A 62,801-nucleotide genomic window follows, 5' to 3' on the forward strand; every position below is an offset into this window, starting at 1 on the left:
AATACTTAGTGTTTATTTCTTTTTAAGATTTTAGTTTTATTTATGTGTATGTGTGCATGTGTCTGTGAATATGACATGAGCGTATGGGCATCAAAGGAGGTTGGAAGAAGGTGTGGGATCCTCTGGGCCTGAAGTGAAAGGCTGTTGTGAGCCACCAGATATGGGTGCTGGGAAGAGAATTCTGGTCTTCCAGAAGAGCAGTGAGTATTCTTAACTGCTGAGCCCTCCCTTCAGTCCCTAGGAAGACACTTTGAAAGACTAAATGCAGATGAGCCTGAGAGCACTTGTAGACATGGCCACAAAAGAGACATTAGAATGAGCAGCCTTTAAGTGAAAAACAGAAATGAAGTAAAGGGGATCCCCAAGAGAAGCCCCACCGAGAGGCTGAAGGGTTAATGTGTTGTGGGCACACAATGGCCTCTTCTCAGCCCACACTAGTCATCCCCAGGGCTTCTACACCACCAGTGCCTTGTGGAGATAGATGTGAGAATGAGAAGTTGTTCTCTGCCTTTCATAGGCAGACACACACACATACACACATGTGCACACACACACACACACACACACAGAGGCAGGGTTATTTTGACTCACAGTTTCAGAGATGTCAGGCAATGGTAGCTTGGCCCTGTCAATCTGGCCCATGGTCAGGCTGAACATCATGGTGGAATATATTAGTTGTAACATGAAGGGCTGGCCTGCTTGTTTGTTGTGGTTTTTGTCCCACCCTGTACCCCACAACTGTTTAGCCCCAAAGAAAATCGCACATAGGTCTCCATAAATTATAAGCTGATTGGCCCATTAGCTCTAGCCTCTCACTTGGCTAACTCTCACATCTTGATTAACCCATTTTTCTGATCTATGTTAGCCATGTGGCTCAGTACCTTTTTTCAGTGGGGCAGATCACTGCTGCTTCGGTGGTCTGGGCAGGAGTGGGGGGAAGCAGCTTCCTCCTTCCCAGAATTCTCCTGTTCTCATTACATCATTTCTACTTCCTGTCTGGTTTTCCTGCCTATATTTCCTACCTGGCCGACCAGCGTTTATTTATAACATGATTGACAGAATACAGACAATTCTCCCGCACCAATTAGTCAGGGTTTTCTAGAGGAACAGAATTTATAGAATAAATATATATGAAAAATATACACATGAAAGGGCATTTATTAGAATGGCTTACCGGCTGTGTTCCCTCTAAGCCAACAACAGTTGTTTACCAATGGAAGGTCCAAGAATCCAGTAGTTGTTGAGTTCACAAGGTTGGATGGCTCAGCAGGTCTTCAGCATACACCAGAATCCCAAAGATATTAATAAGCTCTAAAGCCAGTGAAGGAGTGGTCTCACCAGTGAGAAGGAGCGCAAGCAGGCAAAGAGAGAGCAAGCTTTCCTCCCATGTCCTTTATAAAGGCTGCCAGCAGAAGGTGTGGCCCAGATTAAAGGTGGACTTCCCACCTCAAAGATCCAGATTAGAAGTGGGTCTTTCCACTTCAAATGATTTAATTAAGAAAAAGTCCCCTGCTGGGCAGTGCTGGCACACACCTTTAATCCCAGCACTTGGGAAGCAGAGGCAGGCAGATCTCTATGAGTTTCAAGACCAGCCTGGGACTACAGAGAGAGTTCCAGGACAGGCAAGGCTAAGTAAGACACCTTGTGAAGCCAAGACAGAAACCTTGTCTCAAAAAATGAAAAAGAAAAGAGATATTTTGTTTGTTCTCTAATAAATAAAGCTTTTCTAGAGATCAGAATGTGGAGCTAGCTATTAGATAACCAAGGAGGTCTGTACAAATATACAGGAAGTGATATGTCTGGGCAGAGAAAGGAATATAAGGAGGAGACAGGAGCTTGGCACCTTTACGTTTGAGGATTTCGTAGAGGGAAGAATTTCAGTGGCTGGCCGCTTCTCTGATCTTTCAGCTTTCACCCGCTAATATCTGACTCCAGGTTTTTATTATTAAGACCAATTAGACACATCTGGTGCCCAGTGTGGGGCACAAATTCAAGTGAAAGCTGCTTGCCTGTGGCTTTGCAGCCACGGGCAGACTGGAGCGACACACGGCTGGAGTCACTGCCCCACACGGCCAGGTTTTCTTTTCCTCTTTCCCTCAAGCCCTCTGAATGGGTCTGACTTTTTTTTGTTGCAGCCTCTCTGCAACAAACTGCACAGGCGTGTGGGCTCAATATGCTGCCAGAGTTAGCCCCTCGCCACCAGCCAACACTGCGTTTAGGCAGTTCCCTCTGCACTGTTTCTTCCCTGTGTTCATTTTTCAGACAGTGGGTTCCTTCTCCCAGTGAGTTGTGTTTTTTCCTGGAACCTCTTCTTGGGCTGCCTTGACACCTGCTCAGGCTCCTACTGTTCCGTGTAGCAGCGTCTCTGAGTCATTGTCAGCAGATTTGGTGAGACAGTTGGGAATTCTTAAAGGCAGGAATTAGTTAAAAGAGAGGCTTTTGCCCCACATTAAAAAAAAAAAAAAAACAGGAAACATTATTATCATGGTTACATGATGAATTGTTTAAAAATGGAATAATTAAATGAAGGAATAATCAACTTATCAGGGATTGACATAATGTTAATTATCATTTTGATAATCTTTGTTGTTGTCTGATAATTCTTAATTCTTTTTTTTTTATCCTTTAAAAAGTTGGTTGATATGAGTGCCAAGATACAGGCCTCAGAAAAGCTTGTTAAAACAGATCATAGAGATATTCAGATCCAGACAGAGGAATTTAAAGGAAAATTAATTTCAGCATTGCATTATAAGGTTAGAGAGGAACAGCCTAAGGTTTTCAAACAATGAACTTTAATTTATCCAGTAACCTTACAGGAATTGCCAAATGATAGCTAACCCCAAAGCTGTGCAAGAGCTGAATGGACCCCTGTGGAAATGTTAGATTTAAGGAGGTTCAAGAAAGTGGTAGTCTCGTACAGCATGCATTCACCTTTTGTGCAGCAAATGTTAAACTTATGGCCAACTTGTAAAAGAATTATCCCTCAAGACTGGAGAGACTTGGTTACAGCAGTCTTGGAGGCTGGTCCTCAAGGACCTGGTAGAAAGATGAGGCTTAGAACATTGAATAATGAAGCAGGGCTAGAGGTATGGAAATCTCCCAAGACCGACTTCTTGGAGAGGAAGAGTATGCTAATGCACAAAAGCAATCTCTATATGATGGACACCCTTGGTTTTATGCCAAATAGTAGCTTTAAATGCTTAGGACAGAATTGAAGAAATAGGAAAGAAAATCAAGTCATTTACTCAAGTCATACAGGACTCAAAAGAAACCTTCACTGATCTCTTACAAAGATCGACTTCATCAGTAAATAGAATGATATCAAATTCAGAAGCTAGACAAATAATAATTGAAACCCTGGCTTTTGAAAATGCTAGTTCACAATGCAAAAGGGTAATTAGGCTGCTAAAGACAAGATCAGCACCCCTGGAGGAATGGGTCTGAGATACAATCAATATTGAATATCATGACCATGATAATGCTTGGAAAAGGAGGTGATTTCCAGAGGTTTGAAGAAAAACTGAAATGTCAAGGGTTTCAATTGTGGTAAACGAGGGCACCTAAAAATGGATTATAAAAAGAGCATTCCTAGAAACAATGTTTTTTCCAAGAATAATTCAGACAGAACACCTTCCTTTCTGTATGCAGAAGATATGGCAAAGGCAGACATTGGACTTATGAATGTAGATCAACAAGGAATAGTCAAGGTAACCAACCCTTTGGCATCAGGAAATGCCTTGGGGGACCTCTCACAGGCCCTCATTCAAATTTGGTTCAGTCATTTCTTGTAATTGTGTAGAAAACTCCTTCCCAGAGCAATTAAAGAACCTAATGCCCATTGTAAAAACATATACTGTGCTGGATGATAGAACGGCTTTAGAATATAAGACAAAAATTCCAGGAGAAACCATAAAGCAAATATTATAAAGATCAGATTTGAACAAGAGAGACCTCTAGATTAAAAGAGGTGATAGTTCATCAACCAGTGTGACCACTCAATCTAAACTAACTTATACAACTAACAATGCTTCTCATTTGATCAGATATAACTTGACAAAAGGGAACCTCCCCAAAGTTAGGGTTGGGGCAGAGTTTTCTTTTTTCTTTTCAGGAAAATAAAGACATCCAGCTAAGAAATCTGAAGACCACTGGACAAATGAGACATCTGAAGAAAAAGGACAAATCATACAGAGAAAATGTCAAATAAAAAGAGTAAACTGGCCTATTGGTATATCACATTTCCAACAGGATAAAATTTCAAAAATCTTTCCAAATGTTTGCTTCTGCTGTTCTCTACAGACACATAATGCAAATGGTCTTTTTGTAGTCTCAGTCCAATTAAAAATTAAAGCAAACCTTGGAGTTGGAGTGTGACTCTCTCCTTTTCTAAACAGAAGCATACTTATTAAAGTGAAATCCAAAATCTCTGTCTCATGTTAGAGGAGCCACCTGATATGGTACAGAAGAAAAACAAAAATTAGGGACTATTTTATTGCCACTAACTTCACAATCCTTTAGTTTTATTTTGACTCTTTAATGGCTTTTCTTAAGGTATAAATACTATCTCAAAATTTATTTATAAGATATATATATATATATATGATGGGGCCCCACAATGACGTTTCCACCAGTACTATGAAAACACCACTAAGTTGACAAACATCACCTAAAGATCAGCTTTGAACTACAGACTTCTCAGGACAATTTCAAGGTGTCTAGCTTAGATGATCCAGCCTCACAGACTACTCTAGCCAGGACTTGAGACGAGCCCTGCACTTTCTCATTACACAGAGACTGGACAACAAATGATACAGCTACCTCTCCCAGGACTTCAATTAACACAATTTTTTTTTCAGAATCCCCTAAAGATGCCATCACCCCCAGACAATAGGAAGTAATTTTAAGAATATGATGCCCACATTCCCAAAAGGTGGGGTGGGTGGTTTTTGGTTGTTCAATGGGTTATGGATATTTGTCATTATTTAGGGTGGTTGGATACAGTTTGTTATTTGTAATGGTCAGGAAAAAAGTTGAACAAAGGAGATTGGATTCAGAGTTCTTGTTTTGAAAAGGGAAAAGGGGATATAGAAGTGATAGGATAAAAGATAGATTATTGAATCTACTCTGAAAAGAAAAAGGAGGGATATAGAAATAGGATAAAAACGTAGATTATTGAATCTACTTTTTTTTTTTTTTTTTTTGGTTTTTTTGAGACAGGGTTTCTCTGTGGCTTTGGAGCCTGTCCTGGCACTAGCTCTTGTAGACCAGGCTGGTCTCGATGAATCTACTTTTAAACAAAAAAGCAACTACTAGTTTTAAATATTTTATATTGATATGGATTTTTGTAAATTGATGCAAATTTAAGATTATTTTTGTTAGGACCTGCTGTACAAACATTTCTATTCTTGTTTAAGGTATTGTACCTATACAACTTATTTAGCAATGTAATGCAAATTTCTATTCCTTGAAAGTTATTATTATCAATTATTTAGGATAATAAGGAAATACAGGTAAATAGTCAACTATTACAATCATATTAGGTATGTTTTCAAGGTCAAATAGACATATTTTAGATAGACATGTTGTCTTTAAATACTTCAGAGATCAGCAGAATATGGCATTTAAGATGTTTTAATAACATAGGGGGTTTATTTTTTTATTTTATTTTTATTTATTTATTTATTTTGGTTTTTCGAGACAGGGTTTCTCTGTGGCTTTGGAGCCTGTCCTGGAACTAACTAGCTCTGTAGACCAGGCTGGTCTCAAACTCACAGAGATCCTCCCGCCTCTGCCTCCCAAGTGCTGGGATTAAAGGTGTGTGCCACCATCGCCCGGCCTTCATAGGGGATTTTTAATGACAATGAGACATTTCTGCTTCTGGTAGCACCAATCTACTTTGGGGAAGATGATGGGCATTGAAGAAACTCCAGATGGAGTTTACTTTCTTTGTGACAAAAGTAAGCCACTGGACAAGAAAATACCCTTGCATTAACTGCTGTCCTAATTGGACAAGTGGACACAAAAGAAAGAACTGCTGAACTTTGCCAAGACAAGGTGGGACAGCCCTTTGGAATATTCTGCTTCACAGAAAAGCCTGCCAGACATGCTAGGCCTGTAGACTGAAGATGGATGCCCCAACATTGCATAGAAACCTTGGGTGACTATCCAGGCAGCCAGATGTTTTGTCATTTCTCATATTTTTTGAAAGTTTCTTGTTTGCACTTCCTGCTTACTCAGGTAATATTATTGCATTCTCAGGTTCCTGATGGAGTTGAAGACTTTATAGTTATAGTTTTCCTTGTTGTCAGATTCAGAAAAGAAATTCACTAAAGAGGTGTAAAGTGTATAAGGTTGAGAGACATTAAAAGATAGTTTTGGTAATGCAAGTTAGAATAGAAAGTGAATTAGGTACAATCCTTTGAACTCACCAAAATAGGATAGATATGAAGTATTTTCTCTAAATTTGTCAAACAAATGGACAAGACATTGCTGTTGTATTTATTGACTGTATATATTGTATATAGTTATTGTACTTATTGTATATAGTTTTTCTTATATTAGTTATAACCTTTTTGATTTTAAACAGAAAAGGGGAAAGGTGGTGATATTTTATTTATGTTTTAACAAATAAAGCTTGCCTGGAGATCAAATTGTGGAACTAGCCATTAGTTAACCATAGAGGTCTGGAGGTTTGTACAGACAGACTGGAAGTGATATGGCTGGGCAGAGAAAGGAATATAAGGGGGGAAGAGACAGGAGCTTAGTCCCTTTTGGTCTGAGGATTTCATAGTGGCTGGTTGCTTTACTTCTCTGATCTTTCAGCTTTCACCCCCTAATATGTGACTCTGGGTTTTTATTATTAAGACCAATTAGATTCATGCTACTCACAGTCATTGGGTTTTAATTAATTCCAGATTTAGTCAAGTTAATAAAACCAAGAACAACTATTACATGGGGTGAGGAGGGCAAAGCTGCTCAGGTCATGGTGACTGAAACATGAAAATCAAGAGAGGAGGTGCCAGGATTCCAGCATCCCATTAAGGACACAACTCCAATAACTTAACTTGCTCTCAGCAGTGCCATTTCTTGGGTACCAAGACTTCAACACATGAGCTTTTGCAGGGATCACTTAAGAGTCAAACCATAATACTCATCCTCACCATCTCCTAAAGATTCTAAACTTGTCAAAAACTAAAGCCAGTCTCTGCAGCCTCTCTCGCTTTGCTGGCCCAGCATCCGCCCCAGAGTCAGCTAGCCTGCAGAAACCTCCTCTCCGTTCTAGTGGTTCTGCCTTCCTTGGACACAGTCTCCCCCACACCTAGCTGTAGATCTCAGCAGCCACTGCCACCCCTGCCTCCCCCCACCAGTCCATGAGAGAGAGCCCCGTGCCCCTCCACGGTACACCTGCCTCTGGATTAAAACAAAAGTGCCCACTGGTCTCGGTCCCCAGCCCCTTCTCCTGTGTCCTCTCCCCCTTCACACACCTGCAGGCAGCAACTCCCATTTCCCTAGGTCCCTTTTAGAATGGGAAATGGTACTGCAGAGAATTCAAACAGTTTGGGATGGAATGGGCTCCAACAGTGTCGGCTAATGGAAATAACAAGATGATAAATTAGTCCAGGAGGAGAGTGATTTTCCTTATACCCTACTTGACCCAGAAAATACAGACTGTAGTAGACACTGGAGGAGTCAGAGCCCAAACCTAGAAAAAGAGAAACAGAAGCTTTCAGCCCAACCCTGGAATTGCAGTCTCCAGATATGAATGGCAGCATGAGGAGAGACCAGGCTGGGGGTACAGCTAAGTGACGAGGCTCGGGTTCAAGGACAGGAAGCAGAGGTCCCAGTCAGGGCAGTTAGCACATGTCAGCTCTTCCCAGCTCTGCACTGACTCAACCTTAGACAAGTGACTTAACCTCTCAGAGCTCAACTTTCCAGAAATAACAATAGTGAGGGTGACATGAGTAACCCATGACACACTCAGGGCGGCACATGGGAATGGCCACTATTGGGCTGCCCGGCCATGTCATCCTCTCTGTCTGTGCCCGCTCCCATAAGCAGAGGGCACAGAACTGCTATAGCAGCAGGTGATGGGCGCTACAGCAGGAATAGGATTTGGATGCAGGACCCTGGGACCATAAGGACACCAGGCCTGTCTCAAAGGAACAACTCCCAGTTGTGTCAAACACCACTCATTCTGGGGGACTCAGCCTGACCCCCCCCCCACACCTCTCTCCAGCCACTATGCACCTAAGAGTGTTCTCTATTCTCTACGGCTTTCAAATAACTGAAATTTTATTATTTCCCTCACCTGCTTGAATTTTGTTTGGCTTTATGATTCCTTTTTAAAAACAATTACTCTGTGTGTGTGCGCACGCATGCATGCATGTGTGTGTACGCATGTGTGCGTGCATGTGTGCATGTGCGTGTGTGTCTGTGTGTGATATTCATGTGCCATGGCATACACGTGGAGGTCAGAGGACAACTTGCAAGAGACAGTTCTCTCCTTCCATCACATGGGATCTGGGGATCAAAACTGAGGTCAGGTTAGCCACAATACCCTTTAACTACTGAGCCATCTCACTGGCCCCCATGATTGCTTTTTAGCTAGTTTTATGGAACTCAAACCCCAAGCCTTTATAGGAAGTTTTGAAGATGTTCAAGGAACACCATTTTCCCAGGTAACAAGTGTCTTGTAAATTTTGAGGGTTTTTTTTTTTCAGGTGTTTTAGAAGGAAGGGGACCTCTTTGTATCCCACGCTAAATAGTTCCAGGGAGCTGGAACCCCAGGAGACTCCTAAATGGCTGCACCAAGAAGCCAGACCCAGAGGATGTCTCCTCTGCAGAAGCCAGCACCCCTAGAGAGGCCAGGAGGGTGCCGGGTTACCCTCTGCTGCAGCAAGGCCACATGCGGGACCCGCACCACGCTGTTCCCTGCTCAGCTCTGAAGCTAGTTCGTCTTAGAGGCCTTTGATTTCTTCCATTCCCAGCAACTGGCTGGCTTCCCGGGGCTAGAGAGGCCTTTAAGCTGACTGCTAGACAAGGGAAAGCGCTTTTTCTCACTACTGTTGTTGACTCAATCCAGAGTCTGAGCCTGTACCATAAAGACTTCAAACATCCGGGGAGGCTTCCTCGGCTGAAGTGTGGGCAAATGCAGGCGTGAACACAAGGGGCCGAGAAGAAAGGAGAAAGGAAACAGAATTCCAGGGTACCCCAAAGAGGCTCAAGCTTGAGGGGTTCCACAAGACAACAAATTGCAGGGGTAAGGTCCCAGCAGCGCTGGGGCTCAGTGCTGGAGTGCTCACCGCTTACCTTGGCAGCTAAGAGCTGGCCAGATGGCACAGGGGGTAAAGGTTCGTGCCACCAAGCCTAACAACATGAATTTGACCCCAGAACACAGAGCCCACATGGTTGAAGAAGAGAATAGATTCCTAAAAGTTGTCCACTAACTTCCACATGCTCACAAGCATGCACGCACACACACACACACACACACACACACTAAATAAAGTTTTCAAAATTAACATGTCAACTAAGAATACAAATGTAGCCACAAGATGTGGTGGAACAGACCTCTAATCTCATCATTTGAGAAGTCAGGCAGGAAGATCCTGGGTTCAAAGCCAGCCTGGTCTTCAGTGTGAGACCTTGTCTTAACAAAAAAAGGAAGAACATAGAAACATAGCTATACATAAAATCAATCTCATTTCAGGAGAAAAGGGTCCATTTCAGATAACAACTGTCTTAGTCACTAATCTCCATTTTCCTCTGCTTTCTCCTGCTGTATCCGGTTCTGGTGAGAAGGCACTTTTTCAAAGGCCCATCATCATGACCCAGCTCCCCAGAGCAGAGCCATGCCTTAAGAACCAGATACAACCAGATACCAGAGTTCCTGGGTTCCAGGACTGGGGTAACCCATCACAGTCTGGGCAGGATCTGTCCATAGGCAGTCTGGCTTTGAACCTACTCTTACTGGAACAGAAACCTGCAGTTACCTCTGTGCCTCAGTTTCCCCATCCTGGCAGCGGCAGTAGTCAGTACACCCACCTCTTGGACTCTGGAGTGGACTGTGTGTATTCACACATTCCTGAGATGGTGTTTTAGGGAGGCCCTCTAGCCTTCTGCAGCTTCAAGGACGTGCAGAGTCTACTGGTAAGAATGGTCTTTGGGTAGAAATATGCAGCCAGTTGGAAGAGAGGCTGGCTCCCATTCCTGACAGCATGGAACCAGCCAATCCCTGAGATCATGCCAAGCTGTGTTTCTGAAGACCCAAAGCATGCACCTGAGCAGAAAAGGGGACCCTAAGGCCCAGCCCCACAGCTGGAAGGCACGTTTCATGGAAAGACTGTCAGAGCTCCACCAGGGGACCCCGTCACCACCTCACACACACACATAAGCATACACCGAAGAACACACATGTGTAAGCATGCACATATGCATGTGCACATGCTTGCACACATGTGCACACACTCCACTTTGCAAACAAAGGACCTCTGAACACCAGCTCTGACTGAGTGTTTATAGGACAATGTGTGTATAGCCTGTGTGGGCACACCTGTGTGGATGTGCATCTATATAGCTATGTGTACCTATATTACATGTGTGCCCATAATGCTGTGTACAGGCAAGTATGTTTACACATATTCACATGGATAAGCGCATTTGCAGATGTTTCAGTGAGTATAAGCCTCTGTCCTGATGTGTTTCTCCCCATCCCCTGATACCCATCTATCTGATCATACTTTCTTTGTTTCCTTCTCTGTCATAAGAAAAGGCAAGTGAGCCAAGTATGGTGGCATATTTGTGAGGTCGATCCAAGAGGATCACAAGTTCAAAGCCACATACACAATTCCATGCCAACTTGGGTAATGACAATATGTCTCAAAGAATAAAATTAAAGAGCCCAGCAGTAATCCTAGCACTTGGGAGGCTGAGGCAAGAGAATTGGTGTGAGTTCAAAGCCAGCCTGACCTGCATAACAAGTATCAAGCCAAATAGGGATACAAAGCAAAATCCGGGGAGTGGGGGAGAGAAAAAATAGAAAAAAAAAAAAGAGAGAGAAGTTGGGCTGGAGAGATGGCTCAGAGGTTAAGAGCACTGGCTGCTCTTCCAGAGGTCCTGAGTTCAATTCCCAGCAACCACATGGTGGCTCACAACCATCTGTACTGAGATCTGGCACCCTCCTCTGGTGTGCGGGCATACATCGAGGCAGAATGTTGTATACATAATAAATAAATAAATCTTTAAAAAAAAAAAGAGAGAGAGAAGTAAAGGAGACTAACCAGGGGCAGCCACATTTGCGAGTCACACAGACTTGGTCCAAGTCTCAGCTCTGCCACTGCCCGTCCCTGGGGTCCTGAGCAGGCCACTCAAATAGTTAAGCCTGTTTGTCATCTGTGAGGGGTCACAGATTCACAGGCCCATCCTCCAGCAGCGAAATCTGTGGTCCCAGGACTAAATCACTGGCTGGGGCTGGCCTGGGGCTCAGCCTGTCTGTCAGTCTCTAGGAGGGTGACCTTGGGGAGCTTCTCACCCTCCCCTGTGTCTCCCTGTCATTGTCTCCAAAATGCACTTTTTCCAAGTTTCCGTGAGGACTAACTGAGGTAACATAATGTCCCCAAAGCATGGGCCAGCACCCACCAGGGGCCTCCTGAGGGGAAGGAATCAAGATCTGTCCAAAAGTACTTGAAGCAAACGGGGGGGGGGGGAGGATGAAATGCATCTGGCCGCCTTAGGAGAGAGAGATGGGGTGTTCTAAAACTGGATTGTGCTGACGGGCGCACAGCTCTGTACATGTACCCAAAACCGTCCAGTTGTATACTCAGTTACGGTGCATAAATTGTACCTCAGTAGGGCAGCTTTTAAAAGACCTCTTAGACAAGGATGAAAACACAGCGTGCTGCATGATAGGAACAGGATTGCTGTCATTTACGCAAAGTTCTAAGCAATGCAAAACAAATTTATGTGTTAAAAATACACAACTCAGTCTGGCATGGTCTATGTGAGTTTCATTACTGGGCCTGCCTCCTGGGGTGAAGCTGGACCACAAGAAAGGTAGTTTTTATCTGTGATATTTTATTGAATTTATATTTGTATTTATTTATTTTTGGTTTTTCAAGATAGGGTTTCTCTGTCTAACAGCCCTGGCTGTCCTGGAACTCACTTTGGACTTAAACTCACAGAGATCCACCTGATTCTGCCTACTGAGTGCTGGGATTAAAGGCATGCGCCACCATGACCAAGCATATTTATTTTTAAATATTGAGCCAATTTTTAAGTTAAATTTTAATTTTAAATTTTAAACCAAACATCATTTACTTTAACTTTTTAATTCTCTGCCTGTGTGCGTGTGTGTGTGTGTGTGTGTGTGTGTGTGTGTAAATACAGTTGTGTGGGTTGGTGCCTATACAGGCCATAAGAAGGCATCAGAGTCCCTGAATCTGGAGTTATAGGTAATAGGAACCACTCAAAGTGGCTTCTGGGAACTGAACCCTGGCCCCTGGGAGAACAATAGGTACTCTTCATCTCCATCTTCCTGTATTTGTATTTTTAAATACAACGGCCAGGAGAAGGGCTGGGGAGATGGCTCAGCCGTTAAGAGGGTGTACTGCTCTTGTAGAGGACCTGAGTTTGATTCCCAGTGCCCACATCAAAACTATCACTCACTGCAGCTCCAGGAGAGTGGATGCCCCTCTGACCTCCAAGGGCACCTACACCCTCTGCGCGCGCGTACACACACACACACAAGACCAGGGATGCTAGGCAGCGGCGTCCCATAGATCAGAGTGGAATGTGAGGGGCAGTCAAGCGGGGGACCCGGGTCTCATCTCACAGCTGGGAAGGTCATGGACGCTGATGTATGCTGTGCTTTTCCGCACATCTGAACTTTTCGTGATTCTATATGCTATACAGCCTCAAAACGTGAGCTTGTGCTGCGGATGGGATCCACCTTATGTATGCTATGCACACACTCTGTCGTTGAGCTAGACCCTCAGCTCCACAGTTACAATTTTTCACTAAAAAAAAAAAAAACTCTAAATATGAAAAAAATACTGATTTTGGTGGGTAGTTTTCAAGTTTATTATGTTAGTCTATGTACTCTTGTGTATCAAAATTCAAAATAATTCAAACAAAATAATTGCCTTCTGAGATGGGACGACGGTTCCAGATGGAATCCGACACCTTCGGGAGATTTATCTGTTTTTAAATGTTTTACTGTGAAGCAAATGTCTGGGCTGGAAAGGGAAGGTAATTGGCAAGGAGCCCTCCCTCCTCCACCGCTGTGGTCCTGGGGCTCTCCTGGCTCTCTCCTGCCCATCAGGCTCCCAGATGATGGGGAATGCCAGGCAGATGCGGCAAAGGTGCCTCAGACAGCCTCCTTGATTTCCCAGGCACTCCACGTCTCGCCTGACGGATGACCCTCCACTCTGCCTCCTCCTTCCTCTGAATACTGCTGTCTCCAAGGCCACCGGCTAGTGCAGGCAGAGGAGCAGAGCTAGCCCAAGGCTAGTGGGCCTCTGCAGGCCTCTCCTCCCAAATGCAATGCCTGTAATCCTGTAGCCTGGTTCAGCTGTCTCTTAGCACTGCGACTTGAGTGCCCATAAGCTGGGAGACAGTCAGCGCCAGGTCCCTGTCCCTGAGGAGCCTGCAGACATTGAGCAATAAACAGGAAGGGACATAGCAGCTTTCTATGGCTGTCTCTGGCATCTCTAGAAACTGGCCTTGAGCTAAGACCTACAAAATGAGAATGGGCCAACTTGAGGTGACCTAATGGGAGGATATCCCAGGGGTGGGGAATTTGATGGGACAAAGGCCCTGAGACAGGCCTGGCTTCAGTTCATAGATTTAGCCAGGCATGAGATATGAGTTAGGAAAAAAATAAACAGATTCTAAGAACTAAGTGTTCTCTGGTTCTGTCAGAGGTGGCTACTAGAACCAAGGGGCCAAGAAAACAACCCCCCAAAGACCTCACTGTGGCCTCACTGGAGTGGACTTCAAGGCCTAAGCCAGGTATAGCCAGACAGAGTGCTGCTATAGGGCCCACTGATGTGGCAGCTGGAGAAGAGGCTGAAGGCATCATGAGGCCTAGGCCTGCAGCTGCATGTTGGCTATCAAAAGCATCCAGGTGGCACATAGAGGGCATTGGGGGCATTGGTGGCAGCTGGAGTGCAGCTTCCAAGAGAAGCGGGGGTTAGCACTACTGAGGACTACTTTAAGGACCCTGCCTCAAAGGCTGCAGATCATGGGACCGCCATCCGTCATGTTAAAAAAACTATTTGGTTGGGGTTTTTTGTTGTTGTTGCTGCTGCTTTTTGTTTGTTTGGTTGGTTTTGTTGTTGCGGAAAATAAAAGGTATAACATAATCTTGGTGTGGTGGCTCATACCTGCAAACCCAGCACCCAGGAGACTAAATGAGGCAGGGGAATTTCAAATTTGAGGCCAGTCTAAGTTTCAAAGCAAGACTCAGCCACAGATAAATATGTGATAACACAGAAGGTACCATTGTAACCACTTTTTGAGACAGGGTTTCTCTGTAGCTTTGGTGCCTGTTCTGGAACTAGCTCTTGTAGACCAGGCTGGTCTCGAACTCACAGAGATCCGCCTGCCTCTGCCTCCCGAGTGCTGGGATTAAAGGAGTGCGCCACCTCCACCGGGCATTGTAGCCACTTTTTAAGCCTGAGGACAATTTTATTTGTCTGTCTGTTGGTTTGTATGTATTATATTTGCCTGCATGAGCATGTACCACATGCCTGATGGAGCTAGAAGAAGGCATCAGAACCCCTGAAACCTGAGCTAAGAATGTGAAAGAAAGCAGGCAGGCAAGCCTTTCGAGCTAGGCATGGAAATCAGCAAGCAATCGCTAGACGAAAGTGAGGAAGTGTGAGAAAGCCCAAAGTGCCAGAGAAAGCATGCATAGGCTTTGGCCAGTAACCTAAAGAAAGAGATAAAGAAAAAACTAACAAAAAAACAAACAAAAAAAAAACAAGACTTTTCTGAAAAATGGCCCAACTTAAAAGAGTCGCATGGCCAGTGCTGGCCCGGTCAGCGATCGCCCATTGTAACCCTTTCTATGTAAGCAGATCAGTGCGCCCACCCGCAGTGCTGTCCAATCCTCAGCACTATGATCTACTTCCAGAACTTCCTATAACCTTGAGCCCATTAAGCAACAACTCTTGGAAAATTATTCATCTCTCTTTTTGGATTTGCTTATTTTTGTTAATAAGACAATGCATGCATGTGGTGAAAATGGGCCCCACAGAAATGTCCCTGTATGGGGGCTGGTGAGATGGCCAGATGGCTCAGTGGTTAAGAGCACTGGCTGCTCTTCCAGAGGACCCGAGTTCAATCCCCAGCACCCACATGGTGGCTCACAACCATCTATAATGCTATCTGGTGCCCTCTTCTGGCCTGCAGAGAGAACACTATACATAATAAAAAAAAACAAACAAATAAGAAAGAATGTCTCTATGTCCCAGTTTTCTCCCAAATTAATGACTCTTTTTAGTTTCCCGTCAACTCTTTCAGAGATATCCTCTCCATACACAGAAGAGCAGACGTGTGTGTGACCCTTTATTTATACAGAAAGGAAACACTGCTTTATGCCTCTTGCTTTTTTATTTGCTAGTAAATTTGGGGCCAGCAAGATGGCCCAGCAGGCAAAGGCCCTTATTGCCAAACCTAATGACCTCAGTTCAGATCCCAGAAACCACATGATATAAAGAGAGAACTGACGCCCCCAAGTTTTCCTCTGACCTCCTTACATACATACACAGACAGACAGACGCACACACACACTAAATTAAAATGTAGGTAATTTGGGGAGTTGTTCTGCTTTGTTTTTGAGATAGGATTTCTTTATGTATGCCTTTGTCCTGGAACTCGCTCTGTAGATGAGGCTGGCCTGCCTCTGCCTCTGCCTCTGCCTCTTGAGTGCTGGGATTAAAGGTGTGTGCTACCACTGCCTCGCTAAATATTTCAAAATAGTAAATCTGAGCAAGATAAGGAACTTTAGTATATCAGAATATCAATGTAGCTTCCATACCATACCTACTGCATCCTTTAAAAAATGTTTTTTATATTTCTTTTTTTTTTTAAATTTACTTGTTGAAGGGGCCCGTTTGAATTGCAGCATGTATGTGGTGTTCAGAAGATAACCTGTGTAAGTTGGTTCTTCCCTTCCACCATGAGGGTTCTAGGGATGGAATTCAGGACACCAAGCCTGCTTCCTCCTTCTAAAGGCAACATGCTGTTCCATCCATACAGGTGAAAAGATACTTCAAGCCAATCCCATGCTGCCTTTCAACCCAGCCACGCCCATCTGTTGATGCCACATGCCCACCATTAGCAGCAGGAATGAACTAGCCCTAGTTAGGAAGACAAATCCCAGCAGAAGTTGAGACCCATCGACATCTCTTGAACCAGCTAAAATTTGAGTCTGCTGCTACAAGTGTGTAACATGAAGGCCTGCTTGTTGGGGGTTTTTGTCCTGCCCAGTCCCCCAGCCGTTTAGTCCCAGAGAAAATCACATAGAGAGTCTACATTAGGTTATAAACTGATTGGCCCATTAGCTCAGGCTTCGTATCAGCTCTTATAACTTATATCAAACCATTATTTTTATTTATGTTAGCCACATGGCTCGATACCTTTTTCAGCAGGACAGGTCACATCCTGCTTCTTAGGTGTCTGGACAGGACTGCGCAAAGAGCTTCCTTTGTCCCAGAATTCTCCTGTTCTCATTGCCCTGCCTCTACTTTCTGTCTGGTTGTCCTGCCTATACTTCCTGCCTGGCTACTGGCCAATCAGAGTTTATTTAAAACATGATTGACAGAATACAGACAATTCTCTTGCACCACAAGTGTTTAGGAGAACCTGGAGAAAGCAAGAGGAAATGAATTGCTGGTGGGAATGGAGATGATGGTAATTGATTTGGAGAGCATGTTGCAATATATGGTCAAGCTAATGATGCACAATCCAAGGCTGGCAAGATAGGCCAGTGGGTAGAGAGGTATTTGTCAAGCAAGCTTGGTGATCTGAACCCCACATGGTGGGAGGACAGAACTGACTCCACAGAGTTGTCCTCTGATCTCCACATGCATGCCTTGGTGCATATGCTCACACACACACACACCATGCTATACACATGATAATAAATACATGCACAAAGAATTTATTAAAAACCACACAATCCTTGGGCTTAACAATTCTCTGTTTGGGAACTGCTAAAGAAATATTCCTAAATGAAGCCAAGCAACAGGGCTGGAGGTGTCTGGCATGCTCAAGGGCCTGGGTTTGGTTCCCCAGCACCACAGAAAGAAAAGAGGAAAAAAAAACAGGAATAAACACCATAGGGTATTGGGGTGATAGCAAAGCATAGGGAGCAGCCTGGCTGTTCAAAAACAGAAGGAAGGAGAAATAAATTATACCACATTCACTTCATGGAATAATATGCAGAAGTGAAACCAACTATAGATATATACATCCGCCAGAATAAATCTTAGGAACAGCGATAAAATAGTAAGAAAATGAATTGAGGCTAGATGTGGTAATACACACCTTTAATCCCAGCACTCTGCAGGCAGAGGCAGGTGGATCTCTATGGGCTCAAGGCCAGACTGCTCTACATAAAAGTTCTCACTAGTCAGGGCTATATAGTGAGATCCTGCCTATAAATAAGTAGATAGGAAAGGAAGAAAAAAAGAGAGGGAGGGAGGGAAGAAGAAAGGGAGGGAGGGAGGGAGGGAAGGAGAGAAGGAAGGAAGGAAATACGGAGGGAGGGAAAACAAGGCCAATGAAATGGCTCCATGGGTAAAGGCACTGGCTGCCAAGCCTGACAACCTGAGTTCGATCCCTGGAACCCACATGGTGGAGGGAGAGAACCAACTCCTGCACGTTGTCTCTCACTTCCAGATATATACCATGGTACACATGCCCACACATACATGCAAATAAATAAATGTAAAGATAAGTAAGCTGAGCCGGAGGGAGTGGCACACGCCTTTAAATCCCAGCAAACAGGAGCTAGGTGCAGGTGGATCTCTGTGAGTTCAAGGCCAGCCTGATCTACAAAACCAGTTCCAGGATAGCTAAGACTATTACCTAGAGAACCACCCTACCCCCCTGTCTCGAAAAACAAAAATACAAAACAAAAAGTAGGTGAGTTGAAGGCCAGGCACCATAGCACATAGCTGGAGTAACGTGCGCTATGGTGGGAGATTGCCAGGCACCATACCACACAGCTGGAATAACCTGTGCTTTGGGGGTAGATTTCCAGCACCCTACCACACAGCTGGAGTAACCTGTGCTATGGGGGTAGATTGCCAGATGTTTGAGCTCACTGAGAAGCAGGCCTTGGAAAGAGGGTTGCCCAACTCCACTTTGGACCCAACTGTGTCCGTGTCAAAGTGTTCTTCAAGGTCTGGACATGGGCTGGTCCACTAACGCTGTGGTGATAGGGGGAGGAGACAGAAAATCAGCCCAAGTGTAAACACACTGTCCTGGAAGACATTCAAAGGTAAGCCATTTCCAACCATGTTCTACTGGTTGTGTTCATGAGGGAAAGAAGCTGGGAACTCAGCCAAAAACTTCAGCTGATTGCCTCAACTTCCCAAGCTGGTGTCTGCTGGGTGCCACAAGGACCGGATGTGATGGTGTCATCTCTGCCCATTGAAACTGGCATATTACTTGGATATCTCACCTGGGGAGTCACTCTGCCCTGCCTGGGGTTTTTGGAGGAACTCCAAATGGCCTTAATGGGCTATCGTCAGTTGGTCTCTTTGAGTGCTTTGAGTCTCAATTAAATGCTTTCTTACCTATGTACTATTCATTTTTATTTAATCTTTTACTTTGGCATACTAGATACTTAGTAACTCACTCAGTCAAAAACAAAAACATGGCTACTGTAGATTACTCTCCAAACTGTACAATGTATCTTTAAGGCTAGCACTCAGAGGCAGAGGCAGTAGGATCAGCAAGTTCTAACAAACACCCTGGTTACTTTCTGTCCTGTGATAGACACCATGACCAAAATCAACTTGAGTAGGAAAGGCTGCATCTGGCTTACATGGCCAGTCACTGTCCTATCACTGAGGGAAGCCACGGCGACAATTTACAGGCGCAGAGACAGAAAACCCGGAGGAGTGTCACTTACTGGCTTCTCCTCATGTCTTGCTCAGCCTGCTTTCTTATACCATCCAGGACCACCTGTCCAGGAATGGAACCACCCACAGGGGGCTGGGCCCTCCACATCAACCATCAGTCAAGAAAATGTCCCCACTGACTTGCCTATAAGACAATCTGATGAAATTTCTCAGGTGAGATTCCCTCTTCCCAAGTACATCTACGTTTATGTCAAGTTGACAAAAACAACCAGAGAGCCACCCTGAGGTACATAAAACTTTTCCTCAAAAAAAAAAAAAATTGAGGCCAGGTAGTAATGGCACATGCCTTTAATCTCAGCACTCGGGAGGCAGAGGCAGGCAGATCTTTGTGAGTTCGAGGCCAGCCTGGTCTGCAAGAGCTAGTTCCAGAACAGGCTCCAAAGTCACAGAGAAACCCTGTCTCAAAAAACAAAAAAAATAAATAAAATAAAATTAAAAAATTGAGCTGGAAAGATAACCCAGCATAAAAATTTTGAATTTGATCCAGCATTCACATAAAAAGCTGGCTGTAGCACCAGGCAGTTGTAATGCCAATGACAGAGAGGTAGAGACAGGCAGGTCCCTGGGGCTCACTGGCCAACCCTAGCCTAATCAGCAAGCCCTAGGTTCCAGGGAGAGAGCCTATCTCAAAGAAAACACGGTGGGTAGCTCTGCAGAACAGCACCTAAGGTTGATCTCTTGCCTCCACATGCACACGCACACGCACGCGCACATACACATACACACACACATGCACACAGATATGCACACGCACACACACATGCACATGCACATGAACACACATATACACATGCACATATATATGTGCACATACCAAAACTGTGCAAAGAGGACAGGTGCAATATGATAGCACTTAGATGAAGTTCTGGACCATACAAACAATACCAGTTATTATTTGTTTACATAATAAATTTAAAAAAAATAATTGTGTGGAGAGATAGAATCAAATTCTATCTCAAAGAACATTCTTGCCTTGGATGATAATGCGATAGAGGAAAACAATTATACGCAGGTTTCAAATACATTTGTAATTTTTTTGAAACAGTTTCTCTGTGTAACAGCCCTGGCTGTTCTGGAACTCACTCTGTAGACCAGGCTGGCCTCAAACTCACAGAGATTCACCTGCTTCTGCCTCCTGAGTGCTGGGATTAAAGGTGTGTGCCACCTCCACCCAGCCACATTTGTAATTTTTTAAATATTAAAATATAGGTGAGGAAGTTTATCATCATCTCAGTCACTTCAGTGGATTGCTGTGGGTCAAATCCAGGGCCTACTGGATGCTAGGCACACCCTCTGGTCCTGGTTCTCGGCCACCACCCCCCCATTTTAACCTAGGTATGGATTTCAGCAGCACGACCCAAGCTCAAAGGGCTGTGTAGCAGCCATTTCTGAACCTGTTTTCCATCGCACTAAGCCTACTTACCACTTAACAATAGCCCCCCATCCTCTCTATATTTAACTTTTGGGGTTTTGTTTTTTGTTTTCAGACAGGGTCTCACATAGCCCAGGCTGGCCTCCAACTCAATATGGAGCCAAAGATGGCTTTGAACTTCTAGTGTTGGGATTACTGGCATGAGCCAACACACCCAGTACAGTCGGAGGGTCTTTCTGTGTTTCCCAGGCTGGCCTTGAACTCCTGGACTCAAGCCTCCAGGGTCCCTGAGACAAGAGATGTGTACCACCACACCAGGCTCCTGTGTCTAGTTTTTCAAAGAACTGGAATGATTTATTTTAAAGGTGGTTGCTGGGTGCAGACATTCTTTATTTTATATTCCAGGCATTTTTATACGAGGAAAACATTCTCCAAATTTAAGAAGTGAAGCAAACTATAATTGAAAGTTACTGCTTGCATTGTTAATACTTTTGAATTGCATCATTAATCCGAAGCCATTTGCCTTGGGTTTCAAAATTATTAGCTTGAGTTTCTTCCTCCCCAACCCCCACCCAGAGCTGGAGAATCACACCCAAAGCCTTACACGTTCTAGGCAAGCATTTTATCAGAGTCACAGCCTCGGGCCTGTGCCTGCCATTCTATCTAGCCCACTTACAATACTGGAGTGTTCAATCCCGTGCTGAAGACTCCTTGAACCAAAGCTTTGAACTCCAGAAACCTCTAACCTGGAAGTGATGCGCTGCCCCCAACCTAAGCCTCACACCACACCTTCCTAACCTTGTAGGTCATTTCTGGGGGTTCCCAAGGACATAACACTGTGCCTTGGGTGACCTCTGATCTCCGTAGAGATGATCTGACTTTAGGCTGTCTCTCCTGGCAGGTGAACCTGCCTCTGTCCAGGCTGGCAGCTTAGATCCTGGCCAGTACAGAGGGACAGAGCCCAGTCCTGGCTAGTATAGAGGGAAGGGTCTAGTCCTTCCCTACCTGCAATGTGTGAGGACCAAATATCAGAAAACTTGGCTGTGAGTCCCAGGTCTGCCTCACTGAACATGGAGCCAGGCCCTCTGTCTCTCCAGGCCTCCAGGTCAGGAGAGCAAGTGAAGTGAGGGGCTCCAAGACCCATATTTAATGGGTGTTGCAGGAGAAGTGGAAGCCCAAACCCCTTTCTGGGCCATTTAGCCCATTACCAAACTCCTAAGCATTTGACATCTGCAGAATCTCATTAGGTAAGTGTTAACTTGTCCCTTCTGCTAGGCCCAGCCCTCGTAAATGTACTGTGACGAGGGCGATGTGTTTATGAGAATGCACAAGATAAATTATCAGAAAGACACGTTTTAATGTCACTTAGTACATCATTGCCCTGCAGCAGACACCAGCTAACGGCAAACACTGAAGCTCACGGCTCGGGCTAGCACTCAGACCACAGCGTGTGCAAAGGTACAAAGAAGGCAGATGCCCCCCAGGGCGACTGGTTCCCAATCCTCCTGATTTACCATCCCTCATCCAGAATCTAAAGAAAAATGGGGTTTCATTTCATCGCCAGCCCCCTGCAGACTGCAGCATGCCGAGGAGGTGCTGGGTAAACATTTGTTGAAATGTGGAGTCATGAATAAATGAACGGACAAGAACCCCTGGAAGGCAACTCTCCACCAACCAGCAACAGTATTTGGAGTTGCTCTGCCGAACTCTCTTCTGGGTTAAAAAAAACCCATTAATAAAACTAAGGTCTATCAACATAACCTGGCAAGATTCCTTCCATCAGAGAAGGAAGGACAAGCTGTAGTGGGTGGGGTGGCGGTAGGCTGGAACCACCAATGTCCTTTCCTCCCCAGACACACGTATACTAGCTAGGGATACTGTAGTGGCATTTCAAATGTATTTTAATATATAAAGACTGCCTTCAAGGAAGAATCCCTGAAAAATCTCCAATGGAAACAGATGATCCAGATGATCCAACATTTCAGAGTACATTTGTTGCGGTTTCCTCTGAGTTCTGCATCCAGAACAGCCTCAAGACTGCTGGCTGAGATGACCCAGCCTCACAGATTACTCCAGTAAGGACTTGACCATAATTTTAAATATTCTTTGGGTCCCCACAAGATTTTTGGCGGGAGCGCCCTGGAGTCCGAGTGCTATGGCCGCAGCCTGTAGGTCCTGAAGGATGAAGATTTGGAAATGAGGCCATGGCTAAACACCTGAAGTTCATTGCCAGGACTGTGATGGTTCAGGAGGGGAACATGGAAGGTGCATACAGAACCCTGAACAGAATCCTCACTACTGATGGGCTTACTGAGGTCATAAAGCGGCAGCATTTCTATGAGAAGCCCTGCCACCGCCGCCAGCGGGAGAGCTATGAAACATGCCGGAGGATCTACGACATGGAAATGGTTCGAAAGATTAACTTCTTGATGCGGAAGAACCAGGCAGACCCATGGCTGGGCTGCTAAGCCTACGTTAGTTCTGTGTCTGACTGTTCTTACACAACCCCAATCTCTGTTACCTTTCTCTATAATAAACTCAATCACACGTGAACAAGAGGAAAAAAAAGATTTTTGGCACCTCCAATAAGCAGGAAGTAGCCTAGAAAACTACACCCATATTTCCCCCTCCCCCACAAAGTAGATTATGGATGTTTGTCTTTGTTTAATGTGTTGGTTGCAAGTTGTTATGGATAATGGTCAGGAAAAAAGCTAAACAAAGGAGATTAGATTTAGGGTTCTTGTTTTGAAGGAAAGAAAAAAAAAAGGCCAGGCAGTGGTGGCACATGCCTTTAATCCCAGCACTCGGGAGGCAAAAGCAGGAGGACCTCTCTGAGTTCAAGGTGGTCAGCCTGGTCTACAAAGTGAGTTCCAGGATGGATGGATGGATGGATGAAAGGAAGGAAGGAAGGAAAGAAGGAAGGAAGGAAGGAAGGAAGGAGAAAAAGGGGGAAAAAGGGGGATATAAATATGATAAGATAGAAAGGTAGATTATTGAATCTACTCCGAAAAGAAAAAGGGAGGATATAGATATGATAAAATAATCTACTTTTTAAAAGCGACTATTAGTTTTAAAAGTTTTACATTGGTTTTACTTTTGTATATTGTATACAAATTTTATATATTGTTACAAATTTAAGATTAATTTTGTTAAAACATACTGTACATCATTTCTAATCTTGTTCAAGATATATAGTGCATTTAACAATGTAATGCAAATTTCTAGTCCTTGAAAATTATTATTACCAACTGTTTAGCATAATAAACAAATATAGGTTAGTAGTTAATCACCTAGTATAATCAAACTTGTAGTCACATTAGGTATGTTTTCAAGGTCAAACAAAGATATAATTTAGATAGATAGGTTGTCTTCAAACATTTCAGAGATCTACAGAATATGGCATTTAAGATGTGTTAATAACCTAGGTTCTTCTTTTTTATGACAATGAGACATGTCTGCTTCTGGCAGCACCAATCTACTTCAGAGAAGATGATTGACATCAAAGAAACTCCACATGGAGTTTCCTTTCTTTGTAGCAAAAGTAAGCCACTGGGCAAGAAAATGCCCCTGCCTCAACTGCTGACATTATGCTGACCTAATTAAACAAGCAGGACACAAAATATCCTGCTACATAGAAAAGTCTGTTGAGTATGCTAGGCTTGTAGGCAGAAGATGGAGCCCCAACACTGCAGAGGAACTTTGGGTGACTATCCAGGCAGCCAGCTGTTTCTGTCATTACACACATTTTTGGAAGTCGCTTGCTTGCACTTCCTGCTTACTCAGTTAATATTATTTCCTTCTTGGGTCTCTGAGGGAGTTGAAGATTTATAGTTTATCAAAGCAAGTTGTGATAGAAAATAAGTTAGGTATAAGATTTTGAACTCACCAAGATAGAATAGATATGAAGTATTTTCTCTGAATTTGTCAAATGTAAATGAACTAGACATTGTTGATGTGTTGCCTGTATATATTGTATATAGTTATTGTACTTTTTGAATATATTTTTTCTTATATTAGCTATAGCCTTCTCTTTTTTTAGACAAAAAGGAGAAATGTGGTGGCATTTAAATGTATTTTAATAAATAAAGACTGCCTGAAGATCTGAGAGTAAAACAGTCCCACTGGTCAGCCTTACAGACCAGGTTATGGTAACATACACCTTTAATCCCAGTAGTCATACTGGCATGCACCTTTAATCCCTGTGGCTGCCCTAGTTGCCATAGAAATCAGACGGTGCATGCCTTTAATCCCAGTGGAGCATGCCTTTGATCCCAACCCTAGAGAGGAATATAAAACGAGGGGAGACAGTTCTCAGACAGTCTCATTCTGAGGTTCCTAAAGGCAGGATCATCATTCAGACTGAGGTCGAGGTAAGAGCCAGTGGCTGGCTGTTTTGCTTTTTGAATCTTCAGGTTGAACCCCAATTTCTGACCCTGAGTTTTTATTAATTGTACTTCAGGACACCAATCAAGGACATCCAGCCAACTGCTGAGTAGAGGCCATTTCCTCAAAAATGCAGGTCACCTGACTGGGTGGTGGTGGCATATGCCTTTTATCCCAACAGTTGGGTGGCAGAGACAGAAGGATCTCTGTGAGTTCAAAGCTAGCCTGGTCTACAGAGCAAGTTCCAGGGCAGCCAAGGCTACAGAGAAACCCTTTCTCGAAAAACAAAAACAAATGGCATGTCATCTGTAGTCCCAGCACTAGAGAGGCAGAGGAAGAAGGGTCAGAAGTTCAAGGCCAGCCTCAACTACATACTGAGCTCCAGGCTATCCCTGAGCTACAGGGACCCTGTCTCAAAACTAAGAAGAAATGTATGTCACCTTCAAAAGGGAAAGGTCCATTCTGGACCAAGAAGGAGGCCAAATCAAGCTCCTCACTCTGATCTGGCCAAATCTTTCTAGAAATGCTCCCCTCCCCAGATACCACACCCATAACTCCTGTCAAGCACTTACTTCCTCGGAGGAGAACTGCTAAATACTGAGAGGTGCTGTCGAGGGCATGTGTGACATGTGAACCGTGACGCGTGTGAACTGTGACGCGTGTGAACTGTGACGTGTGTGAACTGTGACGTGTGTGAGCTGTGACATATGTGAACTGTGACGTGTGTGAACTGTGACGTGTGTGAACTGTGACGTGTGTGAACTGTGACGTGTGTGAACTGTGACGTGTGTGAACTGTGACATGTGTGAACTGTGACATGTGAACTGTGACGTGTGTGAACTGTGACGTGTGTGAACTGTGACATGTGTGAGCTGTGACATATGTGAACTATGGGGTGGCTTCTGCCAAAAACTGAGAAGTGCTATCGATGGTGCGTGTGACATGTGTGAACTGTGACGTGTGTGAAGTGTGACATGTGTGAACTGTGACGTGTGTGAACTGGGGGGGCACCTGCAGCTTGAGCATCACATTACTAAATACCGAGAGGTGCTGTTAATGGCATGTGTGATATTTGTGAACTGTGGGCGGGGCACCTGCGCTTGAGCATCAGAGTATCAAACCATTAGCACCTCCTAACCTAGCAATTCGCGGCCTTGGCTGTGCATAAAAATCATCTAGAGGTACTTGTTGAGACACCTGGCATTGCACACACCTCTTCTGATCAGCGGGTGTGAGGTAGAGCCCTGGAATCCGCATTATTCATAGACATCCATCACAGTGGGACAGACAGCCCAGACAGCCCTTGTGGAGTCCATTTTATTTGTAGAGGGCCTTGGAGAGAGTTTGGGGGGAAGCAGACTGCACTCACTGAGCCTTCGGAGGGGGGGAGTTCCTCTGTGGAGCTGCCCACCCCAGCAACATGACTGATTAGGCTTGGACATATCCAGCTGCTTGGAGAACCCCGCCCCCTGCCAGCTGGTACTCAGCACTGGCAAGAACATTCATTTCTCAACAGGTTTCCTGTCTGTATCCTCATCTGGTCCTGGCAACAGATGAAGCAGCTGACTACATTCACCCAATAGAGAAACTGAGGCAGGCACGTGGCATAGGATGACATTTACACCCAGAAGACATGACAAGAGTGCCTCCTACCAGCCAGATAGTGTGTTAGGCATCCTCTGTCTAGAATCCCTTTAATCCTAGCTCCCATGGGGCGAAGAACTGTGAGCAGCTCTTCCAGAAAGCCCTTCCTCAAATGGTCAAGAAGCCAGGAGGAACTGGTCAGCCCCTCCTCTGTCCCAGTCTCCCCATGAACTCACGGGTCAGACTTTGGCTTAAAAAAAACACAGGGTCAGGAGTCGATATACCCAGGCTCCTGTGCCCAGTCCCACGTGCTCTCCCCTTGCCGACCTGAAGCCTCACTTTCCCTGTCCCCAAGATGACGCTCACCTTTTCTTGTTCCTCCTGCAGGAATGTGAAGGCTGCTCTGCTGCTGTATTCGGATACCCACTTCATGCTACAGGCACCTCTTGCTACCCCTGGCATAGGGAAAGTCACAGTTTGCCTGCATAAGGAGTAAAAGCCACCCCTTTAGTCATTGTAGAAGGACCGCCCTGCTGAGACCAGGTACCTTCGTCCCTCCTTAGACTCAGAATCTCCACTCCCAGCACCCGCCACCAGGCCAGTTCACTGCCCTGTAATCCCTGAAGCTCAGCCCTTCCACCCCCACCCAAGAAGCCTCGTGGGGATCCTGGAGTGCAAGCTCTGTAGGGGTGAGGAAGGAGGGGGGGACAGGAGAATGGAAACAAATGAACACAAGATTGCACTGTTTGAGAAGGGGTCTTGCTGTGCTGCCCTGACTGGTCTAGAGCTCACTGTGTAGACCAGGCTGCCCTCAAGCCTGTGGCAATCCTGCCTTTGTTTCCTGAATGTTGAATTAAAGGTCTTTGCCACCATACCCAGCCCTCCGTTAGGTCTTAATTGCAGCTCTCAGCAACCAGCAGTCCCCCAGTGCTGTTCTCTGTTTCCTTAGCTGCAAAGTGGGAACAAGAACCTCTGGCTCCATGAGGGGACAGTAAAAGGATCAGTGAAATGGTGACTGGGGATGTGGCAGAGCAGGACATGTTACAAAGACAGGTGGCCACCCACGCACAAAAGCCAGGCCCGGAGGAGTAGGCTGTCATCCAGTACTCCAGAGCTGAAGTGGAGGATCAGAAGGTGAGCCCAAGGCCAGCACAAGCCGCTTAGTGAGACCTTGTCTCAAAGTAAGAACTTCAAAGAAGACTAGGTACAAATTCAAAACCAACCCTGGACAGAAAGTTTCCTACTGGAAACTTATGGAAACCCATTCTCACAATAAAAACTACTGAGGGCTGGGGTGTGGCTAAGTGGTAGAGTGTGCCTAGTGTGTGGGAGACTCTAGGTTCAAGTCACAATGCCACAAAGAAATAAAGAAAAGTGAAAAGAGGGGGAGGAATTCTCCACCTGATTCTCCATCATTTCTTACCAGTGAGTCTAGTCTCTAAAAGGGAGGAAAAGGCAGCCTTGTGAAGCTCCTCAGGCCTGTCATCTTCAATGCTAAACTAACGTGGAGCTCCACCACGATGCTGGGAAACTGGAATTAGTCCCATTCCACAGATGAGGAGACTGAGATTCAGGGGCTCAAATGATGTAACTAAGAGCAATAGGGGAGGCTCACCTTGCCCAGGTCTCATGGTTGACACCTCCATTCACATTCAATAGAGCAGTGGTCCTCAACCTTCCTAAGGTTGTGACCCTTTAATACAGTTCCTTATGTTGTGGTAACCCCGCAACCATGAAATTATTTACATTGCTACTTCATAATTGTAATTTTGTTACTGTTATGAGTCATAATATAAATATATTTTCTGACGGTCTCAGGTGACCCCCGTGGAAGTCGTTCGAACCCCCCCCCCATAGGTCGTGAACGTCGGCAATAGGGCGGACACAGACAAAATGATAAGCCTCTCCCTCTGTCAGCGAAGAGCAGGGTAAACAGGGTTCCATCCCCGCCAGACCAGGGCTTACTGGAGACGCACCTGTGCAAGCAGCAGCCCGTTCCCAGCACAGCTGTACCCAGAAGGCCGGCAGGGGTTTGTTTAGTTGCCTGGCCAGGGGAGGCACAAGTCTGGGGTTTACTCCCAGACTCAGGCATCATTCCCGTCCGGAGGTCTCTTCCTCTCCCAATCCTGACCATGCCCTGGGCTAAGTCCTCACCCAGTCTGTCCTGGTGGGTCTTTCAAACCATTCAGGGACTGAATGAAGAAGAGCCCGGTCCAGGTCACAAAATCTCCAGTTTGCTTGTGACCTGAGAGGAAGTGAGCAGACAGACTGTCCCAGAAGTGACCTGGGACAGGTCATGCCAGGATGTAAACAGCCTGTTCCTGTTTACCCGAGAGGGTAGCCCTGTGGCCTGCCCACCTGCCTCTGCACAGGAGGGGGATTCTGAGGAGTTCACGGCCACATCCCCAAATGGTTTCTATGGCTAGAGTTCTGCTAGTTGAGCACAGCACGGGAGTCCGTGTCCTGGGCATCCTTGAGAACATGTGTTTCTTGGATGTATATGCCTGTTGGGGAGGTGTGCCGTGCCATAGCATCTGCCACCACTGCATGTGCCTGTAGCCTGTAGCCCCAATGGGTGACCGTTTCCACTGATTATCTCTACGCACGTTCGTGTGTGTTTGTAGTGCCCCACACACCTGCGCATGTCCCGCAAGAGTGGCTGCAGCCCCTCATGGGAGAATGAGTGGCACGCGGGTCCCGGCCTGCGAGTGTAAGTGAGGGAAGGCTCCGAGTGGCCTTGCGCGTCTCCCGCGTGTGTGTGTGCGCGCCGTGTGAGCGCGAGTGAGTGGTTGCTCTCCTGGCTCGCTCGCTCCCTCGCTCTCTCCGCGCCCGCCGGCCCGCCCGCCCGCGCGCGCAGCCCGCACACTCACCGCTTGGTTGCTGCCGGGTGACGCGGGCTGGGCCCGCCCCCTGCTGCCGGCCCCACACTCACTCGCACCAGCCGCCGCCAAGCAGGCAGCAACCGCGTCAGGGCCGTCCGGGGACCACGCCGGCGATGCCCGCGGCCTTCGCCGAGCCCCGCGGGACCCGCTGAGTTGCCCCCGGGCCGGGGTCATACCGGGCCGGGCCGGGCCGCGCGCCGCGGCGCTGCCTGCATGACCCTCCGGCGGCGCGGGGAGAAGGCGACCATCAGCATCCAGGAGCATATGGCCATCGACGTGTGCCCGGGGCCCATTCGGCCCATCAAACAGATCTCCGACTACTTCCCCCGCTTCCCGCGGGGCCTGCCACCCACCGCCGCGCCCCGCGCCACCGCGCCCCCGGACGCCCCCGCGCGCCCGTCCGCAGCCAGCGCCGGCCCCCGCAGTCCCTCCGACGGCGGCCGCGACGACGACGAGGATGTGGACCAGCTCTTTGGAGCCTACGGTTCCAGCCCGAGCCCCGGCCCCAGCCCTAGCCCCGCGAGGCCGCCTGCCAAGCCCCCCGAAGATGAGCCGGACGCCGACGGCTATGAGTCGGACGACTGCAGTAAGTTTCCCGGTCGCCCGCTGCTGGCCCCCTCCCCGCGCCCGGGTCCCCATAGGGCATGCGCCGCTGCCGCCCTGCACACCCGCACGCGAGAGCAGGGAAGTTTGGGGGCGTCCTCTGGGGGCGCCCCGTTTCCGGGCCTCCGTTCCCTTGAGCGCGCCCCGCACCCCTTCCCGGCCCGCGCTCTGGGAGCTTCAGCGCGGGCGGCGGCTTTTGTTCCCGGGAAGGGCGGAGCTGCGCCCCGGGAAGACACCAGTTGCTGCGGGCCGCGCGGTAGCTCCCGGCTGGGGACCCTGTGGCGGCTAGGGCGGGCCCAGCGGCCCGCAGCGCCGCGGCTTTGCTGGTGCGCGGGCCGAGGAGCAGGACCGCGAGCCGCTTGTCCTTTGGAAAAACCTTGGCGGTTCCTCCTCCCGCGTCCGCGGACCCCACCGCAACGCTGGCCTTGGCCGCGGACCTCCGCCCACCTGTTACGCCGGCTTCCTGAGGCAGGAGGGTCCCCAGCCTGGATCTGGGACTCAGCCCCAGGGGACACCAGGGTCTCCCAAGCCAGGCCAGGAGCACTTCTGGCGTCTTGTGTGGTCCTTGGGGGTGCCTGGCCGGCCCACCGGGGACCATCCGGGAAGCCAAGGAGGAAATAGGTTGTAGTTGGAGTCCAGTGGATTTACTTGGGGGTGAAAATGGGGGTCGCTTCATGGAAGAGCCCCTGCCCAACTGTGACTCCAAGCTGGTTCACTTAGACCTGAAGAACCAGCCTCAAAACCTAGTCACGGTCGCCATGGGACTGTGGGGTATGGGAGTCTCACACCAGCTTCCCCGTGGCAAAAGCAGCTCCTCCTTGGTGCGACAGTGGTGGTTTGTGCCTGACCTGGGTGTTTCCCAGGGCCTCTAGGGAAGGGCCTGGCTTTTCCCCGGCATAACTTGTGCCTCTGAACTGAAGATGGGAGTTCACTGCGCTGCTCTGGCAACAGACTCCGCATTTCGCTTCAGGGAGCCCATCAACAACAGAGGTGGATCAAGCCCCGCCTGAGAACACCGTGTATTCTAGGCCTGGACCCTCTCACCAAGGCCCTACCCCCAAGCACAGAGACTGAGGAGCAGGCCTCACCCTCTGCTGTCCTGCAGACTGCGGAAAACTGGGTGGGCAGAATTTATTAAAGTCTACAGAGCTGTGCCCTGGATTTACTCCCTTGCCCAGTTCCTGGCACTCTGTGCAAGGATCCAGGCTGACAGGCCTCTGGGGAGGCTCTAACTAGGACCGCAGTCACCCTCCTGGGGGACCCAGAGCCATCCTGGGAAGAGAGGCTAGGAAGTGGTTCCCATTTCCAGCCTTCGGCCTGCAGCCCGGGGAGTGAGCAGGTGAATACAGCTTGTGCCTGAGCTGCAGGCCACACTCCAGGTGCCTTAGAGGCCCAGAGGATGACATATGGCCTAGAAGGGAGAAACCTAGTCCTTTTGACTCACCTGAAACCCCACCACAAAGACTAAAACAAACCAGAAGCCCCATCTCCTGTTAGTTGGCTGCACAGTGTTTGCTCGATACTGTTTCAGTGGCTGGGGGTGGCACAGAGGGAACCATGCTGAGGCTCTGGGCTCAGCCACAGGTGTCCTAGCTGGGGACAGGCTCACATGAGCAGGGTCCTAGATACAGCTCTCTCAGCTGAACCTGGGGGCTGGCCACACCCAGATCACTGTGACACATTAACGAAGTGTGGAGAAGAGGCCTGGAGGTTGCATTGCTGAGGAAGTGGATACGAGGCTGAGCCAGGAGGCTTGCATCTCATCGGGCTGAGAACATGAGGACTGTGGCTCTCGTGGGTGAGGAAGCACAGAGCAAGACCACCCTGTACCTGGTACCCAAGCTGTGCACCCTCCGAGCTCTGACAACCAGATCCCTCAGAATAAGCCTAAGTGATTCAAGCCAGATGGTTCATTATAGCTTTAGCCAGGGTTATGCTATTTGCTGCTCTAATTATTGGATTATCTGTTCAGACGAAAAGAAATGAGGGCGGTTGCTCTGTTGTCCAAGCAGAGGATAAAAACAGCCTCTTTGCTTGGCCCTGTTCTCCTCTTTAAACCCTTCCTTGGCTGGTCACCTCAAAGTGTGCAAGCATGGTCACAAGAATATAAACACACACAACACACACACACATGCACACACACAACTCACACACACACACACACACACACCCTTCATTCCCTGCTGAGCTTAGGCCAGTGAAGAAGATGCAGCATCACCCTAGGCTTCTGCTCCGCATGTTCCAAGCTATCTGCTCCCCATCTACAGAGGAACCTGGACCCCAAAGCTGCGTTGACTAAGAGGCTTTGGGTTGCAAGCACCATGAAATCAATTCAGAGGAGGTCGACCCAGCAGGGGAGCAAAGGTCCCGCTGCAGACACCATGGTACACTGGAGCAGCCTTCCAGCATCCCTGGTGATGAGGCTTCTGTCAGTCCTGCTCAGCCAGCTCTTTCCCTCTTGGGCTGAAAATCGGGGCAGATTTCCTATTCCCAAGGGTATATGGGTGAGGAACATCAGCTGTGAAACATGGTTACAGTGATGCTGTCACTCTCCATCAACTGAGCAGGACCCTCGTGACCCAAGGTGGCTGCTGTGGGTCCAGGCATCACATATCACAAGGTTCTAGATTTGATTTAAAACCAAAAGAAAAAAAAAAAGTTTTCTACTCTCATGTCTAGGATCCAGAAAAATCTCTCCTAGAAGTTCCCAGGAGACCTGTCCTTTTGTCTCATTGGCTAGAATTGCATCACGTGTCTGTGTTCCCAAATGACTCACTCAGCTAGGTCAGGACAGGTGCCCACAGAGGTCTGGAGCAAGGGTGAAGTAGAGAACCGATGTTGGGTTTGCCTGAAAGGTTCTCCTGGGCATGGGCAGATTCCAGTCACTGGTTTATATGGCCTCTTCCTTCACCCGGAACTTGTGTGAGCCTCGGTCATGCTCTGGCCAGACCTCTGCCATATTTCACATTCAACAGTGCAGCGCCAACCGTATTTCAGGCGCAGTACAGGGGTCACAGAGAGCCGAGCACGGACTGGATTGCACACAGTCTCTGGTCTTAGGATGCTCACAGAAACTCAGCAAGGGATAGGGAGGCAAACATCCACGGAGGCCTCTGCTCTGAAGAAGGCCAGCAGAGTGGAAGGAGGTTTTGGGGGCAGCAGAGGAACCAAGGTGTCAGAAATACAAAGGGAAGAAGGATGAGGTCAAAGTGAAAGGCTTAAATGGGGAATCAAGGCAGTCAAATCTTGTCCTGGATGTGATAAAAGTTTGAACGGCTTGAAGGGAAGGTCAGAGGAGCCTACGGTCTGAATCTGTCTCTAGTCTAGACTCTGTGAAGGGTGTATCGCTGATTTCCTCTGCGGCCTCCCCCACAGTGCCTACCAAGTGCGCTACCTCAGTTCCCTCGCCTATGAAGTGCTTTCGAATCAGGCTTGGTAATTTTCTGTGATTTCATGCCAATTTAAAAAAGCATTTTTATTGTATTTATAATTGTGTATGTGTGATGTGAAGGGGTGCACTGTGCTATAGCACACACATGCAGAGGTCGGAGGACAACTTTGTGGAGTTGGGTCTTCCACTTTTCTGTGTATCCCAGGGATTGCACTTGGGTCATCAGGCTTGCAAAGCAAGTACCCTTGCCCACTGAGCCATCCCCTCAGCTCCAGAGAAACTGTTTTAGAGGCTGACATTTTTCTTCCAAATACAAAACAAAAAGGACTGATTTCTGATTCCCAGGGGTGAATGGGTCAAGTGAGTTCAAGTACAGACCAAGGTCATGGCCAGCTAGCTGCCTGTCTGAATAGGCCCTGCTGAGGAACACTCAGCCTTAGAGGAAGCAACAGGGGCCTGAGCTTGATTCTCTCTGAATTAGCCCCATTAAAGTGCTATAATTATCAGCAAGCCGGTGACAACTCTCAGAGGCCCATTAGTGACCAACCTTCATTATTTTTCCAAAGATGTAAACTTTCATCAAAGCACGTGATCTGAGTGGCGCTGAGGGCAGGGCCCTCAGGATCCTGGGGCTCACAGAAAGACACTCTCTCTTGTCCTTTGAGCCCTGCCATTCCCTCCACCACCACCACTGCCACTCTGCCCAGGCCCTTCAGATTAGCAGTGAGTCCCTATCCTATCCTTGCCTCCCCTGCCCCATTGCTGAGGCAAGAACCCAGGGCCTGTGCATGTGAGGTCAGGGCTCTACTGCTGAGCCACGCCCCTAGCCCCTTCCCTTCATCTGCATCTTCAGGATGGTGAAGGAAAACTTTTAGGAAGCCACTAGGCTTTTTAAGACAGAATCCCCAGCTTTGTGGGGCCACTCTCACTTGGCCACCTCCCCTCTCTGAACCTCGTTTCTATAAATGGAAAGGGTGAACTTGGGGTCATGTGTTCCCTAAGACAGCTCCTCCACACATGCAGTCTCTCAAAATGGCGACCGATGTTCTGATGACAAGGTAGAATTTCTTCTAGGACTTCAGTGGCACCAGACATTCATCAGTCCTTTGTTGGCCACACACCAGGCACACTGTTCTTCTCTGGTGGTGGTATCAGATGTTAGTGTCCCAAGAGGCACGTTCCTGGACTTGTCCTCTGGGGTTGGGACACAGGCAAACACCCCAGAGGATGTGCTTGTAACATGTGGTATCACACCAAATCCTTCCTGCTGGGAAGGGACCGGACAGCAAAGCCGTTTGAGTGGCTCCACCATAAACACTGACCTGCTGCTTGCTGATCCCAAGGTGCCTGAGGCAGTGTCCTCAGGGTGAAGTCATCAGGGAACAGGTATCCTAAACTGAACATCATGCAAACTGACTGTCATATGAAGCCATCAGCCCTGCAGAATGATGTTGCAGAAACCCAGTGGGGTGGCCTTGCCACACCCTTACCCTCAGGATACTCATCTGCAGTATCCTTACCCTCAGCATCTCCCCCTCCCCTACAGCATCTTCTCCTATAGCATCTTCATCCACAGGATCCTTATCTTCAGCATCCTCACTTACAGCATCCTCACCCTCAGCATCTTCTCCTATAGCATCTTCATCCACAGCATCCTCATCTGCAGCATCCTCACCCTCAGCATCTTCTCCTGCAACATCTTCATTTACGGTATCCTCACCCTCAGCATCCTCATCCATAGCATCTTCATCCACAGTATCCTCTCCTGCAGCATCTACACCCTCAAGATACTCACCAGCAGCTTCCTCACCCTCAACATCTTCACCCACAGTACCTTCACTCACAACATCTTTTCCACAGCATCCTTACCTTCAGCATCCTCAGTTATGGTATCCTCTGTAGCATTCTCACCCACAGCATCCTCACTTGCTCCCCTGAGGATGAGGATGTGGCAGCAAAGGGCATGCATTTCACTAATGCATGCATTTTCCACTAGGAGAAGATACTTGCAGCTCATTCCAGATCTAGGGACTCTTAGTCTGAACATAGTTCTAACTATTATTACCTGGTTTACAAGAGAAAGGAACTGTTTGTGCTATCAGAAGCAGGAGCAAAGGGAGGAGGCAGGAAAGTGAGGTACCACCTAGGACCCCCGGTGGAGTAATTACTTCACATCCTTCTGTCTCACTGTGACTGTGACCCATAGCAGAATCATTGTTAGTCATAGCAATGACTCTGCTTATGCAGAAAAGCTTAAGTGATGGCTTCTATACCATGTTCCCAAAGGCAGGGAGAAGGTGATCCAGTTTAGGGCAGTCCCTTCCAGAAAGTCCTTAGAGGGGCAAGCTCAGAGCTCTAAAAGTGTCTGCTGCTCCTGTAACCACCTGACAAGCCCCACATGCCAGGAGGAGGTTACAGTTCTCTCCAGGCTGCAGATGAGGCAACTGTCTGAAGTCACTCAGCAAGGACATGCCAAGCTGCGACTTGAACCTGCAGAGTATACCAGCAGATGTCATCCTCCACACTCACAACTGCACTAGAAAGAGACAAGAGCATCACCTCGTTGGGATGCAGGGCACCTGACACAGTTCCACATGTCTCTCAGAGCGAAGAGAAGAGCCCTGGATGGACCCACCTCCCTCCAGACACAAAGGCTGTCATGATGTGGCCTGCCCTTGTGACTAAAGGCGGACACTGTCCTGATGTGTGTTTACTTAGGATCCAGTGCAGTATCCTGATGAGGACAGAGTCCCAGCCAACCCCTTCCTTCATCTTGGCCTCACTTCAGCCATCAACCCCCACCTGCCAGATGCCTGTGGTTATGATGTCCCCTCCAAGTCATTCATACCACTGGCCAACTGCTATCTTTTGTTTTCTCCTCTCTCGGGTGAGGCATCAATTCCTCCAAGAAGCCTCCCCTGATGGCCCAATTTACACTGGGCCCAGAGTCCCTTTTGAAGCTCTCTTGGCTCACCAGACAATGTTGTGACCTGTCCAGCAATTGGGAACAAATCAGGGATTGGGAAATATCTAAGCATGTGTAGTCTGGGGACTTCAAAGGTTTCCCTCACTCAGACCCTGCTGGCTCTCTTGCTGGGAACCCTCAGGACATGGCAGGCCCCAGCTGTAGCAAGTGGCTGTTCCTAAGGTGGCAGCTGAACCCAATTATTGCTGCATCCTCTGCCTGGCCCTTGGAACTTATTGATGCTCTTGAGAGACTTGGGGGCAGCAGCATGAGGACCCAGCTGGCTCGTCACTGCCCACTTAGGATCTCTCAGGACCAGGAGACCAGGGAGCTACAGTGTCACCTGGGGCTCAATCAACAGTCAGCCACTCAGGCTGGTCAGGTCCTGCAGCCCCTTGGAGCCTATCCTCTGCTTTCTCATACCACTGTGTGTCATTACTTGTGTGGGAGAAGCTGAGGCAAGGGCACCCAAGCCGTCTAGTTCAAAATAGCATCACCATGGAACAGGACAGACTGCACAAAACAGGTGAGAGCCCCTTTCTGAGCCACCTACCTGGTTGTGATCAGGTTACCACGCGTGGGATTTAGGTGATCCGCCCAGAATCCCTGAACCTCCTCATCTAACAGCGACAGGATATTGTCCATCTGAGGGCTTAGTGTTTCACTGGGAGAGATAGATAACAAAGTTGGCATATTGTAGCTGCTCTGTTGTCACAGCAACAGCCATTGAGCTGGATACAGTAACATTCTTTATTGATAACTTTTCTTGCTGGGAACTGAACCCAGGGCCTTTGTTACTAAGCTAGATTTCCCAGCCCAAAAGTTAGTGAATGGCCAACCGCTGTTACCACATGCAGACTCTTACTGTCTTTGGTAGAACTTGAAGTGTTTGTTTTATTTTGCAGTGCTGTAGATGGAGCCGATGGCCCAGTGCAGGCTAGGCCAGTGATCTGCCCCTGAACCACATTCCTGTCTGCATCTCTGCTTTATTTCTGAGACCTGTGGATTGGCCTAGCAATGGTCAGTTTGAACCTGTGCCTCCACCCTAAGTCAGCTGCCCGCGGTCCTCAGCACTGTGGGTCTATCCACTTCCTTACTCTCCATGCGGAAGTCATCTGTGTAGTTTAAAATGGCGCTACTGCCGTTCCTGTGTGGTTCCACTAAGCCTTGCTGTAACCGTATTTTGCTTGTTTTAACTAATTCCAGCCATTTAGACACAAAAAAATTATTTTACCTTTTAGTTTGTGCAGCATCCTGAAGACAGATGCTGGAGACAACTGGTGTCCGTTGGGGCAGAGACGGTCGTGTTGGGGTTTATGCCAGGGGTTCTCACCTGTGCCCCATGTGAGCATGCCAGGAAACCAGCTTCTCCACAGATTCATGATCATACATTCTTTTTTAAATTATTTATTTGCTTATTATTTATTTTATTTATATCGTTATTATGTCTACATGTATTTCTGTGTAGCAGTGTAATGCCTGGTGCTCACCGAACTGGAAGGGAGAGTCAGGTCCCCTGGAACTGGAGTTACAGATGGTTGTGAGCCACTATGTGGGTCCTGGCAACAGAACCTGGGACCTCGGAGAGCAGACAGTGCCCTTAACTGTTGAGCTGTCTCTCCATCCTCCCATGTTCATATATTCTAAGGACTGTGATGGACATATTTGCCTTATGGTTCTTCTAAATAAACTTTATTTGTTTATTCATTTATTTATATGTTTGTTTTTGAAAGAGTAGCTCTATGCCAGGTGATGATGGCACACGCCTTTAATCCCAGCACTCGGGAGGCAGAGGCAGGCGGATCTCTGTGAGTTCGAGGCCAGCCTGGTCTACAAGAGCTAGTTCCAGGACAGACTCTAAAACCACAGTGAAACCTGTCTTGAAAAAAGAGTTGCTCTGACTAACCTGGAGCTCACTTTGTAGATCTCAAACTCAAAGGGCTCTACCTTCTTTTGCCTCCCAAGTTCTGGGACTAAAAGCAGACACCACCAAATAAATCTTTTAATCTTGATAGCAATGTGACTGTTGGGCCAGCGAGACAATTCAGCTACCAACTCCCGTGACCCGAATTAAAGCTCCATACACCACATGGTGGAAGAAGAAAACGAACCCTTGCAAGTTTTCCTCTGGCCTCCACATGCATATCCTGCCACATGTATGTGTACACATATGCACAAATAAACTCACGTTAAGTAACGATAATGCGGCTCTTGAAGCCCCACAGGGAGGGTGTTGCTCCCCCCAGCCACCTGGTGCTGACCCACATCTCCTTCTCCCACAGCCGCCCTGGGTACCCTGGACTTCAGTCTGCTCTATGACCAGGAGAACAACGCATTGCACTGCACCATCAGCAAGGCCAAGGTAAGCCCTGCACCAACCCCAGCTCGAGCCTCAGGAAGGGGGCAGGGTCCTGTCTAGCCTCTATGTCCAGGCTTCCTGGTGTCCCTGCTGTGTGGAGTGCAGCTGCCCATTTCCCAGACTGGCCCTGCCCAGTAAACCCAGTAAAGCATTTGGGGAAAGGAGTTTCAGAAGGAGACAGTGGGAAAGGCAGAAGGCCAGGCAGCTTTTAGAGCCTGGGAATGATCCCTGAAGAAGGGGGAAGGTGGAGGGCTTATCTTACAGCGGGGGGGTGGGGGGGAGGATGATTGGATGCCACCATCTCTAGATCTCCCCGCTCCGAAGTTCCAGCCCCTAAGCAGCTCCTATGATGAAAGCCGCAGGTGCCACTGAAGACAGCTAGGCTCCAGGCAGGGTGGTAGCCATTGGGCCTTAGCATCAGAGGCCCCATGAGCCTTGCTGAGGAGGAGCCAGGGCCATCTGCAGACCCAGTGTGGCCTGACCAGGGCCTTTCCCCTGGGCTCCTCTGCAGATCTGCTCTTGAACCTGTATCTGTCCCATGTTCTCAACCTCATTGTCCCCCTTACACTGCTCCCTCTGGGAGGAAGGTGCCCAAGTTGATGTTTTCCCGAAAGGTAAGGACCTATGTGGTCAGTAGAGACTCCAGCAGGGCTGTGGGACGGCCTGGGTCAGCCCAACACCCATGGAGTGGCTTCTAGTGCTGACAGGCCTAGACCTCACCCAGCATCCCCGACCTGCAGCTTCTTTCCGACCCTCGCTACCACTGAGGGGCTGCCCTTGGCTCTGTGCCTGCCTAGAGGGACACCGGCGCCGTACCCCTACCCAGCCTGGGTCACTCATGTGGAAGGCCAGTGTGAGAATGGTCTACATTAGGCCTGGGGCCCAGGTTGGGTACTTGATGGCCTAGTCACTCCTCCCTGGTCTCTGTCCACTCCATTGGCACCTTTAATCTGTGATAGCCTAGGGAACAGAGCAGAGCTCCTGATGACCCTTGCCTGGAAATGGGGAGGCAGGCTGCAGGGCCAGGCAGAGCCCCTCCTCCCCACTCCTGGCTTAGAGCTTGTCTGTGCTTGGGGGCCAGCAGTCAGACCACTCTAGAGGAGCCCAGCTTTCCCAGCTTTTCCTCCCCATCTCAGAGCCCGGGGTTCCTGCTGTCTTCTTCCCTGCAGCAGGTGTGTGTGTGTGTGTGTGTGTGTGTGTGTGTGTGTGTGTGTGTGTCTGTATGTGTCTCTGTGCCTGTACGCACAGATTTACATGGGTACTGGTGTAAGCAGGAGACCAGAGGCCTCTGAACCATGGTGGTCCTGTTCTTCTCTGTAAATGTCTACAAAACAGGAGACAGACGTGGGAAATACTGGGATCCCAAAGGGGATTCAGAGTGTAAGCTGAAGCAGGGCTCCCACTCAGAACCTCTCGGAGAATCCATTGACTATGGACTTCTCAGGCTCCACTCTCACCTGGTGTCTTAGCTCGTTGTTTGTTGCTGTCATAAAACCCTGAGCAGAAGCAGCCTGGGATGGGAAGGGTTTATCTCATCGTCCTGCTTGTAGTTTATCATCCAGAGAAGCTGGGGCAGGAACCTGGAGGCAGGAGCTGGTGCAGAGCCCATGGAGGAGTGCTGCTAATTGGCTTGCTCCACATGGCTTGCTCAGCCTGCCTTCTTACACATGCCCAGACCACCAGCCCGGGGTAGCAGCACCCACAGTGAGCGGGGCTCTGCCACATCAATCATCAGTCAAGAAAATGCCCCACACTGGAGAGATGGCTCAACGGTTAAGAGCATTGCCTGCTCTTCCAAAGGTCCTGAGTTCAATTCCCAGCAACCACATGGTGGCTCACAACCATCTGTAATGAGGTCTGGTGCCCTCTTCTGGCCTTCAGGCATACACACAGAAGGAATACTGTATACATAATAAATAAATAAATAAATAAATAAATATATAAAAAAAAAAGAAAAGAAAAAAAAAAGAAAATGCCCCACAGACTTGCCCACGGACCAATCTGGTGGGCACATTTTTCTCAGTTAAGGTGCTCTCTTCTCAATGACTCTAGCTTGCACCAGGTTGATATACAACTAACCAGGATTCTTAGTCACCCGCACCCTCCAGGTGAGAATGCATCTGTCCACAGGTGGACCTGGGCACTCCCCTCCAAACAGTGCCCAACAAAACCCCTAAGAGCCACAGTGCTGAAAGACCAATGTTACTTCACCACACCCTGATTTTTCCTATACAGAGTTTCTCTGTGTAGCCTTGGCTGTCCTGGAGCTCACAGAGATCCACCTGCCTCTGCCTCCCGAATGCTGAGATTAAAGGCGTAGACCACCATCACCTGACACAATATTGCTTCTTAATTGTGATAAAAATATCACACATGTGAAACTTAGCAGTGGAATGCTGAGCCCACTCGAATGGCTGTGTTACGTGACTGTCCATCCCAGAGCCCTTTCAGCTTGCCAGACTGAAACTCCGTACCTCTCCTTGCCTGACCCAAGCTGCCCCTCCCCACTGTCTCCAGGGATCTTGTAGGCACAAAGTCATACAGTTTCTGTCCTTCTCACCAGCTGGTGTCTGTCCCTCTTCTTCGTGCTGAGCACTGAGAGCCTCAGCTTTGACTATCCAGAAGGTTTCACTCCCAAATGCCTGGTGAACAGTAACCTCTGGATGTGTAGGGACAACAGAAACTTGGTTTGAAGGGAATCTGCCATTCCTTCCTGTCCCCTCGCTGCTAGTAGTACCATCCCATAGAGCACCTCCCCTGCCCCTCTCTAAGACAGGGGCATCTGCTTTTATCCATTAGAAACACAATAAGCTGATGGGACCTGCCAGAGACAACCCCTTTCCACATCCTGCTGAACTCAGCTTCCTGCCCCCTCTGCTGAATTCAGTCAGCTCCTGGGGGCTGTGCGTACTCCTCTAGGGGACCTTGCCATGCTGTAGGGTCAAGCGAGGCTGCTTGAGTTAGGGGAGTCAGTGTAAGAACTGAGCTGAGCCCACCAGCCCTTGCCTCTAGCTCAGTGTGTGTCCAGGTACCTACCAGGTAGAAGGATGTGGATGTAACAGCAGGGACCACATCACAGGCAGGGGACCCAACAGGCAGAGCAGGCACCATTGTCACCTTAGCGCGGCAGCTGCCCCTCCCCCAACCAGCCTGCATGGGTGCTCCAGGGCCTTAGAAGTGGGACTCACAGTATCTCTGGTTAACCTCCCAGTTCAAAGGTATACAAGGAAAAAGAAAAATAGTAAAACATTGTAAACATGATGAACTGGCGTGCAGGAATTATAGAAATGAAACAGGAGCCTTCAGCTGTCCCCTACTCAGGCTGGGCCATCAGCTCCCCAGGACACCTGCTCTTTACTGCCTGGGGGTAAGAAGCTAGCAGGGGAAAGCGAGCAGGATGTGAATGGCCACCCTCACCAAGGCACACACACACACACACACACACACACACACACACAGCCTCCAGGTCAAGCCCCTGTACCCTGAGGCCTGGCTTAAATCCCCACCCTTCCCCCTGCTACTTCTCTGAAATCTCCCGGGGGGGGGGGGGGGGGGGGGGGGAGGGGCAGGGAGGGAAGTCTCACCCTCAGCCCTGCGTCTGTGTCCCTCCAGGCTCTGTTCCACCAGCCTGTGGGAATGGTTAGCTCTTTACCCGGGATAAAGCTGAGCCGGCCAATGCCTGGTCCGCTAACTCCCAAACTTGGGCCTGGGGCCACAGCAGAAGAGAAATGTTGGGTGGGCGCCCTGCGTGGAAGCTTGCCCAAGCCTGTAGAGCCAGGCCTGGGAGAAAGGTCTGGGGTACGTAGCAGGAGCAGAGCCATCCCTCTCTCACCCACGTGGAATGTAGGCCATGTACCCCTCTGCTGCTTCCCCAGCCCCTGCAGGCCTTCACCTCTGAAAGGAGTACACAAGTCCCAGGTTAGCTGAGGCCCTTGTGGGCCCCTCCCCTGAGCTGTACATTCCTGGGCTGGCAACTAAAATCAAAGTTAGCAAGGGGTGCCACCTTGTGGAAGGACCCTCCATGGCAGGCAGCCTGTGACTTCAGGGACACCGACTGGCAAAGGCAGAGGGAAATGGCAGTCTCAGCTGGCCTCCCATACTCGGAACAAAGTGCTTTCCAAGTACCACAAGGAACTTGAGGATGAGTATGTAGCCAAATCATGGAGACTTGGGTCAGAGAAGGAAGACCCAACAAGGGGTGGCATCCGGGAAGTGGGAAGAGAGACCGGCCTCCCCAAGTTTACAGTGAAGTATGTCCTCTGGGTTCAGTTGTCCAGAAGGGAGGAAGTGAAAGGACCTGGAGGGGGCCGAGAGAAGGGAAGCTTATGCCCGCCAGCACTGTTTGGTCCTTGAGAACTTCCCATCTTCAGGGAAACTGAAGATACCAGGGAGGAGGCCCAATCAGCAGGCGCTTGGCGTCCTTACTCTTAGCTCTCATCCTCTCTGGTTTCTGCTCAGGGCCTGAAGCCGATGGACCACAATGGACTGGCTGATCCCTACGTCAAACTACACCTGCTGCCTGGAGCCAGCAAGGTGAGGGTTTCTGCCCCAGACATGGCATTGGCTTGGCCTCCCTAGGACCTCATGAGTCCATTACCAATCTGCTGAGAACATTCGGGTTACATTTCATAGGAAGCCATTTTAGCCTGCGGTTCATATTACATAGGGGGACAAAAGACTCTATGGGATCAGGTGTGACGGCGCACACCTTTAACTGCAGCGCTCAGGAGGCAGAGGCAGGCAGATCCCTGTGAGTCTACAGATGTGTGGAATCCAGGTCAGTCAGGGATGCATAACACCTTCCTAAAAAGGAAAGACTGTTACAGAGGTTTCTTGGTGGAAGGACCTGTCAGAGCCCTCAGTGTGTTGACGGGCCATTCTGTGGCTTCATAAGGGGACTGAGTGGGTAGCATTAGCTTGGTGTATTTGACCACAGAATCGCTGTTCCTGCCTCCCTTCAGGGTGGCCCAGCAAGCAGATGCAAACACAAGGCTTTCACTAGGAAAGTATGGATCCCAGGCAGCATCAGTCAGAGTACAGCAGGGGAGGATGGGGACACAAGGTGATCCAGGAAAGGGGTCCAGTTTTGGAAACATGGCCAGTCTTGATATGGAACTCTTTTGTAATGGGGTGGGGGCAGCTTTGGTTAAACTAATTCCTATTAAACTGAACACTTCAACTTCCTAATGGGAATGAGTAAGCATGGCAACTGCCCACCCCATAGCAATCACCTCTACCGTGCTGTTGTCATCAGGGTCTGGGGTCAGGATGCTCCTCACATTACTTCTGTGGTTACCTCAACAAATTCCACAGCTTGGCCATTTAAACACACTCCTCGCCTCCCCGTTCCTGGTCGTCAGCAAGACAGGTTGCACTGACTGTACCAGAAGACAAGATGCCAGCCATGGCTGGTCCATTCTGGGGACAGCCATTCCCTTTCCTTTTTAACTAGAGGCTACCTACTTCCCCAGCTGAGGCCCCGACCTGTGTCTGAAGCCAGCTGAGCTCCCGACTGTGTGATACTGTCTCTCTTGGTTATCTTTTGCTGTCAAAGACCTCTGTGACCACAGGGGCCATTCACATGTCTCCAGTAAGCTTGCTGGGTAGTTTCGTTTCGTTTGTTTTTCAAGACAGGGTTTCTTTGTAGCTCTGAATCTGTCCTGGAACTCTCTCTGTAGACCAGGCTGGCCTCGAACTCACAGAGATCTGCCTCCCTTTGCCTCCCGAGTGCTGGGATTAAAGGCATACACCACCACTGCCCTGCTAAGCCTGCTGTGGTTTTTTTTGGTGGGGGAGGGTTGAGACAGGGTTTCTCTGTAGCTTTTGGAGCCTGTCCTGGAACTTGCTCTTGTAGACCAGGCTAGCCTCAAACTCACAGAGATCCACCTGCCTCTGCCTCCCGAGTGCTGGTATTAAAGGCATGTGCCACCACCGTCCAGCAAGCCTGCTGTTTTTATGTTAACTAATTAACAGTGTTAGTTTCACCTTCTGCCTCAGGTCTCCCCCACTGGGTCAGGTAGCATCTCCATGGGGAGGGAGCAGGCTGACCAGCTTTTCAGCCACACTCATTCAGTACCAATAAGATCACCCTCTCTCTCTCTCTTTAGGCAAACAAGCTCAGAACAAAAACTCTGAGGAACACTCTGAACCCCACATGGAACGAGACCCTCACTTATTACGGGATCACGGACGAGGACATGATCCGAAAGACCCTGAGGTGGGTGAGGGCCCCCGTGCCTCCACCCCATCCGGGGACACCCTACCACTTGTGAATTCCCACTGACTGTGGAAGCCAATCGCCCCCAGGATCTCCGTGTGTGATGAGGACAAATTCCGCCACAATGAGTTCATCGGCGAGACTCGCGTGCCCCTGAAGAAGCTGAAGCCCAACCACACCAAGACGTTCAGCATCTGCCTGGAGAAGCAGCTGCCGGTGAGTGGAGCCAGGGTCTGGCCCCCCAACCAGCGGGAGTTTACTATGAGCTTCTGCTATGCGCTGATGATATATTCTAGGCACTCTTCCACTGAGCTACCCTCAGCCCTTTTAAATTTTTATGTTTAAGAATTTTAAAGTTTTCGTGTGTGTAGTGTTGTGTGTGTGTGTGTGTGTGTGTGTGTGTGTGTGTGTGTGAGTGTGTAGTCTATTGAGTGTGTGTGCAGTGGATACATGTGTGAATGTGTAGGCCTGCCATCACCATGAGTGCTTCCTCAATTGCTCTCCACCTCAGTTTTTGAGACAGGGTCCCTCCCTGAGCCCAGTGCTCACTAACTGGTCTGGCTAGCCAGTGAGCTAGGATGCTCTTGTCTCCACCCATTGGTTACAGATTTGTGCCACTATGCCCAGCTTTCCAAGGATGCTAGGAATCCAAACTTACACAGCCAGCACTTGATTGACTGAGCCATCTCCCCACCCCCTTCTAATTTTCTTTTTTTCTTTTTTTTTTTTTTTTTTTTTGGTTTTTCGAGACAGGGTTTCTCTGTGGCTTTGGAGCCTGTCCTGGAACTAGCTCTGTAGACCAGGATGGTCTCGAACAAACAGAGATCCACCTGCCTCTGCCTCCCGAGTGCTGGGATTAAAGGCATGCGCCACCATCGCCCGGCCTCTAATTTTCATAGGAAACGGAGTCCTGCTCTGTTCCCCAGGCCGGCCTTGAACTTGCTCTGTAGCCCAGGTTGGCAGTGAACTCTTGATCCTCCTGTCTCAGCTTTCTCAATAGCTAAGAGTACAAGTCTGTGACACGAGGCAGGGAATGGTGACACCTTAAGAGACTCCCTGCCTGCTGGACTCAGAAGACCAGAAGCAAAGAGAGGAGAGAGGTGAGGGCTGGGGCCAAGAACCAGATAGAATGGGGGCTGAATGGGGACGAAGGTCTGCCTGCCAGGGCAGCTCCAGGTCTGGGGCCTGGGTAACAGAGGGAGGAAGGAACCATTCACTGGGGGCAGTTCAGTTGGGACATGTTAGGCCAGGAGAGCCATGAATGCCCAGAGGTGACAGCGCATAATTCTCTCCTAGACATTGTAATGGTTCACCGTGATGTCAGCACCAGTTTGGCCCAGTTGCCTTCAGCAGCTGAGCCCTCCCAGGGTCTTGGTGTCTGTTTCTGTCCAGCTACTCTGCTGCTCACCTTCTCTTCTCACCTCTCCTTCTCAGAGTCCTGGGGAGCCCCAGTGTGCAGGGCCGGGAGACAAGCTAAGCCCTCCGCTGCCCAATGCTCAGGATATGACTTCTCCCCCATTCCTGAGCCAAGGGAACAGCAATGAGGAGGAAGTCCAGCATTTAACCCCTGTACGCCAGGCTTGGCAGGGTCTAGAGCCCAGGACCCCAGCCCTGGGAATCCACCCTGTGGCTGAGACACTACCTTGGTGCGAGGCGCTCTCAGATTGTATTCTCACACCACTTTCCACTCGGTGCATGGATATGCAGTGGGTAGAACCTTCATTGATGTGGTGGTAGTCACTTGCCAGGGGTGACCCAAATTTTCTAAATGGCCTACACCTCAGGAAGGCATGACCAGCGCCTGTGGTGCTTTGTTGTCCATGAGTTCTGACCTCAGATATAAATGAGACTCTGGTGGAGCATGGTGGCGCACGCCTTTAATCCCAGCGCTTGAGAGGCAGAGGCAAGTGGATCTGAGTTCGAGGCCAACCTGGTCTACTGAATGAGTTTCAGGACAGCCAGGGCTACATGGAGAAACCTTGTCTTGAAAAACAAACAAACAAAAACAAAAAACCCAAGACTCTGTGTACATGAATGTATGAATAAGTAGGGAATGTACACATGTGCATACTGTGTGTAAATGTGTGTACATTTGTGTGAATGCTTGTGTGTTGTTAGTGTTCCTGAGACATACTTTGGCCATTGCTAAGCCTCCCCTGAATTTGCTATGTTGCTCATTGGCTATCTTGGAGATACACAGTGACCACAGGAGTGACGTTTGAGATAACCACTGTGGTCATAAGGACACAGTTGGTGGTTTTAGATTTTATACTACTTATTCTAACTAAATACCTGGTTAGGAGGCGGTCAGACACAACAGTGTAAAGTACGGTAGTGTCATCTGCCCTTGAAAACATCTCTGCTCGTATGTACTCCATGTAGAGCCCAGGCTCCCAAATCTGCACCATTGGTCATGACTGTCTGAGCATTGGGCTGAGAAGGAAGCCAAGGCTGTGTCTGAATTGAGTGAATGCTGGGATCAATTAGCCATGTCTGCTCTGGACATGAAATTCGGAGAAAGGCCTGTGGGTCACAGGCCTCCCTTCCTCACCTCACGGAACTCTCTCATCTCCAGTGAGGTTTGGACCTGGCCACGTGGGAACTCAGGTCAGCCCCAAGCAGAGCACAGCTGCAGGCAAAGGCTGAGCCTATAGAAGAAGAGCCTGGCAGACCCTGAGGAGGGGCACTCAGGGAACGGGGCTTCCAACTGTGCGTGTCTGGGTGACTTTGGGGGAGGATGGGAAATGAAGACAGACTCTAGCTGTCAGGACATGGAGGGGGAGATGTGGAGGCCTAGAGGTAACATCTCACCCTAAAGTGGATCTCTTATCAGGTTCCCAGCTGCCTGGGGCTCAGAAGGTAGCAAAGCTCTGTCATTCAGGCTGGGGGCCGGGGTACCCTGCAACATTTCCGGGAGTAGGTGAGATTAAGCAAAGACATGGAAGAGGGCACCAGCTCAGAGCTGAAGTCCACAGAGAAGGCTTGGGTGTGAAGAAGGTAGAGCAGGCTGGGGCAGGCTTCCTACCCGGATGACAAATGCATCAGGCCCTGAAGACCAGGCCCTCTCTGTCGCTGCCACCCACTTCTCCTGCTGTAGGCAAAAACATCTGCGGCAGAGATGGAAATGGCCAGACTGTGTTCCAGAAAAAATTTACTTAAGGACACAGAAGTTGCCTGCCTGTCTCCCTTCCTCCCTTTCCCCACATCCTTCTCTCCTTCCGTCCCTCCTTCCCTCCTTACCTCCCTCCCTCCCTTTCTCCCTCCCTTCCTTTCCAAGCTAGAAATGGCGCCAAGGACCTCACTTGTGCCAGGCAAGTGGGTACCACTGAACTGCACCCCCAGCCCCCAGGTTCCATAGATCCCTGTATGTCCAAGCCTAGCTGAGCACTAGCAAGTAGACACTAGTGGGTGAGATTATGGGTGGCCTCACTGCTTAGCCAATAAGGTAGAAGCAGACAAAGACAGTGGAGTGACGACCCTCTCCTGTAGGTGGACAAGGCAGAGGACAAGTCCCTGGAGGAGCGAGGCCGCATCCTCATCTCACTCAAGTACAGCTCCCAGAAGCAGGGCCTGCTGGTGGGCATCGTGCGCTGTGCACACCTGGCTGCCATGGACGCTAACGGCTACTCGGACCCCTACGTGAAAACGTGAGTGTGCGCCCAGGCCTGTGCCTGACTCCCCTGCTCACCAGGAAGAGCTAGAGTCCTCCATGGCCAGAGCTGGAGCAGCATGACAAGCCCTAAGAGGGTTGCCTCAGAGCAACGGGGCTTTTATTCACCAGGGTGTTTTCTTTTGTGTGTTGTTGTCGTTGTTGACTCTGGAGCTACGTGCAATCATCCCATTTCATAGATAAGGAAACTGAAGCCTGCAGAAGGGTCTCCCACTGGGAGAGAAAATGGTCATCTCTTTTTGGTGATGGGGGACATGGTCACGTGTATAGCAGGCTACCCTTGAGTTTACTGTGTAGCCAGATCCTGCTGCTACCTCCTGGCCGCTGCAGTTGAAGGTGTGAACCACCACACATGGACGTGTGGAGCTAGAGTCAGACCTGAGCCTAGGGAGGCAAGGTCAGTAGGGATCCAGGCTCACAAGCAAGTTGGAGGAGGACGCAGGGCCAGTGCCAGTGCCAGGAGACTAGGGGTGCTGGCCTTCCTGAGTGGAGCAGGATTGGAGGGTCAGCGGCATGCGTCACCTGCACCTGTCACACCACATGTCCCGGGAGACAGAAATGAGATGCAGAACCCCAACATGGCGTGAACATTTTAAATTGTGTTCAGTGCCAATCTGCTGGGTGAACTCCAACTGCAGGTTGTATGAAGGGTGACCCCAAACCTGGGCTCCCTCGGTGCTGACTTGCACAGGCAAACTGATGGAAGCAGGGTACTTTGACAGCTCGGAGCTCCTCCCTGTCCCTGGGACCACATCAATACTTGTTACCTATCTCTGAGTAATGGTGAAGTTTCTTCCCTTTTCTTTTCTTTGAGGGTGAGGAGTGGGGGTGGAGGCAGGGTCTCACTATGTGCACTAGGCAGGCCATGAACTTCTAATCTTCCTGCCTCAGCCTTCCAAGAACTGGAATTCCAGGCAAGTGCCAACAAATCCAACCCTCGGTTGAATCTGAGGGTCTAGGACCGATGGGTACAGAAGGCCAGCTGTTTTGCTCTTTTCCCAGGAGCTCCTTAGCCCTGGGCATCCTCAGACTAGCTTTCCCAGTAGTGTTCCCCTTCCCACATTTCACATCAAACACCAGATAGATGCTGCCTCAGGCGGGCTTCACCTGCACGGGTGCTCTGTCCAAGTTCACCCACCCACACAGTATATGCACCGGAGACTTCATCTTTGATATGGCTGTGTAGCTTTCAGCATGTATGTGAAGCATGGGTTCATTGTTAGTCGCGTGTATATAAAGCATGGGTTCATTGTTACTTTGCCAGTTAAAGAACATGTAGGTTGTTTAAACTTTGGATGATTGTGTGTAAAGCGACTGTTAGCATGTAATTTGTAAACTGGGCAAGGCTGTGCATACATGAAACCTCAGCACTTGGGAGGTGGAGGCAGAGGGTGGGGAGTTTAAGACCAGCCTGAGCTGCACACAGAGTGCCAGGGAAGCCAGGCTGTGTAGCAAACTATGTGACAGATACAAAACAAATCCAGAAGTGTCTGTGTCCATATATATCTTCATTCCCCTCCCTTCCCACCAACCTTTGTTAGCATGCATTTTCTAAGATCTGTTTTAACAAGCCGGTATTGTGTATGCAGCAGAACCTCAACTTGAAGCTGGATGTGGTTGTCACATCTGCAATACTAGTGCTTAGCAACTGGAGGCAGGAGGATCGGGAGTTCAGGGTTATCCTAGCCGTCCTAGGAGACTGACAGCAAATGTTCGTGCACGTGGCGGTCAGAGGACAACTTGTAGGAATCCTTTCTCCCTTCCAGTCTGTGCGTACTGGGCGGGAGGGGGTTAGTGTCCACACTCACATGGGTGGGCTCAGGCAGCAAGTACAAAGCCCCCAGCAGCCTGCTGGGCTTCCAGTAAGGATTTCTAAACAACGGCACTCAGTTTTTCCGTGGGCAAAGTTTGGCAAAACGTATGCAAGAACCTTGACTATTGTGAGCATGACTTTGAACAGTTAAACCTCTAGGAAGCTAGTCTTCTACTGTGTTGAGGTCCCCAGTGCCAGCCACTGAGCAGAGCACACTTAGCAGAAACAAGGCATTTGTCACACAATTGTCTGTGCGTGGACAGGGTGAGAGATTTTGCAAAAGAGAGTTCAGAGGCCTCCTGCATCCCCAGTCTGTGCATGGCCTCCCTGTCTCGGAGAAAGGAGACTGAGCCTGGCTTCCAAGCACCACTCTTGCCAACTGCGACCTTGGGCAAGCCACCTGGACTTTCTGGACCTAAAGTAGATTAAAGCCTAAAGAGGGACCAGGCTCACGCCTTTAATCCCAGCTCTTGGGAGGCTGAGGCAGGTGGATCTCTGAGTTCAAGGCTAGCCTGGTCTACAGAGTGAGTTCCATGAGAGTAACAGGTTCACAGGGAAACCCTGTCTTGAAAAGAAAAAGGAAAAGCCTAAGGAGGGCAGGGCACAAGCTTTCCCGCCCCTGGAGGGTCATCCCTGAGAACTGCCGAAAAAGGAACTTCCTCCAGGCTCCTACAGAGGAGAGAGGCTTACCCAGCTCGAGGGATGTGCTGAAAAACTGGATTTTACCCTTGAGAAAAATGGAGTTTATGGTGTGTGAATTCTTAGTAAATCTGGTGTGGGGGCACTGTGGAAGCTCATAGCTCTTGGAGCTGGAGCTAAGAACAGTTTAAAGCACTTGCCTTATATGCATGAGAGCTCAGGTTCAGTACTGCAATGTTTCCCATTCCCTGCCCCCACTAAAAAACAAAAAAAAAAAAAACAAAAAACAAAAACAACAACAACAAAAAACCTAACAACAATTCCTGAAAAGAGAAAAACTGCTTTTCAAAACTAGCTTTCCTGTGGGAGGTGTGAACTTTGTGAAGATCAGATTTCCAGAGAAAAGACACATCCTCTTCTTCTGGGCACGCTCAGAAGGTGTGCTCAGGTGACCATGCAGCCACCTCAGTGTTGCCGAAGGTGGGCAGACTGGCACTTCAGGGTTAGGACAAAGGTCACCAGGGTTGTGTCCCGTAGCAGTGTGCTAGCACCATGTGCAGTCGACGGCTCTGCCCGGCCTCTAACTGTCCCCAGTTATCATTCCAGATACCTGAAGCCAGATGTAGACAAGAAATCCAAGCACAAGACTGCGGTGAAAAAGAAAACACTAAACCCAGAGTTCAATGAGGTATGGCCAGGCTGGGGGTGACTGGTGAGGGGTTGTGGGGCCCCCCTGGGCTGGGTGAGGGTCTGAAGGGTCCTGGTTTTCAAAGGGGCACTGTGGGAACTGGAAAGTGGTAAGAGAGGATGGGGAGCAGCTCCCAGAAAGAGCCCTCAGCCATGGTGGGTAAGGTTCCCCTAGACTGTTCAGCAATGGGGAAGCTCATGGAATGAAGGAACCTTCTAAAAGGTCTTGTTGATAGAGGTAGGGGTGAAAAGAGAGAATGTTGAGCAGCCCCTGGGTTCCCTTCTAGATGACAGGGATGGGAAGGGAGGTGTGGAGAACATGGGAGGACACTTTAGGTAGAACGTGAGGGTTCAAGACACCCAGCAGGTGCGGCAGGACAGCTGTGAATGCCGTCAACAGACAGCCGTAAACTTACCGAAATACTGTGGGACTCTTTGCAGTTTCTGTTTGGAAATCAATTGCACAGTTCTCAAGCTTGAACTTTGTAGATGAGAAGGCCCTCAGAGCAGAGGGCGGCACACAGATCTCGGGGTCTTCACTGAGAAGAAAGGCAGAGTGCCTCAGGCCTCACTCTCAGTCAGGGATTCACAGAAAGAGCAGATAGCAAGGCCAGCCCTAGGGGACAAGGGAAGGATGACAAAAACTCTATTGGACGATTAATTGCAGCCAAGCATTCTAGCAGCCTCTGGGAGCAGCTTCTGGGAGAGAAGGGCAGGTGAGTGGAGGGCGGGCCTGGCTAGTCTCCCACCAGGCGGAAGTGGGCAGACTGGCCAGAGGGCATCCCACACTGCCCAGTGCCATCCTTCAGCACATCACAGACCCCTCAGCCATGTGATCTTGGCTCTAACACCCTCTTCTGGCCAGCAGGAGTTCTGTTATGAGATCAAGCATGGAGACCTGGCCAAGAAGACCCTGGAGGTCACTGTCTGGGATTATGACATTGGAAAATCCAATGATTTTATCGGTAAGGAATACAAGGGAAATGCTGCTTAGCCGTGTGCCTGTTCTGGGCAGATATGGGTCCAAGAACCACTTACCCCTAGTGAGTAGGACCTCAGACACTTTCCAAACTGTTCTCATGTGACAAGAGACAGGCCCAGAGAGGGAAGGAGGCCTGGGAAGGGCTCACAGCCGCTTGTGGGGGACCTGGGAGTGATCGGCACTTGGCGCTGAACTCAGAGCCCAGGTGACCACAAGCTTCTGGTGGGTGTGACATTGGTGCACAGTGGGCCACTGCAGCCCTTCCCATTTCTGTCCCTAATATGTGTCATGGCACCCTGCCCCACACTGCTCTGGTCCCTGGCAGAGGAAGAATATGCCCACTCGGTCAGGTGGGCAGGAGGGAGGCCCAGACACTGGCTTGCTGAGTCCCTGGTGGCCCTGGCCTCTTCCACAGGCGGAGTGGTTCTGGGTATCAACGCCAAGGGTGAGCGCCTGAAGCACTGGTTTGACTGTCTGAAGAACAAGGACAAAAGGATTGAGCGTTGGCACACGCTCACCAACGAGCTCCCGGGAGCTGTGCTCAGCGACTGACTGCCCCATCTGCTGCCACCCACCCATGCCACCCAGCCCACACAGGCCCTGCCCTGGGCCTTCTCAGCTGCCGTCAAGGGCTGTGGCCCTCACAATGGGCAAGATCCAGGTTGTCTGCTCGGACATAGCCACTGCAGCCCCTGCTTGGAGGCCATAGAGAATCCAGCCCCCCCCCCCCCCCCCCCGCCTCCCAGGGACAGGAAGACACAACGTTGGACCTGTTTCAACCCCCTGGGACCTAGGAGGGCTGGAGCTGGAAGAAGTCTTCACCCTCAGCTCCGCCCAGAAGAAGGGCTATCTAGGGTGAGGACCTGTTGGGGAGGTAAGGGGCAGAACACATGCTGCAAGCACAGAAGTGGGGGTACTCTGGCTGCCTGGAGACCCCAGAGGGAAGGACTACGGGCAGATGGAGCCCAGGACTCTAGGACAGGCCATGTAGTCAACTAGGGCTCCCAACTTACTCACGCCAGGCTTCGATGGACAGACAGAAAGAGTCCGAGCCCCCGGGGCAGGGAGTCCTTGTCTAGCAGGGGATCTGGGTGAACACATTACCACAAAGAGGTGAGGCATACAGGAGCAGCCGGTTGTCTGCAGGGGCTGTGGGTACCGCTGACTGCCAGAGGGTGAGGACAGATTGGGCATCTTGGGGGAGTCAGGACTCAGCACGGCCTGGAAAAGCCAGCTGTGGCTTTGAAGCTAAGAGAAGGCCAAATACGGAGAGCAGGAGGCCTGGGGTAGGTGTCAGGGCTGGGACAGAGTCATGGGTGGGGATCTGGGGTTGGTCTGGGGCAGCATTAGGTTTTTAGGGAGTAGGAGGCCTGGGGTAGGTGTCGAGACTGGGACAGAGTCATGGGTGGGGATCTGGGGTTGGTCTGGGGCAGCATTAGGTTTTTAGGCAGGATCTGGGCTTGATGTGTACAAGCACTATAGGGAAACTGAGGCTGACTGTTCAAACCCAAGCTCTCCCATTTGATCTTGCTCCCAAGGGGCCTCAATGCACCCTGCTCCTGTTCTCAGCAGAAGTCTCTTTCCCTCGGCTTCAGGGAGAAGAGAAAGGAATTTTACTAGCATGAAGAGAGACACCCACCTCTCTCTTCCTCATCTCCACGGCTCAGGCTGGTGTTGGGTCCCTCAACACTCCATGGCAGGCATCCTGGATCTATCAAGACAGTGGGTTGCCTTCAGGAATAGCAGTGGAAGACAGAACTTTGTTTGGGGGAAGGGGTGGGGGTGGGGCTTCTGCCCTCCGGAGCTGAGAGCTCTGACCTTACTTTCTGGGATAGGGTGGGACACATCTCAATCTTGAAGCCCCCAAATGTCTCCTGCCAACTAGGGCTCCAGGAAGAGAGGAGGAACGAAGACCTAAGGAGTTCTACCATCATTCCAAAGCCCCATTTTGCTCAACCCATCTCTGGGTAGCAAGGCTTGGGGGTCCTGAGAGGGAAGATGTCCTGCCCTAAGCCCAGCACCTTCCTTCAGCTAAAATAAGGATCCAGGGTCCCGGGTCACAATTCCAATCCCAAGCACTCACCAGCCTTCCCCACTTGGCAGGGAAAATAGGTCTCTATTCCCTACGCACCCACCTGTTGCTTATAGAGACTGGATTTCCTTCTTCAAAAGGTTTTTGCCTATGTTACAGAATTGGCAGGCACCTTATTGAATCTTCACCATCTTGTGTGGCGGGTGGCTTGGTCAGCCCATTTTATAAGTGAAATGATCTCAGAAAAGTTGAAAAACTTCTAGGGCCACCAAACTGGGAGGAGCTGAAACAAGACAACTCCAAACCCTTTAACTGTTTGAGGGTAAGGCTCCTTTCCCTACTGAATCGCTGAGACTTGAAGTCTGTTGCAGAGGAGTCTTGTTTTTACCCGCCTCCTCGCCCTCTAGCTGGTATTGAAATCACCTGTGCCATTTAGAGTTTGCCAGAAGGCCAGAGCCAAGCCCTGGAACTCAGCTGCCCTGCCCCCAGTCTGAGGTCAAGGGACTTAGTGTCAAGGCTGCCAGTTTCCCCACACAGCTAAAAACCGGAGCTTATGGGGGCCCCAGGAAGGTGTTCAACGCACCTTGTTGAGCTCTGAGTAATTCAGTATTTGCCCTTTGGGAAGCCCTGTTCTGAAAGGAGCCTGGCAGCCTCCTGAAGATGCAGAAGTGTTTACTAGACATGAGGTGACTGGGGCCCAGCAAGAGAACAGGGCTCAGGTGGAAGAACCTGGATCCCTCTGTTGTCCCAGGCATAGGGGGGCTTGAGCTTCAGAGAAGGTCCTTGTGAACCCCAGGGACAGACAGGGTGGGAGATGGGGCTTCTACCCAATTGGCTCACGTGTGAGTGCCCAAGCAGGAGCCCACTAAAGTGATGGAAGTTTCCCGTGGCCCTGGAGTACTTCCAAATCCCTGGGTCATTCCATCTGTGTTAAAGGAAAGCCTTTTGAGAAGTTCAGAATCAGCTCATCCTTTCACCCCAAACGGGTTTCTTGCTTCTGGCCCATCAGCGTTACAGAGAGGAAATTTGATACCAAAAACAAAGGTCATTCCAAAGTCGGGTCAGTAACCAGGGCGTCTCCCGAAGCTCGGCATCCACCTCTCATCCTGGTGGTGCCCACCACCACCATTAGCCAATCCCCAAACGGGCCCGTCTTCCAAGCCTGAGGCGGTGACCTCCTGACCTCTAGTGGCGAGAACGAGGAGCTGCACCTCCGCGGCCGGCTTACCAGTCGAGCCTGGGCCAAGCATGTCTGGCCCTTTTGTCCTCCAGCCAAGTGAACCTCCCGATGCATGGACTCCGGCTGTCGTCGACGCGGACTCGTACACTGCTTACGGTTTTGCTACCACGTGACGGCTGCAGAGTACATCCTCAAACTGCAGCGCCACGACACAATTTTTGTACTTTCGTCTGACCTTCCCGAAGGTGTCCTTTTTAAGTCTTATTTGTTAATATTTAAAACGATATATAATTCAAAGTAAATGGGAACGTTGTACTGCGATCGCACTAGCCCGGGGGACTCCTTGTAAGATCTGGAGGGCACAAGCGAAAGGCAACTGGGGTTTACATGTTGCATGTACTCTTTGTTTTTTGAAATGGTCTCACTTGTAAACCAGGCTAGTATCCAACTTACGGTGATCCTTCTGCCCCTCATTTACTCCTCACTGAGATTCCTTATGAAACAGGCTCCCAAGTTATGAATGAGGAAACCGAGACTCCGAAATTCGAATATACGGGGCTGATCAGATGCACTTGCCACACAAGCTTTAGGACCTAAGTGTTGATTCCAGGAACCCAAATCAAAAAGGCAAGATGAAGCTGGGCAGTGGTGGCAGGGAGGTGGTGTCCTATGCCTTTAATCCCAGCGTTCTGGAAGAAGGGGCCAGCGTGGGCTATAGAAGGAGTTTCGGGACAGCTAGAGCTACACAGAGAAACGCTGTCTCAAAAAACAAAACAACAGGGGGCTGGAGAGATGGCTCAGTGGTTAAGAGCATTGCCTGCTCTTCCAAAGGTCCTGAGTTCAATTCCCAGCAACCACATGGTGGCTCACAACCATCTGTAAAGAGGTCTGGCGCCCTCTTCTGGCCTTCAGGGATACAGACAGAATATTGTATACATAATAAATAAATTTAAAAAAAAAAAAAAAAACAACAACAACAAAAAAAAAGGTAAGATATTGTTTGATGTGGTGCGGCCCTTAGTCCCAGCATTCACAAGCTGAGGCAGAACGATTTCTGAGTTTGAGGCCAGTCTGGTCTATACATCCACTTCCAGGACAGCCAAGGCTACATAGTTAAGACCCTTTCTCAAAAAAAATAAAAATAAATGATGTGACAAATTAATAATCCCCGCAACTCCTGGGGCCAGATGGGAGATAGAGCTGGAGAACTGGCCAGAGCCTTTCTGCCAACTAACCTGGAATGAACGGACACCTGAGAAACGAGAGGCTCTGCATCGAGGCTGAGGTTGAGAACAGAAAAGTTATCCTTTGACCTCCCACACCTGAGCCAGCTAGTATGCTCTCTCGACTGCCCTCCTTTTCCTCTCCCTCACTTCCACACACAATAAAGTTTTTTAATAAACAAGAAGTTAAAATGTTTCTGCAAACCACACAGACAGAGTTCAAGTCCAGATCTCGGGAAACGCTGCAGCCAGGATCAGTGCTATTAGCCAGCAGGTCTACAACACAGCCAGAATCAGCATTAATGCTAAGTACCTAGAAAGATCATGTGACCTCCACAGATGGCTCTGATTGACTTGAGAGGGCACTGATGACAGAATACTTGAGAGGCATGTACCAGGTGGAGGGAACAGGTGGGGCCTCTTGAACGAGGCCTGGTATGCTAGGGAACTTCAAGGAGCCCGATGAGACCACGTGGAATGGGCAGGAAATGAGGGCAGAGGACCACGGGCAAGGCTGTGTGCTTTATTAAAACCTGGACAGGCATGGTAGTTCATGTCTGTCATGAATTTGGTTAAAGATTTCAGATCTTGTCTCAAAAAGCTACATTTCATGGACTCTTCCTGTTTTCCTACTTACACTTAGGGGCCACGACCCTCATCTCTCCTGTGGGTTTGCCCCTGCTGCATCATGTAACATGAACATCCCGGTGCAATGCTTTTATTGTGCCCCATAAGGTTTGGCGTGCTTTTTTTTTTAATTAGATTTCAGTAACCTCTAAATTTTCAGTGATTCAACATTCGAGTGTGTTTGTTCAACTCTCCAGTTTGTGTAGTATGGTTTTTTTGTTTTTGTTTTTTATTTTTGTTTTTTTGAGACAGGGTTCCTCTGTAGCTTTGGAGCCTGTCCTGGAACTAGCTCATGTAGACCAGGGTGGCCTCGAACTCCCAGAGATACGCCTGTCTCTGCCTCTCAAGTGCTGGGATTAAAGGCGTGCGCCACCACCGCCTGGCTGTGTAGTATGTTTTTATATATAATTTTTGGACAGGAGGTTGCTCAGTTGGTAAAGAGAACACAAGGTCATGTTTGATCACCAGAACACCTCCTAAGAGAAGGGGGCTGGGGACGGTTCCAGGGTTGCGAGCACTGCTGCTCTTCTGTAGTTTGAATCCCATCTGAGAGCTCACAGCCGTCGAGCTCCAGTTCTAATGCATGTGGCACATAAACAAACATATATGTAGAAAAACACCACACACATATTTTTAAAGCAGGACTGCTGGGCACAGAGGAATATACCTTTAATCTTAACACTCAGGATTAAGGCAGGAATTAAAGGTCAGCCTGGTCTACAAACTGAACTGCGAGACCATCTAATGCTGCATAACAGGACCCTGTCTCAAAACAAACTGACAAAACCGGGGCTCTGGCTGCTCTTCCAGGTGACTTAAGTTCCCTGCTCCAGGAATCCAACTCTTCTGGCCTCTGTGGGCACTGCACACACATGGTGGACACAGACAAACCTGACAAAGCATCAATAGACACATAAATGTAGGAGTTACATTCTTTTTACTGAACCCAGTGTTCAGAGAATACTACCAAACCAAGAGCCCAATCTTTGGGTGGCACCCTTTGCAGCCCAGATCAAAGCAGTGGAGGTAACAACTATCCTTGGTTCAGGAGCCTTCACAGCCTTCCTGCTTGCCCATCTTTCAACATCTGATAGAGATCTAAAAAATCTGAACCTACTCTCCTTGACTTCATAATACCTTAGATTTCTCTGTGGTCTCGTAATAAAGGCTGGCCTTCCATTCACTATGTAGCTGAAGCTGGCCTTTGACTCAGAATCCTTGCTCCAACTTCCTGAAGTGCTAGACAAGTTGTTTTTTTTCTCATCACATTTGCTTGGAAATGCTCTTGAAGGGCTGGAGATGTCACAGCAGTTTAGAGAACTTGTTCTTACAGAGAACCTGATGTCTGGCAACCACATGGAAGTTCACAACTGTCTGTAACTCCAGTTCCAAGGGATCAATTGGACTCCCTCAGGCTTGTGTGAGCAACAGGGATATACCTGCTACATGTACATACATGGGGGAGAAACACCCATACACATAAAACTTAAAAACAAACTTGGCCAGGTGGTGGCAGCACATGCCTTTAATCCCAGTACTTGGAAGGCAGAGGCAGGAGAATTTCCTAATTTAAAGGCCAGTCTGGGTTACAGATCCAGTTCCATCCTAACAGCCAGGGGTATAGAAAGAAACCTTGTCATGAAAAAGACAAAGCAGGAAACGTTAATGCTCATGAATCTTTTACGTTTGCTTGCTACATGGAGTCTACACAGGATGGACAATGGCCAGGCTTGGGGGAGGCCTGATTGGTACAGTACTGCCCGGTTTGCAAACTCCAGGTTTTATCCTCAGCACTACCTATACCAGAGTGTGATGGCACACACCTGTACTCCCAGCACCTTGGAGGCAGGAAGTTCAAAGTCATTCTTAGCTGAATTCCCAGGTCAGCCCAAGTACATGAGCAAAATTAGACATTACTTCACTCTAATGGACTGTTGGGGGGATCTACCTTAAAGGAGGTGCAGGCTCTCGGGGCTAGGAATGGATGTCCTCAAGAGTTTTGTTTTGGCTTTTGAGACAGGGTTTCTGTGTAGACCAAGCTGGCCTCACTCAAGAGGTATCTACCTGACGCTACCGCCCAGGTGCCATGGATCAAAGGCATATACCACCACCACCCAGCCTCAGTTTGGATTTTTAAAGATTCACCATTTAAAAAAAAAAAAAGTGTGCACACCACGTGTTACTGGCGTTTGTGGATGTCAGGGGTCAGATCTGCTGGAACTGCAATTACAGGCAACAGTGGGTGTTCTTAATCACTGGACCATTTTTCCAACTGGTGTGGAAAGTCCTGTGCTTTTATTGATTAATGAATAAAGAAGCTGGGGCTGGAGAGATGGCTCAGAGGTTAAGAGCAGTGTCTGCTCTTCCAGAGGTCCTGAGTTTAAGACCCAGCAACCACATGGTGGCTCACAACCATCTATGAGATCTGGTGCCCTCTTCTGACCTGCAGGTGTACATGCGGACATGCAGACAAAACACTGTATACATAATAAATAAAATCTTAAAAAAAAAAAAAAAAAGAAGCTGCCTTGGCCTGTGATAGGGTAGAGCCTAGGCCGGGAAAACTAAACAATGCTGGGAGGAAGAAGGCAGAGTCGGAAGATGACATGTAGGGGCCAGAGGGAAAGACATGAGCTGCCAGCTGGAACTTTGCTGGTAGGCCACAAGCCTCGCGGTAAAATATAAAATAACGGGAATGGGTTAATTTTACATCTAAGAGCTAGCTAGCAATATGCTTAAGTGATTGGCCAATCAGTGATTTAAATAATATAGTTTCTGTGTAATTATTTTGGGAGCCTGGGTGGCTGGGAAATGAACAAGCAGCCTCCTACTACAGATTGGCGCTCCAATGTGTGCTAGCTAGATCCACATAAGGCTTGGAAAGGAATTCTAGACACTGAAAAAGTTTAGCTGCATTTTTTTTTCAGATAGGCTCTGCTTGCTGGCGCATGCCACAACTCTTTTAAGAGAGGTCTTCTTGATTCAGCGGTGGCAAAACCAAAAAACTGCATGGTGGTTTTGAAATGGCAGCTTCTTGGGCTATGCTGCTAGCACAAACTCTGACTCTTTTGGGAGGTCCAGCTACAAAGCATTTAAATGGGGTTTGTGAGTGGAGTGCTACTTGCTTAATGGCAACATATACCCTGTGTGCCTGAAAATGGGGCTGTGAGCATGGCTCAGCTAAACAGACCTCTGCCCCTGTGTTGAACTGGGCAGAGCCAAAAGGCAAAGAAACCTTAGTCTTAGTAACAATGCTTAGCCACTTAACATTTTTAGAAGCGCTCCTGGACAGAAAAGAATTTCAGATGCACAACAGGACAGATTTAGACATAAATGACTTCTAAACAAGACACAGTGTTTTAAAAATGCTTGGGAGAGAGAAAAGAGTAAAGAGATAGTAAATGTAATATGAAAGTATAAACATAGATTAAAGGAGTAAATAAATATCAAACTTATAGAAAAATAGACTAAGAAAAATAAGCCACATAAAGATGGAATATACACAGAGGCTGTATTATTTATGTTTTCTTTGAATTTTTTGACTGTTAAAAGAGCTATGTAACAAGAGACAAATGTACAAGAAACATTGTATGGACTGCTAAGTTAAACCAACATAAAGGTATCTTGACTTCAGAATTTAAATATAAGGTATGTTGCTTTTGTTTCCACGGATGAAAACCCATGGATTAATCCCAAACTAATGTGGTTTAATGGACCAAGACCCCCTGAAAGGTCACCATGAAAACCCCTGAAAATACTTTGCCCAACAAAAAGCAGAAAGCAGTTTGGAAAGAACTATGCCCAAATTCCCTAAATGATTGTTTACATTTAAAGGAGGATATGCTACAGATTCACATCGGTATGGATCTTAGTTTACTGATACAATTTTTTAGGTTTTTTTAAATTTTTTATTTAACTTTATTTTATGTGCATTGCTGTGAAGGTGTCAGATCTTGTGGAACTGCATTTTCAGACAGTTGTGAGCTGCCATGTGGGTGCTGGGAATTGAACCCGTGTCCTCTGGAAGAGCAATCACTGCTCTTAACCACTGAGCCGTATCTCCAGCCCTTTTTGTTTGTTTGTTTTTTTGAGACAGGGGTTCTCTGTAATTTTGGAGCCTGTCCTAGAACTAGCTCTTGTAGACCAGGCTGGCCTCAAACTCAGAGATCCCCCAGCCTCTGCCTCCCAAGTGCTAAAATTAAAGGCGTGTGCCACCACTGTTGGGCTTACTGATACAAATTTAAGATCGACTTTGTTCTATGTTTATTTCTCCTCTTGATTAAGGTATTGTTTGTACAGCTCATTTAAAAATGTAATGTATAATTTAAAAATATAAGTTAATAGTAATCTATAATAGTCAAGCTTGTCATGTTAGATTTTGATATAATATCAGTTAGATACAGGAATTCTTCAAATCTTTCAAAGACCTTCAGAATATGGTATCTAAAATGTTTAAGAACTAGGACTTTACATGATGACAATGAGACACACAAATCTATTTCAAGAGGATGATGGACATCAAGGATGCTCCTTATGGAATTGATTAGCCATTTGGGCAAGAAACTGCTCTTGTCTGGACTGCTTGATAAAGTGGACATGCAGGACCCATAGAAAAATGACTGTTATAGTTGCCTAAAGGTGAGGCAGTCCTTCAGAAGTAAGTGACTGACAAACTGCCAATATAGGTGGAACTGTCTTTGAAATTTCCTGCTTCGTGGAAAAGTCTGCCAGATACTATGGGCCTATAGGCTTGGAGATGGATGCCTGCAACATTACAGAAGAAATTTGGGTGACTGTCCTGGAGTTTGGGAAGTTGCTTACAATGTGCTTGTTTACTCAGGTAATATTATATCCTTCTGGAGTCTTTAATGGAGTTGAATAGTTACTTTTCCTTAGTTATGATAAAAGATAAAATTCTGTGTGATTATTTCGGGAGTCTGGGTGGCTGGGAAACAAACAAGCAGCCTCCTGCTACATCCAACCCTGTCTCCATTGTTTAGATCAGGTCCAGAAGTCAAGTAAGCATTAACACCTGCAT

General features: G+C 48.6%; 2 protein-coding genes across 3 annotated transcripts; both read left to right on the forward strand.

The window, feature by feature from the left end:
• Window positions 1-22,730: 22,730 nt before the first annotated feature.
• Window positions 22,731-22,994, forward strand: LOC121456317 (28S ribosomal protein S21, mitochondrial-like). Its single transcript, XM_041664391.1, has one exon. The coding sequence runs from the start codon at window positions 22,731-22,733 to the stop codon at window positions 22,992-22,994; it is 264 nt and encodes an 87-aa protein (XP_041520325.1).
• Window positions 22,995-29,380: 6,386 nt separating this feature from the next.
• On the forward strand, window positions 29,381-56,752 carry Doc2b (double C2 domain beta). 2 transcript variants are annotated; one of them, XM_041664384.1, is made up of 9 exons: window positions 29,381-29,961; window positions 38,617-38,696; window positions 43,152-43,226; window positions 44,801-44,910; window positions 45,000-45,126; window positions 48,400-48,557; window positions 51,639-51,720; window positions 52,588-52,684; window positions 53,117-56,752. In XM_041664384.1, the coding sequence occupies exons 1-9, from the start codon at window positions 29,589-29,591 to the stop codon at window positions 53,251-53,253; spliced, it is 1,239 nt and encodes a 412-aa protein (XP_041520318.1). In that variant the 5' UTR covers window positions 29,381-29,588; the 3' UTR covers window positions 53,254-56,752. The 2 variants fall into 2 exon arrangements, with proteins under 2 accessions (XP_041520318.1, XP_041520319.1); XM_041664385.1 differs by lacking the exon at window positions 43,152-43,226.
• Window positions 56,753-62,801: the final 6,049 nt, after the last annotated feature.

Source organism: Microtus oregoni, unplaced genomic scaffold (genome assembly GCF_018167655.1).
Source record: "Microtus oregoni isolate MIOR12 unplaced genomic scaffold, Mior012 000015F_ref0000493, whole genome shotgun sequence".
In the NCBI taxonomy this organism is placed as follows: Eukaryota; Metazoa; Chordata; class Mammalia; order Rodentia; family Cricetidae; genus Microtus; species Microtus oregoni.

Coding starts and splice junctions, on each gene's coding strand:
- LOC121456317 (XM_041664391.1), top strand. CDS start 22,731: ATGGCTAAACACCTGAAGTTCATTGCCAGGACTGTGATGGTTCAGGAG.
- Doc2b (XM_041664384.1), top strand. CDS start 29,589: ATGACCCTCCGGCGGCGCGGGGAGAAGGCGACCATCAGCATCCAGGAG. Junction 43,227..44,800: donor TGCTGCCTGGAGCCAGCAAG/GTGAGGGTTTCT, acceptor CTCTCTCTTTAG/GCAAACAAGCTCAGAACAAA. Junction 48,558..51,638: donor TCGGACCCCTACGTGAAAAC/GTGAGTGTGCGC, acceptor TTATCATTCCAG/ATACCTGAAGCCAGATGTAG.